Genomic DNA, 72089 nt, shown 5'->3' with positions numbered 1-72089 from the left:
CCACTTCTCCCCAACAAATGGGAGTCCGACACCTCCTCCCATATAGAAGCTCAAAGGGGGGCATACTGATGCTGGAATGGTGGTTGTTGTTGTAAGAAAACTCAGCCAAGGGCAAATAAGTTTCCCAACTTCCTCTGAATTCCATCACACATGCTCGCAGCATATCCTCAAGCGTCTGAATCGTCTGCTCACTATGCCCGTCTGTCTGCGGATGGTATGCGACACTGAACTGTAACCGTGTACCCAACTCCTCATGAAATTTCTTCCATAACCTGGAAGTAAAGCACACGTCTCGATCTGACACTATCGAGGTCGGCACTCCATGCCGAGCTACCACCTCTCTCACATAAATCTCGGCCAGTCTCTCTGCAGAAGAGCTCTCACTAATAGCAAGGAAGTGGGCACTCTTCGTCAGCCGGTCCACAATCACCCAAATCGCATCAACTCCACGCACAGTCCTCGGTAACTTGGTGATAAAGTCCATAGAAATCTGTTCCCACTTCCACTGGGGAATCTCCAGAGGCTGCAATGGACCATGTGGTCGCTGGTGCTCCGCCTTAACCCGACGACAGGTCAAACACCTCTCTACCACCCACACCACGTCTCTCTTCATACTGGGCCACCAATAGTCTCTTTTCAGGTCCAAATACATCTTAGTGGCCCCTGGGTGGATCGAGAATCTCGATCTATGCGCCTCTTCCATCAATACACGACGAGCTCCGCCTGTATAGGGCACCCAAATCCGCCCGTGAATGGTCATAAGCCCACGACTGTCCGTCAAAAACTCGGACACCTGCCCAATCACACGCTCTCTCTTGCGGTTTTCCGGCTTCACAGCCTCCACCTGAGCCTCTCGGATGGTATCCAAGACTGGAGTCATCACCGTCATTCTCATACACACATCCCGGATCAGAGCACTCTCGGCTCTGCGACTCAAGGCATCGGCTACCACATTAGCCTTTCCTGGGTGATTTAAGATCTCACAGTCGTAGTCTTTCACTACATCTAACCATCTCCTCTGTCTCATATTCAGATTGGGCTCATCCACCAGGTACTTCAGGCTCTTATGGTCCGTGTATATGGTACACCGGACACCATAAAGATAGTGACGCCAAATCTTGAGGGCGAACACCACTGCCCTTAACTCCAAATCATGGGTAGGATACCTCGTCTCATGAGGCTTCAGCTGCCTCGACGCATATGCTATCACATGACCCCTCTGCATCAACACTGCACCCATCCCTAAAATGGATGCATCACAATAGACTACGAAGTCCTCCACTCCCTCCGGAAGGGCTAACACTAGAGCTTCGCACAATCTCTGGCGAAGAGTCTCGAATGATTCCTGCTGCTCAGGCCCCCAAACAAAAGTAACGCCCTTCCGGGTCAATCTGGTGAGAGGAACTGCAATCTTGGAGAAATCCATGATAAATCTCCGATAGTAGCCGGCCAATCCTAGAAAACTGTTGATCTCGGATGGGGATCTCGGCACCTCCCATTGCATAACTGCCTCAATCTTGGCCGGATCGACCAATATCCCATTCTGGTTAACGAGGTATCCCAGGAACTGGACCTCTCGTAACCAGAAATCAGACTTGGAAAATTTGGCATGCAGCCTCTCCGGCCTCAATACCCCAAGAACCTCTCGCAGGTGCTCCTCATGCTGCTCTCTGGACCTTGAATACACCAAGATGTCATCGATGAACACGATCACCGACCGGTCCAACATAGGCCTGCACACCCAGTTCATGAGATCCATTAAGGCTGCCGGTGTGTTGGTGAGCCCGAAAGGCATCACCACAAACTCGTAATGCCCATAACGAGTTCTAAAGGCCGTATTCTGTATATCCTCCTCGCATACTCTCATCTGGTGATATCCAGATCTCAAATCAATCTTGGAAAACCAAGATGCCCCTTGCAGCTGATCGAACAAATCATCAATCCTCAGAAGTGGATAACGGTTCTTGACCGTCAACTTATTCAACTCCCGGTAATCAATGCACATCCGGTGTGAACCATCCTTTTTCTTGACAAAAAGGATCGGCGCTCCCCACGGCGAGCTACGCGGTCAAATAAATCCCTTCCCCAGCAGCTCCTGAAGCTGTGAGGATAACTCCTGCATCTCTGGTGGCGCAAGGCGATAAGGTGCTTTGGCGATAGGCGCTGCTCCCGGAACCAAATCAATCTGAAACTGCACTTGCCTCTTGGGAGGCACACCCGACAACTCCTCGGGAAAAACATCAGGAAACTCGCACACTATCGGAACCTCGGAGATAGAACTCGGCCTCTCTGAAACAATCTGCGTATCCATCACGTACGCCAAGAAGCCCTTACAACCCTACTGTAAACTCTGCCTTGCCCTGGCAGTAAAGCAGAAGGCTGACCCAGATCTGGTACCCTCGCCATACACTATAAGCACTCCCCTATTGGGGTCTCGTATAGTCACCAACTGACGCTCGCAGTCGATCACTACTCCAAAACGGCTCAACCAATCCATGCCCACGATGACACAGGCATCACCCATCGCAATCGGTACCAGATCAATCAGAAACTCGACACCAAAAATCTCCAGCACACATCCTCGGAACACATCAGTAGCAAAAACCGCACGCTCGTCAGCTATGGAAACCCTCAAAGGTCGACTCAACGCCTCACGTCGGATACTGATGTGACAAATAAAAGCTAAAGACACGAAGGATCGACTCGCACCCGAGTCAAATAACACTAAAGCAGGTACAGAACTCACGAGAAATGTACCTAAATATAGCACATAATAAGCACAATAAATCTTAAAATAATTAATTAAGGAAATACGTACTAGCCACGACATCAGGTGTTGCGCGGACCTCCTCCGCTGTCTGCTGAAAAGCTCTCCCATGAGCCCTCAGAACCTCGCCTTCACCGGCCGAACATCAGTAGCACGCAAAGCAGCAGGAGTGGAACCCTGGGCTGATCCCTGAACGAGCTGAGGGCACTCGGCCTTCCGATGGCCGGTCTGATTGTAGTGACAACAGACTGCAAATCCCTCAGGGCAATCCTTCGCGATATGCCCCTCCTTTCCACATTTGAAGCAAATCCCCGCCCGGAAATATCCCTCATGACTCTTGCCGCACTCGCCACAAGTGCGGCCCTTCTGGCCTCCTGATCTCGAATCAGCGGGCTTAACCTGCTTGGCTGCCGGCTGCGACTGTGCCGACTGCCGGTCTCTCCCCTGAGACTCCACATCCTTCCTGACCTGATTCTCCAGCTCGATCTCCCTCCTCCTAGCATTTTCCTGAAGCTCAATAAATGTCCGATAAGACGAGTTCGCCACAAACTCTCGAATATCCCTCCTCAGAATGCTCAAATATCGGCTCATGCGTGCCTGCTCAGTCGACGCATGCTCAGGGCAGAACAACGCCCTCTCGTGAAACATCCGTGTAATCTCAGTCACCGACTCTGTCTTCTGCCTAAGAGACAGAAACTCCTGGGCCAACCGTTCCCTCTTCACCGGGGGAACTGTAACACCGTAAATTTTCAAACAAATTTTTCATTTTAATTTCACATAGTTCTCGTAACACATTTCACAAAAATCCCATTTATTTAATTTACAAACACAATTCCATAATTATTTAAATTAAGAATCCAGGATCCTTAAAACATAACTCTTTATCTGGTGTGTACAATCAAGCTGGCGCCTTCCCGCGATCCTGAAAAGAACCTGAAACACATATCACATAACACTATAAGCACGAAGCTTAGTGAGTTCCCCAAAATACCACACATATCTTATTAGCCTCTCATGGCTATACTCAGATAAGACCCTCCGGTCAATGTGTCTCAGTGGGACCCTCCGGTCCCACAACTCGGGTGGACCCTCCGGTCCTAACTCAATAAAGCTCAGCATAACACACAACATAAATCACAAAGACATAATGCAGGATATCACAATACTCAATATAAGCACATAAGACCCTCCGGTCACACAAATTGCCACTCAAGGTATGTATAGTGAGAAGACTCACCTCGGATGATGAACAACCCCTATAAACGCTGCTGCTACGCACCGGCCACTAACTATGTGCCAAACCCACAATTATCCCAATTAGGAACTAAGTCCAAACTCTCACTCATTAGGTCTAAAGGTAGTCCACTAACCAGCCCATCAATGACCTAAAACCCATTGGGCCCACTAAGGCCCAATAATAAATTGGCTCTCCTGAGGCCCAACTCCCACATCAAAAAGGAAAGGCCAACTCAAGGGCCCAAAACGCCTATATAATTATTCATCTGGTCCAAAACTCTATTGCAACTGGCCCAACTCCAGGCCCAACACTCACGGCCCAAAATAAGACTTAATCTAAAAGTCCATAGTGAGGTTACGCGGAGCGTACCTCCCTTGGTACGCTAAGTGTACTCATGAATCCAATTTGGCCATCGGGGACACTCGGGCAGTACGCAGGGCGTACTGGAATTACGCCCAACGTACTTCCCAGATTCACTCTTTCTACTCATTTGGTCTTAACCCATTAAGACATTAACTCAAATCCCAGATCTGGACTCCATAAGGGCTATTACTCCATAAAGTCAGTGGCTTTAAGCCTTTGCATGGCTGATAAGGTCACAAACACATAAACCTCTTACTCTCTTAACTCAAAATGCTCATATCTCATGCATGGGTTGATTCTCACGTTCAAGACCTCATTTTTATGGATCCTCTCCACTAAAAACACTTAAATGGACAGATATTAAGCTCTGGAGTGCAACAACTCATAAAGCCTCAAGCTTTGGGACCAAAAACCCTAAAATGGACCATATCATGCACAAAACAAAAAAGATGGGAAAGCTTTGAGCTTTATACCTTCAAATGATGCTCCAAACACAGAAAAGATCAGATCCAAAGCCTGGACTCCAATGCTATTCTTTTCCATGCTCCTTCTTCACTCCAAAAATCCTACAAGAACACTTATAAGATCACAATGGACACACACAAGCTCAAGAACGAGGATTAGGGTTTGGGAGGGTTTATTGACTGAGGATGGTGGCTAGGAATGAGGCCATCTCATTCTTTATATAGGGACACTCCTCTCAGTTAGGGCTTTCCTTCTGTGCCTAGTACGCCCAGCGTACCCTCTGGTACGCCCAGTGTACTAGGTGGCTCCACTTAAAAGTCACGCACATGAGTACGCTAAGAGTACACACGCGTACGCCCAGCGTACTCCGCTGCCACCTTTTTCAATTAAAGGACTTATCCTGCCATAACTTCAAACTTCCATTGCTTCCTTGCTATAACTCTGTTTCCAATGAATCTCATATCCTCGGAAAGGTGTCAAGATGCTCTTCGCTTCCAGCAACTCGTCGCAACCCCGAGACTTCCTCCTGCCCGGGTTGCAGCCCACAAAACCTAATCTGGGATGATCCGAAACAGGATGTTACAGGAACATACTCATCTCGGAACATCACAACAAACCTCTCCCAAGTCACTACATTATGCTATGTAGGAGTAAAACTGGTTGTCGTAAAATTCCACCAGTCATTCGCTCCCAAGCGAAGCTGGTTCAGCGCGAACCGAACCCTCAAATGCTCTGGGCATGAACAAGTGTAGAAACATCCCTCGATATCAGACATCCATCTCATCGCAGCAATTGGATCCTGAGTCCCATCAAAATCTGGTGGCTTCGTGTTGCTGAACTCCCAATACAGCAACGAGTCACCCCCTATGGCCTGGCAGCAGCGACAACTGTGGTGGTTGCAGCAGCATATCGCTCGTCAAATGTCTCGATCAGAGTGGTCTTAATAGACCCAAACATCTACGAAATAGCCTCTCGAATGGTTACGGCCACCTCGTCATGAATCATCATGTGAATCTCGTCATCGCTAACTCCACTGCTCTCTGGGGTGTGGCGTGTACCTACCATGATGTCTCTGAAACACAACACAAAATCATCAGAGACTCGCTCGAGTATACTCACACTCGATCACTCGCCCCTACTTGCTCCTTAGCATCCTAAGGATTCTTACTTAGGCTGCCTGCAGATCTGGTGCTCTCAGTAGTACGGGCCCAATACTACCTTCCACACCACACCTGTAGCCACCCCAAGTCCTCCTCCTAGGATTCTAATTCACAAGTACTCTATCTCTCACAAATATTATACTACTCTCTCAGGCTTCTCACATGCTCATCTAAGTATCTCTCCTAGATCACCCCTCAAATCATAACTTAACACATACTCAGAGAAAATAACACATAACACCGCTCAAAAGCATCTCCTAGGCTAAGGCATCACAAATCAGGAAACTCTAGCCCTCAAATATGAATTACCTAGCCTATTCTCTAGCATGCATTTCTAATATCACATAAGTATCTCATAACACGAATAAGTAAGGGTATTTTGGGAAATCACCGTTCGGGCTCTGGCTGATTGTACACACTGCTCCAGCTCGTTTTCTCTTAAAACTCTTTCTCATTTTAGAAAATCATTTCTTTTGAAATTTTTTATCAAATCCTCAGTTTGAGTCCAAACATACCCGAAGGTGCATCCGAATCCCTCAAACCAAGGCTCTGATACCAACTTGTAACACCGTAAATTTTCAAACCAAAATTTTCATTTTCAAACACAAATAAACACATGTCACATTTCTCAAAAATCTCAGGTATCAAACATTAACACATGTTTCAAAAATTGTTTATCACAAATCCAGGATCCTCCATAAACATATCTCCAATGCGAGTGCGTGTACAATCAAGTTGGGGCCTTCCCGCGATCCTCGGTAGTACCTGAAACACATAACACATAACACGGTAAGCACTAAGCTTAGTGAGTTCCCCAAAATACCATACACATTACGTTAGCCACTCGAGGCTAACTCAATACGACCCCCCGATCAATGTGTTCCAGTGGAGATCCAAGGGCCTGGACTCCCACTCCTTCTTCTCCAAAGCTTCTTCTCCACTTCAAGAACATACAAGAACTCTCAAAGGCTCTCAAATGCACTTTCAAGCTCTAAAAACGAAGGGTAGGGCACAATAGGGTTTGTTGTCTGAGAATGGTGGCCAGAAATCAGGCCATCATATCCTTTATATAGGGGACTCACCCTAAATTAGGGTTTTCACCCTGGGCCTAGTACGCCTAGCGTACTAGGTGGCTTCCGCGTCAAATGCACACACATAAGTACACTGAGCGTACACTCTTGTCCGCCCCGCATACTCATTCACCACCTTTTCTCAAAAAGGGCTAAAATGGGAAAATACTCAAAAGACCAAGGGTTACAAGGTATACCTGGACTTGGGATGTTACAATTCTCCCCCACTAGAATCAGACTTCGCCCTCGAAGTCATGCTCAACAAATAACTCTGGATACTGCTCCCACATCTCAGACTCCGGCTCCCAAGTCAACTCGGACCCTCTCCGATGTTGCCACTGAACCTGGACCATGAGCACCTCATTGTGCCTCCTCTGATTATAGCTCCTGTAAAATGGGTAGTACCGAGGTCGGTTAGTGGGTTATGGGGAGTACCGAGGTGGTGCTCATGACCACTGAGCTAATTCAGCAGGTTCGGAGAAGGCTCCAGACAGCTCAGAGTCAACAGAAGAGTTATGCCAACAGGCGTCGTTTAGACTTAGAGTTCCAGGTAGGAGATATGGTCCTCCTTAAGGTGTCACCTTGGAAAGGTGTCATCCGATTCAGGAAGCGGGGCAAGTTGGGCCCTAGATATATTGGTCCTTTCAGGGTTTTTGCTCAAGTGGGCCACGTTTCTTATCGCTTGGATCTTCTAGATGAGCTCAGTCAAATTCATAGCAAGTTTCATGTCTCTCAGCTACGGAAGTGTTTAGTGGATGATTCCGGAGTGGTGCCATTAGAGGATATTCAGGTGGATGACCGCCTGAATTATATTGAGAGACCGGTGGTGATTTTTGATCGGATACGAAAACCTTGAGGAACAAGGTAGTCGAACTGGTGATGGTGTAATGGTAGCATTTCAAGGGATCGGAGTGGACTTGGGAGCCCGAGGATGAGATAAGAGAGCACTATCCAGAGTTGTTCCTGGCAACGGACTTTGAGGACGAATTCTGATTCAAGTGGGGGAGGAGTGTAACACTTGGAATCCTGGTATGTCTAATATAGCCCCTTATGTATTTGATATTTTCATTTTGGTCCTTATATTGTACGTGGGGCGTACCATATGGTACGCTTGGCATAGAAGTTGTAAAGAGAGTACGCGGGACGTACCACATGGTACGCTTAGTGTACTCATGCGAGGGTTAGACGGGGTTCCGGACACGTACGCGGGGCGTACGTGTGCTTAATGAAAACCCTAATTTTCATGAATGGACACTATATATTCATCCTCATGGCTTATGAAACCCTTATTTTTCAGCCTCCTCTGACCCTTAAGCCTCATATTCGAAACCCTAAGCCTCTCTTTGTGTTTTCAGCTCATTGTCTCCATTTTTGTTTGCTTTAGTCCATATTCAAGAAGTAGAAGCTTGGTGCAAGGTGCTGGATCAAGTAAAAGCTTGTGGATCTTGAATAGTTGCTTCATTTACAGTTTTTTTGAGGTATAAAGCTATGAACTTGTTCATTTATGGCTTAGATCTATTATATATGATTTTTGGTCCCTTTTGGCCCCAAGGATGTGATCTAATGGTTTGATACCACTCCAGGAGCTATAAGTTTCCACTCTTGGTGTTTTTGAGGTTCTAGATTCATAAAGTTGGCACCTTTAGGGTTTAGATCCATCGATGCATGACTTTATGTTCATTTAATGAAAGTAGGGTGTTATATTTTGAAGTTGGGTCTTTATGGGGCATGCAAAGTCACCAAGTCAGTGACTTTATGATTATAGACGCTTATTAGGACTTGGATATGTGGTTGGGGCTTCTAGTCTTAAGCATTAAGTGCTTAATGTGGAAGTTGCCTTATTGGGTGAGTATGTTGGGCGTACAAGTCTATACGCATGGCGTACAAGCCATTTAGCATGTATACTTAGCGTACAACTGAGTATGCCCCCGTGTACTCAGTCTGTTGGGCTTAGGATTTTGGGCTTCAAGTTTGGACCATTTTATTGGGCTTGGATGCTTGGGTTCTTCCTAGGCTATCTGAGTACAAGTATTTTGGACTAGGAAAATTTGTTGGGCTTTAGGGTAAGGCCCATGAAGGGGTTTGGGCCCAATTTGGAAAATAGGGCCATAAGTGGTTCTAGGTTGATTAATTGGTTTTGGGCCTTTTAGATTTTTATTTTGGGCCTTAGTCTTGGGCCAAACTAGGTGAGGGGAAAAATGGTTGTTTTGCCCGAAGTATGGATTGTTGGACTTATGGTTATGGATTGGAACCCAAATGTTAATTGGGTGTTGTTTTGATATTGATTAGCTTGGGGATTCGTTGGAACGGCAGCCACAGTTACCACGCTAGCATTGATCGACATCCTTTTGAGATGCTCTACCGGAGGAAATGTAGGACCCCGAGTTGTTGGGGTGAGGATGGTCAGCGGGTTATGGGGAGTACCGAGGTAATGCTCAAGAGCACTGAACTGATTCAGCAGGTTCGGAGCAGGCTCCAGACAATTCAGAGTCGGAAGAAGAGTTATGCCGACAGGCGCCGGTCAGACTTAGAGTTCTAGGTGATAGATATGGTTCTCCTGAAGGTGTCACCTTGGAAAGGTTTCATATGATTCAAGAAGCGGGGCAAGCTGGGCCCCAAATATATTGATCCTTCAGGGTTTTGGATCGGGTGGGCCGGGTTGCTTATCGCTTGGATCTTCCAGATCAGCTCTGTCAGATTCATAACACGTTTCATGTCTCTCAACTGCGTAAGTGTTTAGTGGATGATTCCACAGTGGTGCCATTGGAGGATATTCAGGTGGATGACCGCCTGAATTATATTGAGAGACCGGTGGCGATTTTGGATCGGAAGACGAAAACCTTGAGGAACAAGGTAGTCGAACTGGTGAAGGTGCAATGGCAGCACCGCAAGGGATCGGAGTGGACTTGGGAGCCCCAGGATGACATGAGAGAGCACTATTCGGAGTTGTTCAGGGCAGTGGACTTCGAGGAAGAATTCTGATTCAAGTAGGGGGGGGGGAGAATTGTAACACTTGGAATCCTGGTATGTCCAATATGGCCCCTATGTATTTGATATTTGCATTTTGGTACTTATGTTGTACGCGGGTGTACCACATGGTACGCTTGGCGTACAAGCTGCAAAGCGAGTACGCGGGGCCAACCACATGGTACGCTTAGCGTACTCATGCGAGGGTTAGACGGGGTTCCGGACACGTAAGAGGGGCATATAGACATGTACGCGAGGCGTACGTGTGCTTAATGAAAACCCTAATTTTCGTGAATGGACACTATATATTCATCCTTATGGCTTATGAAACCCTTATTTTTCAGCCGCCCCTAACCCTTAAGCCTCATATTCGAAACCCTAAGCCTCTCCTTGTGTTTTGAGCTCATTGTAGCCATTTTGGTGTGCTTTAGTCCATATTCAAGAAGTAGAAGCTGGGTGTAAGGTGGTGGATCAAGGAAAAGCTTGTCGATCTTGACTAGTTGCTTCATTTCCAGCTTGTTTGAGTTATAGAGGTATAAACTTGTTCATTTATGGCTTAGATCTATTATATATGAGTTTTGGTCCCTTTTTGGCCCCACGGATGTGATCTAGTGGTTTGATACCACTCCAGGAGCTATGAGTTGCCTCTCTTGGTGTTTCTGAGGTTCTAGTTTCATAAAGTTGGAACCTTTATTGTTTAGATCCATCCATTCATGAGTTTATGTTCATTTAATGAAAGTAGGGTGTTATATTTTGAAGTTGGGTCTTTATGGGGCACGCAAAGTGACCAAGTTAGTGACTTTATGGTTATAGACGCTTATTAGGACTTGGATTTGTGGTTGGGGCTTCTATTCTTAAGCATTAAGTTCTTAATGTGGAATTTGGCTTATTGGGTTAGTACGCTGGGCGTATAAGTCTGTACGCATGGAATACAAGCCATTTAGCATGTACGCTTAGCGTACAGCTGGGTACGCCTCGTATACTCAGTCTGTTGGGCGTAGCATTTTGGAATTCAAGTTTGGACGATTTTATTGGGCTTGGATGCTTGGATTCTTGTTGGTCTATTCTAGTACAAGTATTTTGGACTAGGAAAAGTTGTTGGGCTTTATGGTAAGGCCCATGAAGGGGTTTGGGCCCAATTTGGAAAATTAGGCCATACGTGGGCCTTGGTATATTAATTGGTTTTAGGCCTTTTAGATTTTGAGTTTGGGCCTAGTCTTGGGCCAAAGTAGGTGAGGGGCAAAATAGTCTTTTTACCCCAAGTGTGGATTGTTGGACTTATGGTTATGGACTGGAACCCAAATGTTAAATGGGTGTTGTTTTGGTATTGATTAGCTCGGGGATTTTGTAGACTGGCAGCCAGGGATTTTTTAGTGAGATTCAGCGGTCGAGGTGAGTTTCCTCACTGGGTATAGCGGGTCTAAGGCACCAATGCCAACCCTTATTGTTTATGTTAGTATGCTAGGAGTCTGCGTGACCCTTGCATGTGTTATGTGATGCTATGTATACCAGGCGGGGCTTATTGTTCATTGAACCTTTTAATGGCATGTTTAATCTCAGATTATGCTTTTCGATTAGTGACTGGGATGTCAAGGATCACAAACAAGATGTGAATAACCATGCAAACCCGCATGACAACATCATTTCCATTTATGATCTCATATTGACGTGCCAGTTAACCACACATGCTCCATCAATAACCATAAAATCAAGCTGTGCCATAATTCAACTTTGTATTCCCAAATTAGTGTGTTTTACCACGTACATTCTACTAACGACTCACATAGACCCAATGTCCTATCGAACTTGTTCGACTAACGACCATTCACCACACAAAGAAGCGGTGGATGAAAAAGACACCCATTCAACGGTCATTTTATAGGTTGTTTCCTTATACTTCTCTTATACTATGGCTTCGTGAATGAGGCCTACTATTGGCTCAACTAAATTTTAGTTATACATATAGTATTAATAATCTCATACATATGTATAGGGTGTATTGTAAAACCTTTTGAAAATACAAGGTTTAAATTTAATTATCTTTATTAAAAAATAAGTAATTAATCTTTTAAACCATATATGATTTAATATTTATCTTTTAATTAACCAATTAATTAAATTAATTAAATCATTTAAGAATTAAATAATTATCTTTATTTAGACTATTAATTAATTAATCTATTTCATCTTAATCCTTCCTAATTTTCAAAAATTAGGGTTTAGGTTATCTAGTTTTACTTGTTCAATTTTTAAGGCAATTAAAATAACAAATAAGGAAACTAGGAAACCCTAGCAATTTTCGAAAAAGGCAAGAAGGCAAGGGAATTTTCAAAAACCCTAGAGGGCTAGGAATTTTCAATTTCCTAGTTTTTTTTAGGGTTTCACAAATGTGCAAATTATAGAACAAGCCTAAGGCTCTGATACCACTTATGAGTTTTCTAGATTACTTCTATGTACTTGCGCAATTTCACATAACAATTATGGGCACATGCAACCTAGAAATTTTTTGGCTTTTCTCATAATAGAAACATACTTTTGAAAAACTAAATAACCGTAGGGAAAATTAAAAATCACAAAGTTTGGTTACATACCTTATTGCTATTATCGAAAATAGCAATGTACTTTGAAGAACCCTTCTTGGAATGCTAGCTCTAATAGCGTGGAAACCTCTAATGTGTCACACCCAAACCCTAGGATCGAAATTAGAGAGAGGGAGAGGGATTTCAAAAATTCATTTTGTTGTGTTGGGTTCTTAAGCCTTGTAGAGGTCCCTATTTATAGTTGTAGGAAACCGAAATTTAAAATAATAATATTATATTGAAATTCAAATTACTTTCCATATAAACTTAAGGAGGCTTTCAGTAACCCAAGGAGGGCTTTTCAAAACCATACCCTATAGGGAGGTTCTAGAATGCCTCATTGTTCAACTTTTAAATAATTGCATTCTAACCCTTGAACCCATAAATTGATTCTAATTAATCAGACTCATTAATTAAATTAATTATGATTAATTCTTAATTAATTATATATTATTTCGAATTAATATATTATTCATATAATATATTAATAAACTATTTTTAACTCTCTTAATATCAATCCAAGTTATTTCCTAGTTGTGAGGGCAGCCCCCAAAAGGACTTTACTATTATTCACTCAATATACCAATTTAGTTAAGACCTTAGGGAGGAGGGAGTCGTTCCCACTCAACCCACTGAACCCACTACCACATCATTTTTTCTCTTTTATTTTTCTTCATCTTTCCGAACCCACAACACACGGAAATCCTATCTTTTTGAACCCACTCAACCCACTCAATTAAAAAAAAACTACAAAACAATCAAATGTAAAATCTTAATTAGCAATAGAGTTATCGGCGGTACCACTCTCGCTTCAACGAGTGGGTTGATTGGTTTCACTAACCCACTTCATCATCTCTCTCTACTTTCTCTTTCTTATTTTATCTTGTACCATGTGTTTTAAAACTTGTATCTTAGTTGTTTTGTATTGAGTGGGTTGAGTGGGTTCAAAAAGATAGGATTTCCGTGTGTTGTGGGTTCGGAAAGATGAAGAAAAATAAAAGAGAAAAATTGATGTGACAGTGGGTTCGGTGGGTTGGGAGGGAACGACTCCCTCCTCCCTTAGACACACTAATCCAACATATAGTAACAGAAACAATGTGATTAGCTAAATAAGTTACTTGATTAATAGGAATCTAAATACCAAGAAGCTTGCTTTTGTATGGATTAATTCTCAAACCCTAAGCTAAATAAAGAACAATGTAGCACTCGCATAATGTTCCTAACATTAGAATCCTTCCACTCTCCCTCTAAATTAGCATCATCAACATAAAAGAAATGAGAAATACAAAGATTATAAGTCGAGTCATAAGTAATACCATGAAAAACGTCTAGATAAACATCTCTTTGGAACGTGACATGTAAACTTTCCATAACCAAGATGAAAAGGAAAGGCGAAAGTAGATCTCCTTGACGCAAACCCCTAAAAAATTGTAATTCTTCTGTAGCAGAACCATTAACAAGAATCTAACCCCTCGCAAGATGTAAATAACCTCGTATCCATCCTCTCTAGTTAGAACCAAACCTCATCCTAAGTAGCATATAATCTAGAAAATCCCATCTCACCGAGTAATAAGCTTTTTCAAAATCCACTTTGAGGACCATATCAGATCCATTTTTCAACTTGCACCACGACACAATCTCATTTGTAATAAAAGGGCCATCGATGATCTGTCTGCCTCTACTAAAAATCATATTGTTCATTGCTCACTAACCCATATAACACCAAATTCAACCGATTAGCAATAATCTTACCTACTATCTTATATTGATATCGAATAAAACTAATGAGACGGGAATCCTTGACATTTTTAGCATCAACCAGTTTTAGAAAAAGACCAACAAATAAAGGATTACAAGCCCTTAAAAAACAACTACACCTGAAGAATTCCATCATAATAGCAACATAATCGGGTTCCGCCATATACAATTATCTCCTGATAAACTCAAAAGTGAAACAATCCGTGCCTGGTGACTTGTCAATACCACAATCCCACACTGTCATTTTGATTTCTTCAAGAGTGAGCTCTAATTCCAAAATCACAGACTGCTCTGAAGACAAGCAATTAAAAAAAATGTATGAAGCACAGGAACCCTACAATTCATAGGCTTGGCAAACCAAGACATAAAATGGTCAAGAAATTTCGTTTTGACAAGGGAAGGAGAATCCATCCAAAATCGCAGACTCTCTTAAGAAAAAAATAAAAAAATTCAAGAAGCACGAGACCAAAAATGTGTCGAGGAAGTGAAAAGAAGATATGGAGAGAGTGAAGAATCAGCATTCCAACAGTGTATCGATCGTTCCAGCGGTGTTCCGGTTGTTATCTGGCAGCAGTCTAGCGGAGGTCTAACGACAGTCTGGTGGTCTTGGTGTTATAGCTTCAAGTGATTGAAATATAGGACTATGGAGGATGTTTAATAAAATTGGTAGGATATGGGGGTAGTGGGGTATTATTCTTTCTATGCAAATAGAAATATTAATAAATAATAAATAAATTATAAAATGAACGAATAACAAATTATTTTAATAAAATTGAAATTTTCAAGATTAAATTAGTGGTCCATATTCCTTCTCGTGTTTTCGAATATATATTTTTTCTCAGTTGAACGTAAGTGTGTATGTCTATATATATATATATATATATATATATATATATATATATATATACACACACACACACACACACACACACAAACACACACAAATCGGTTTTGACGAGTACCCGAAGGGTAGTGGTTCCGAAAAAATTATAACTCAAACTGGAACTGCTAAAGGCAATTTGGGTTCTGGAACCGACGGTTTCGAGGCGGTTCATATTCCGAAAGCAGGTACCCTGTTCCTATACTCACTCTTATTACATGACATTGGACTTCTTATGACATGGGATATACCAGCTTCTCATTTGTTAAACATATTTAATATTTGGGGGGTTGGGAAAGAATCCTACTGCACATCAAGCATACAATCTGCCACAGAGGTTACAAAAGTTTTATAAGATCATGGCTAAACCTTAAGACGAAGTATAGTTTAATTTGAAAATTATAAAGGTTAGGAATTTGACAATGAAATTGCATGCCCTTTATTTATTTTGAAGTTACCATGTCAAATAATCAGGATTATCATTTCACTAAATCTTATTTCCTATAGATGAATCAAAGTGATATCGTAGCTCGTGTGTATTATATTGTTTGAAGTGATCAATACATCCATCATAATTGCTTCAAAAGATTATTATACTAAGCTATGGAGTTGGCAACAGATTTTTATTTAGTGATTTTGATTGAGAAAGTTTACTCATGCCAATATTCATGCTCCCAAGTTGTACCTTGATGATATTGATAATGTATCGAATGGATATCATATCATATAACCTGAAAGAGGTATCTAATTTTTGTTTAAAGAAGACATTTTACAAAGACAAAATTTAGAGAAGTAATATTAGGGTTGAAGGTTTAAGAGTTGTAAAGTTGAAAGTGGTAAAAATTGATGTTAGTTGTGACCTTGTGGGATTTTATTTAGAGTTTATAACAAATTGGATTATATGGAAAAAATTTCGAATGTAGAAGACAAAATGATTTCTTTCAACTTTTACGTTTCCAATACAATCATTAGTACCGTTAGTGTAATGTAGTTATTAACTGCATTCTGGCGTCATCTTACAATTTGGAGTGAATAACCATTAAAAATATCGTTAATACAGTGTAATTATTAAGTGCAATATCATGTCACATTTACACATCATAATACCATTTGCAGTCAATTTAATGCAATATAAATACAACAGTTTTTTTTAATTTATATTGTAAAATTTACAAAATATTATAAATATGGCTTTGTATTTAAGATTTATGTTAAATTTTAATGATTTTAAACCCTAGGATGCCTGCCTTCTTACTTTTATCTTTTTTCATATCTTAAACCTTTACAATGAAGTTTGAGAGAGGCAATGGGGTTGAATTTTTGCCTAAGGAACCGGGTTTCTAAGAATCTTATTTCCGGGCAAACATTATTTCTTCTACAACAAAGTTGAACTTCATTGTCTAGTATCACATTCTTCTCAATGAATATTATTTTTCAATATCGGATATTGTTGATGCTTGGCATAGGGTTGGCTGGTGGGTCGGGAAGATTATCAGGAAAATAGAAGAATATATTTGTTGTATTTTCGGAATAAAAAAGAAGAGGTTTTGTTTAGCATGGATGAGATAAGATTTCATAAAGACTTATTTGATAATTTCGTTTTATGTAAAAACTAAATAATAAAATAAATAAGTTAGATTGTGTTAATTTACAATATTTTAGTTTTGGTTTCAGGAATGGTTTTTTTCTTTGTTTCTTAATATTTGGGTTTTAATATGTTAAAAAATACAATACCTTCGTGCTCGTGGTGGCCGATGCTTTGAGCCTTAAGGCGGCAAGTGTTCCGATCCGATATGTTTGCTTGAGGATAACGGTTACCTCACCATTGATGGATATGATCAAGGGGCACAAGTGGAGGGATTAAAAAAGGAGAATTGGAAGACTGAGCAGATTAGGGGTCAGATTCCATTGTTTGTTCGAGACAGTCGGGGATTATTGACTCAGTGTGGCAGGGTTTGGGTTCCGACATTTGGGGAGCGAGGAAAAAGAGTTTGGAGGAGGCGCATAAGTCCATGTTTTCTATCCACCCAGGGACCACGAAGATTTACCGAGACCTGAGATTGAGCTACTGGTGGCCCTACATGAAGAGGGAAGTTGCTTGGTTTGTTGAGCGGTATTTGACCTGTAGGAAGGTCAAAGCCGAGCACCAGAGGCCTTAGGGCAAGTTTCAGCCGTTACCCATCCCCATGTGGAAATGGGAGGAGATCACCGTGGATTTTATCAGAAAATTACCCAGGACATCGCGAAGTGTTGATTCTATTTAGGCTATTATGGACAGGCTGACCATGAGCGCTCATTTTATTCTGATTTCTGAGAGTATATCCGCCGAGAAATTAGCGAATATCTATGTGTGGGAAGTGGTAGTCAGGAACAGAGTGCTGGTATTTGTGGTCTCGGACCGTGATGTGCGATTCACCTTCAGGTTCTGGAGAAAGATTCATGAGGAGTTAGGTACTCAGTTGCTTTTCAGCACAACTTACCACCCCAGACTGATGTGTAGAGCGAGAGGACGATGCAGACGCTCGAGGATATGCTTTGGGCATGTATTCTAGACTTCGTAGGGAGTTGGGATACTTACCTCCCACTAGCTGAGTTCTCATACAACAACAGTTATAATGCTAGTATTGACCAACCCCCATTCTAGATGTTGTATGAGCGAAGGTGTAGGACTCCGGTTTGTTGGGGGGAGGTTGGCCATCGAGTCATGGGAAGCATCGAAGTGGTGCTTAATACCACAGAGTTGATTCAGCAGATGCAAGACAGGCTGCGAGTCGCGCAGAGCCGTCAGAAAAACTATGCTGACCAACGTCGTTCGGATCTTGAGTTTCAGGTGGGGGATTTTGTTTTGCTGAAGGTGTCACCTTGGAAAAGTGTCATCCGGTTTCGAAAGAGGGGCAAGCTGGGACCCCAATTTATTGGTCCATTCAGGATTTCTACCCGATTTGGAAAGGTTACTTAACGGTTGGATCTTCCTGATGAGCTCAGTCAGATCCATAACACCTTCCACGTGTCTTAGTTCCTGAAGTGTGTAGCAGATAAGGTTGCGGTTATTTCATTGGATGATATTCAGGTAGATAAGAGCCTGAACTATGTGGAGAAGCCCATTATAGTCTTGAATAGAAAAACTAAAACTCTTCGTAACAAAGTGGTGAAGCTGGTAAACGTGCAATGGCAGCACCGGAAGGGCTCCGAATGGACTTGGGAGCCGGAGGACGAAATGCAAGAGCATTACTCAGATCAATTTGATGGGTTTTGAGCATAACAACATCCTATGTGATCATGCAACCATAATTTCTTTGGATCTAAGTTTTTCACTAGTTGAACATGCAATTGAATACCAAAGCAATAAACCCTAGATCTAACATACAATTTCGAGAATCATATAACAAAAGGGTTTTGAGTTTACCTTGCTAGTTATGTAGTAATAACTAGAAATTCTTGTAGATCCTTGACTTTGGAAAGATTTGTGCCTAAAACACCTCTAATGGTTCACAAACACCACTAGCAAGAAAATGAGAAGGGGAGAGGAGGAAGCTCTTAGAATTTCGGCTAGGCTTCTCTTAGAAGTGTTATGGCCGAAAATATCATGCCTAGGGGGTCTTTATATAGCTGTGGGCTGCTAGGGTTTCAGGAGGAAACCCTAATTCCTGCTTAGGGCTTAAGGAACCCATGGACCTCCTACTAACAAGCCTTGGACGAAATCTATAGGGCTCCCTATAGGATTTCGTCCACTCCTAATTAAGGAGTCCATCAACCCAGTTTCACAACTATCAACGATTGGCAAAACAGCCCCTGTTCCTTTAATCAGTTCCTTTAATCCCGATATTAATCCCAAATTAATTTCTGACTAAATACTAATTAAATAACATGATTTCCATTTTATATATTATTCTGATAATACATTAATAAATCATTTATCAACTCTACCGCCCGCGTTTCGGGGCTAAGCATTTTTAGACGATGTAATAGTCTAGGTCAACTATTGTAACTCTTTTGATGTAATAAAGATGAAATATTTGAGTATTTTGTGAATTATGTGAATTTATATGCTTATTATTTAATTATAAATGTATAATTAATAAAGAATAAAAATAAGCATCAAAATTAAAATGTGAGATAAGCCCGATATCTTTACATAAAGTTGTAGTGGTCGAAACAAGGATTCCGGAGATATAAAGAAAGCCGAAATCCGAGTTATAACGAAGAAGTTATGACCCGTCGAAGTTTAGTGATGGAACCGGCACGATAGCGGGAAGCGTAAATAGTGAATTTACGATAAAGCGAGTTTCAGCCTTAGTGATCTAAACAAAAGTCGTAGAAAACGTTAAACCGAGAGCGTCCATAAAAAGAACGCCCAAGTCTGACTTCGTATGAGGAAGTTATGATTTTTCGAAGTTTCGGCTTAGCAGTGTACAGCCCGAAGTTCGAAGATTAGATCGAGCGGTTTTTAGCCGACACAACCTAAACGAGAATCGAAGATCTCGTTAATAGTAGCGTAACGATAAAAAGACAGACGAAAACGGACGTCTGATGAAGAAGTTATGAATTTTTAACGGACCAATCCTGTTCCAGCCTGTTAAAAATATAACTTTTAAAATAAATTCAAAATTAGCCGACGGAGTCTAAACGAAAGTTCTAGAGTACGTTCCCGCCTACGCGTGGATATAAAGAACGTCGAAATCAGAGCTCGTATGTGAATGTTACGAATTTTTAAAGTCGAGAGTGCAATTTGCGAAACTGTGATGACGTGGCAAGATCCTAGCCGTTGCTTGCTCCCCACGGTCTCGCTTCGGATGAAGGACACGTCGCCCCTTCGCTACGCCCCGCGTGCAAAATTGAGTACGCCCGGCATACTTGATCTTGTGCGGTCCGAGAGATGGACACGTAGCCCACCGAAGCCTCGCCACCTGTACCCTATCCGAAGTTAGGCCCCGCGTAACTTGCTGAACGCGCAACGTAGGTCCGAGGTTCAGCAGCCTATAAATAGCTACGAGATTTCCCGGAAAATTCACACCAATTCACTTCTCTCTCTAACTTACTTTCTCTCTCTAGCCTATTTTGAGCCCCTAAACCCTAGGAAAAATCCCTAGCACCCTAAGGAAGCCCCGAGGCTCCCGGAGTCCCGAGAAAAAGGGTCTTTCGGTTCGGAAACGCTGCTCCGAGCAAAGCCCGGTTTTCTTTAAAATTCGCTGTAAGTGAGCTACGCCTACGCAATTTTTAATATAACTTTTAAATAATTATAGTAATGTTATTAGGTCCTTAAAATAATTATTTGGGCTATTATTATGAGTTATATTGAGTGTTATTTAACGCTTATATAATAATAATAATAATAATAGCTAGACTATTAATTAGTCGCGGTTAACGTTAAAACTAAACTCTAGTGGTATTAATACTAGGTTTTGGTCAATGAAAAATTGTTTTGAGATAACGAAGTGCTGTTCAAGTACCGAGTCACCACCTAATCAGGTGAGTGCATAGTTACTTTAATCTTACACATAGATATGAAGTATTTTATATAAATTACGTGCTATGTGTGCATATTATCTGGATACTTGCTGTCTATGTTGGATGAATGATTTTATACACGTTTTTCATTATTTAAACTGTATATGTATTTTATATCTACAAAAATGTTGGGGTAAAACATGGGTAGATGTAATAAGACGATGTGTGATAAAATGATGAGAGGCCTCGATGTTGTTGGTGATCCAGTCATCTAGCGGAGTATAGATGACGATCACGGACTCTTCTAGACAGTCCAGTGGAACGCTATCAGGCTCGCAACCTGTAGGTGTTTGTGAACGATGTGTTCACCGGTGTACTCCATCCTCCTCATGGTTGCCTTTAGGACATTTATTGTTGAGGAACCCCCTTAGCAGTAGTGTCCATCCCGATGATGATCCTTAGGCTAGGTCCCTTATGATTGGTGTTTAGGGACGTAAAGTGAGGATAACGGGAACGGGTAATCGGGTTATTGTTGGTTGATGAAATTAATAAACTTATTTATTGTGGGTTGAAAACCCTATGTGCTCACCAGGCTCCCAAGCCTGACCCACTCAGTTTCATGTATTACAGGTAGTGGCGCTCGAGCATAGATGTAATGTTTTGGATGAGGGATTACGGATATAGGCCTGTAGATATGAAATAATGTAGTAAGGCTTATATTGTATTGTTTATGCTTTTGATCTGTATCGAACATGACATCCCGAGTCTTTTAATGAAATACATTTCCTTGGAAATGCTTTTGATAAATCTTTATCATATTTTGTTTTGGGACAAATTCCGCAACACTTTTATTTAAAATGTTACTCTGATTTTCAAACAAGCATAAACAAAATCGGTCTTTTCTGGCTGTGAAAATGGGGATGTCACAGTTGGTATCAGAGCATTAGTTTAAGCGAACTAGGAATTTGTAGGATTTCTAGACTTAAACTTAGAATGCTAAGCGATGATTGTGAGGTGTGAGCACTAGCTTATTTTAGGAATTATGCCTAAAATGCTTTTATGTGCTAAATGCTTTGTGCCTGATATGTTGTTATTTGTTCGGATCTATGGTCTGTTGCCGACCGGATTTGGAAACCTTATGTGTTTAGGATTCTAAATGTACGACTACGATATTAGAACTAGCATGTAAACGTTTTGGAGAGATAAGGATGATTTAAACGTCTATCCTGAATAAAGATCTAAATTCACCTTATTCGGTGTATAGATCAAAATGGCAAGAACCCGCAGTGGAGCTGGGAATGCAAATGGGAATAGGAATCAACCCCCAGTGATTCAGCAAATACCTGTTGTAGCGGATGTACCTGAGCCAATCACGATGGCCGGAGTGCAAGCGGTGATCCAGATGATGTTGGATCGTCAAATGGAGGAAACCAGGCGTTTGCTCCAACAAAATCGCGAGGAAGCTACCATACCAATCGTAGAGCCCGAGCTGAATGATGGGCCGTCTGAAGGATGAAACTACAGTGGGACTGTTGGTCAAGCCAACCCACCGATAGTTAGGCGAAACCACCAGGATGAAGGAATGATGGACGTGGATGCAAATACAAGGATTTCATGGCATCCAAACCACCGTGTCTATCTGGAAGCCCGACGCCGGTGGAAGTCATGAACTGGATCTCCGAGATGGAAACGATGTTTGAAAGTTGCGAGTGTAGCAACAGGCAGAAGACCGCTCTCGCGGTTCCTCTGTTGAAATATGGAGTACTAAGCTGGTGGAAGCTACTAGCTGATTCAATGCCCAAAGGAGAAGCGAGCAAGATGTCGTGGGAGGATTTTGTGGTGCAGTTAAAGATGCAATACTGCTCTGAGCAGGATCTTCTGGAGATCAACAACGAATTCCAGAATCTGAAGAAGGGAAGAATGAGCGTTACTGAATACGCTGCAAGCTTTACAGAGAAAATGAAGCTTGTTCCTCACCTCGTCCCAACTGAACTCTCCAAGGTTAACAAGTTTGCCCTCGGATTACCAGCGGACTTCAGTCCAATGGTCAAGAAAACAACCACTCTGAAAGCCTCCATCTGGGCTGCTAAGAATGTGGAGACACAGATACGAGAGAAGGGTCTGGAGAGAGCGGAGGTGGGAGAGAAAAGGAAATTTGATGGGTCGTCGAAATTCAGCAAGAAAAGCAAATTATCAAGGTCTGGTACGTAGAAGTCTATAGGAGGTGAAGCCAAATGGTGCGACAAGTGCAAGAAGAAACACCAGGGGAAATGTGACGGAGGAGTCACTTGTTTCAAATGTGGAAAACCTGGGCACTATGCCAACGAGTGCACGTTCACTAAGAAGGTCTGTTATGAGTGCAACGAGGAAGGGCACATTTCGAGGGACTATCCGAAGAAGAAGGAGGCAGGAAGACCCAACATTCCACTAAAGCCGATGGCAAGAGCCTTCCAGATGACGCTCGAGGCTGCAAAGGAAGCAGCAGACGTCGCCTCAGGTACCTTTCGAGGGACCGTGCCAACGAGTGCACGTTCACTAAGAAGGTATGTTATGAGTGCAACGAGGAAGGGCACATTTCGAGGGACTGTCCGAAGAAGAAGGAGGCATGAAGACCCAACATTCCACCAAAGCCGAAGGCAAGAGCCTTCCAGATGACGCTCGAGGCTGCAAAGGAAGCAACAGACGTCGCCTCAGGTACCTTTCTTGTGAATGGATTGCCTGCCAATATACTATTTGATTCGGGAGCAAACTATTCCTTTGTATCACATAGATTTGGAGGAAAATTAGCATTGCCTGTAGAGAAACTTGATAATGCCCTAATTGTGGAAGTTTCCAGTGGCAAGTTCGTACCTGTTAGTAATCGTATTAAGAACATCGTCATTGACCTAAACGGAAATGAATTCCACGAGGAGCTGTTACCCATAGAATTGAACGGTTTCGACATCGTTCTGGGAATGGATTGGCTTAGCGCCAACGATGCTGAGATTCAATGCCGAAAGAAGATAGTAAGGGTAAACCCACCCGGAAAAGAGTCATTTATGGTGTACGGGGACAAACGACGAGTAAATTCTGGGATCATCTCCCTGATGAAAGCCAGAAAATGTTTGTCCAAGGGATGTGCATCACACTTGGCATTCGTAATCGATGCTAAAAAGGAAAAGAAAGAGGTGCAAAATATACCGGTTGTGTGTGTTTATCCGGAAGTCTTTCCCGAAGATCTTCCCGAATTACCACCTGACAGACAAGTGGAATTTCGGATAGACTTGTTACCAGGAACAACACCGATAGCGAAAGCACCTTACCGATTAGCACCGACAGAGATGAAGGAGCTTATGACGCAAGTTCAGGAGTTGTTGGACAACGGTTTCATTCGACCTAGTTCATCACCCTGGGGAGCTCTGGTGCTATTCGTGAAGAAGAAAGATGGAAGCATGAGAATGTGTATAGACTACCGAGAGTTGAACAAGGCAACGGTGAAAAACAAGTATCCATTGCCAAGGATTGATGACCTATTCGATCAGCTGCAAGGTTCGAGCTATTTATCAAAGATCGATCTTAGGTCAGGATATCATCAGCTGAAGGTGAGAGATCAGGATATCGAGAAGACTGCATTCAGAACAAGATATGGACACTACGAGGTCTTGGTTATGTCGTTTGGACTAACCAATGCTCCAGCAGCATTCATGGATTTGATGAACAGGGTTTGTAAACCCTTCCTCGATAAGTCCGTGATAGTGTTCATAGATGACATTCTCATCTACTCGAAAAGCCAGGAGGAGCATGGCCAGCATCTACGAGAAGTGTTGGAAGTCTTGAAGAAGGAGAAGCTGTATGCAAAGTTCTCTAAGTGTGATTTTTGGATCCGAGAAGTCCAATTCTTGGGTCATGTGGTTAACCAAGAAGGGATAATGGTTGACCCAGCAAAAATCGAAGCGGTGATGCAGTGGGAACGTCCAAAGAGTCCCACAGAGATTCGAAACTTTCTTGGATTAGCTGGATATTACCAACGATTTATCCAAGGCTTTTCTTCGATAGCTGCTCCGTTGACAGCTTTGACCCACAAAGGAGCTACTTATACATGGAGCGAGAAGCACGAAGAAGCATTCGAGAAGCTAAAGAAGAAGTTATGTGAAGCACCGATTCTTTCTCTACCTGATGCAGTTGAAGACTTCACGGTCTATAGTGACGCATCTGGAATTGGGTTGGGTTGTGTTCTGACCCAAAGAGAAAAGGTGATAGCATACGCATCTCAACAATTGAAGGAGCACAAAAAGAACTACCCCACTCATGATTTGGAGTTTGCAGCGGTAATATTTGCCTTGAAGATATGGAGGCATTACCTCTATGGCACGAAGTGCAAACTTTTCACTAATTATAAGAGTCTCCAGTATCTCTTTAATCAGAAGGAGTTGAACATGAGGCAACGACGCTGGCTAGAGTTACTCAAGGACTACGACTGTGAGATATTTTACCACCCCGGTAAAGCAAATGTTGTTGCTGATGCTCTAAGTCGAAAAGTCAATCTTGAAAGGAAAAGGCCAAGAGCGTTGAGAATAGAAGTTGTCTCGACGATTGTGGAAAGTATCAAGAAATCTCAAGAAGAAGCTTCGGAAAAGAATGACCGAAAAGAAGAACGTCTGGGAAAGACGTTGGTATTCGGTACAAACCGTCAAGGACTGAAGGTATTCCAAGATTGGATTTGGGTACCTAAGACGGGAGGAATAAGAGAACTTCTGATGGAAGAAGCTCACAAGACCATGTACTCGATTCATCCCGGTAGCACTAAAATGTATAGGGACCTAAAACCCTACTACTGGTGGCCGACGATGAAGCTCGATGTTTCAAAGTATGTGGCCGAGTGTATAACTTGTGCAAGAGTTAAGGCACAACATCAGAAACCCTACGGGAATTTAGAACCTTTACCTGTACCCATGGGTAAATGGGAAGACATCACCACGGATTTTGTGACTAAACTTCTCAGGACGAAGAACGGACACGACATGATTTGGGTGGTCGTGGATCGTTTCACTAAGAGTGCACACTTCATAGCAGCCAACGAAAGGTGGTCTATGGATAAGCTCGCAAATGCTTACGTGAAGGAGATAGTAAGACTTCACGGTGTTCCTCTAACGATTGTATCGGATCGTGGTAGTCGTTTCACGTCAAGGTTTTGGAGAAGTCTACTAGAGGAATTGGGTACGAAATTGTGTTTAAGTACAGCTTATCATCCGCAGACCGATGATTAGAGTGAAAGAACGATTCAAACACTGGAAGATATGCTAAGAGCATGTACCTTGGAGTTCCAAGGTAACTGGGATGAACACTTACCTCTGGTAGAATTTTCCTACAACAACAGTTTCCACTCGAGCATCAAGATGGCACCCTATCAAGCTTTGTACGGGCAAAAGTGTCGTATGCCGTCTTGTTGGCTTGAGGCTGGAGAAAAGCAGTTTATGGGCCCCGAGATAGTCCATGAGACTGCTGAGAAGTTAAAGGTGATTAGGGAAAGAATGTTAGCAGCTCAGGATCGTCAGAAGAGCTATGTTGATAAGAAGAGACGACCGATAACCTTCGAAGTTGGGGATTTGGTTTTGCTTAAAGTCTCACCGTGGAAGGGACTTATAAGATTCAGAAAACAAGGAAAGTTGAGTCCAAGGTTTATTGGACCGTTCAAAGTTCTTTAGAAGATTGGGAACCAAGCTTACAAGCTGGAATTACCCGAAGAACTCGATGGTATTCATAACACCTTCCATGTGTGTTATCTGAGAAAATTCACGGGAGAAGTTCCCGACATAATTCTAATCTCAGAATTAAGAATGGATGAGAATAAGAGGCAAATCGAAGAGCCCGAGTCAATTGTTGACCGTAAGACTAAGAAGTTACGACGCAAGATGGTCGACTTAGTGCTAGTCCGTTGGAAACATTCGAATGGGCCGAATCTCACTTGGGAAACAGAGGATGACATGATGAGTCGCTATCCGCATCTGTTTGCTGACGCATGATTCCGGGACGGAATCATCCTAAGGGGGAGAGAATTGTAACGCCCGCGTTTCGGGGCTAAGCATTTTTATACGATGTAATAGTCTAGTTCAACTATTGTAACTCTTTTGATGTAATAAATATGAAATATTTGAGTATTTTGTGAATTATGTGAATTTATACGCTTATTATTTAATTATAAATGTATAATTAATAAAGAATAAAAATAAGCATCAAAATTAAAATGTGAGATAAGCCCGATATCTTTACATAAAGTTGTAGTGGTCGAAACAAGGATTCCGGAGATATAAAGAAAGCCGAAATCCGAGTTATAACGAAGAAGTTATGACCCGTCGAAGTTTCGTGATGGAACCGACACGATACCGGGAAGCGTAAATAGTGAATTTACGATAAAGCGAGTTTTAGCCTTAGTGATCTAAACGAAAGTCGTAGAAAACATTAAGCCGAGAGCGTCCATAAAAAGAACGCCCAAGTCTGACTTCGTATGAGGAAGTTATGATTTTTCGAAGTTTCGGCTTAGCAGTGTACAGCCCGAAGTTCGAAGATTAGATCGAGCGGTTTTTAGCCGACACAACCTAAACGAGAATCGAGGATCTCGTTAATAGTAGCGTAACGATAAAAAGACAGACAAAAACGGACGTCGGATGAAGAAGTTATGAATTTTTAACAAACCAATCCTGTTCCGGCCTGTTAAAAATATAACTTTTAAAATAAAGTCAAAATTAGCCGACGGAGTCTAAACAAAAGTTGTAGAGTACGTTCCCGCCTATGCGTGGATATAAAGAACTTCGAAAACGGAGCTCGTATGAGAAAGTTACAAATTTTTAAAGTCGAGAGTGCAATTTGCGAAACTGTGATGACATGGCAAGATCCTAGCCGTTGCTTGCTCCCCACGGTCTCGCTTCGGATGAAGGACACGTCGCCCCTTCGCTACGCCCCGCGTGCAAAATTGAGTACACCCGGCATACTTGATCTTGTGCGGTCCGAGAGATGGACACGTAGCCCACCGAAGCCTCGCCACCTGTACCCTATCCGAAGTTACGCCCCACGTAACTTGCTGAACGCGCAGCGTAGGTCCGAGGTTCAGCAGCCTATAAATAGCTGCGAGATTTCTCGGAAAATTCACACCAATTCACTTCTCTCTCTAACTTACTTTCTCTCTCTAGCCTATTTTGAGCCCCTAAACCCTAGGAAAAATCCCTAGCACCCTAAGGAAGCCCCGAGGCTCCCGGAGTCCCGAGAAAAAGGGTCTTTCGGTTCGGAAACGCTGCTCCGAGCAAAGCTCGGTTTTCTTTAAAATCCGTTGTAAGTGAGCTACGCCTACGCAATTTTTAATATAACTTTTTAAATAATTATAGTAATGTTATTAGGTTCTTAAAATAATTATTTGGGCTATTATTATGAGTTATATTGAGTGTTATTTAACGCTTATATAATAATAATAATAATAGCTAGATTATTAATTAGTCGCGATTAATGTTAAAACTAAACTCTAGTGGTATTAATACTAGGTTTTGGTCAAGGAAAAATTGTTTTGAGATAATGAAGTGCTGTTCAAGTACCGAGTCACCACCTAATCAGGTGAGTGCTTAGTTACTTTCATCTTACACATAGATATGAAGTATTTTATATAAATTACGTGCTATGTGTGCATATTATCTGGATACTTGCTGTCTATGTTGGATGAATGATTTTATACACATTTTTCGTTATTTAAACTGTATATGTATTTTATATCTACAAAAATGTTGGGGTAAAACATGGGTAGATGTAATAAGACGATGTGTGATAAAATGATGAGAGGCCTCGATGTTGTTGGTGATCCAGTCATCTAGCGGAGTATAGATGACGACCACTGACTCTTCTAGACAGTCCAGTGGAACGCTAGCAGGCTCGCAACCTGTAGGTGTTTGTGAACGATGTGTTCACCGGTGTACTCCGTCCCCCTCATGGTTGCCTTTAGGACATTTATTGTTGAGGAACCCCCTTAGCAGTAGTGTCCATCCCGATGATGATCCTTAGGCTAGGTCCCTTATGATAGGTGTTTAAGGACGTAAAGTGAGGATAACGGGAACGGGTAATCGGGTTATTGTTGGTTGATGAAATTAATAAACTTATTTATTGTGAGTTGAAAACCCTATGTGCTCACCAGGCTCCCAAGCCTGACCCACTCAGTTTCATGTATTACAGGTAGTGGCGCTCGAGCATAGATGTGATGTTTTGGATGAGGGATTACGGATATAGGCCTGTAGATATGAAATAATGTAGTAAGACTTATATTGTACTGTTTATGTTTTTGATCTGTATCGAACATGACATCTCGAGTCTTTTAATGAAATACATTTACTTGGAAATGCTTTTGATAAATCTTTATCATATTTTGTTTTGGGACAAATTCCGCAATGCTTTTGATAAATCTTTTGATAAATCTTTATCATATTTCCTTGGAAATGCTTTTGATAAATCTTTTTCAAACAAGCATAAACAAAATCGGTCTTTTCTGGCCGTGAAAATGGGGATGTCACATCAACCTCTCTCTGTAAAATCATTCTGTCAAGTTGCTAGGTGAAGGCAACCCAAAAGGACCATGCTACTATCAAATCAAGTACATACCAATCATAGTTATGGGCTTAGAGACCTAATCCAAAAGTCTCCCACTTGGATAATTCTAATAACTATAACTGAAAGTATGACTTTGAAATTTGACTAGCAATCGTAGCTTTCAAAAGCCGTTGTCGAACTCTGACCTAGTCACCCGTGTGTCCTTAGATAAGGGATCATATAATCCTCCGTTCTGCAAGATATCATGTGGACAAAGACATGGAACAAAATCATTCTCATTGTCCAACAGTTTGTTTCCCGATTTCTGATTCGTATGACGAAGAACTTGATTGAACACATCAATTCAGTCCTGACCGGTCCCGTCACATAAGTCAACACAAAATCATCAAGGGCCCAAGATATCGCTTTTAACCCTTGGGATAAAAGGAACATATAAACTTTGACTTATCTTCTTGTACTATTTACTCATCAAATCGTACACAACAATATGTTTTATAACATCAAGTTATTGATGCGTTTACGCATTATCAATGTACTACCTAGTTGTAAACAACAACTCATATATCTCGGTTTAAAGATTATATGATATTATCATCTCATAATTACTCGTGATAAATTCCATGAAGTAATTCAAATGAGCGTGGGTTTAATCCATTACTCAAATCCCCATTTCAGGAGTACTCATGAACGATGCAGCAAACAATTGCTATGTCTAAACACTTATACAATCTACAAGACAATTCATGCCAGTCTTAGTTCACTACTTACTTCCAAAGTATGATCGATTGTGGATAATTTGAACAATCAAATTATTCAGGAAGTAAAACATGCAAAGTTGAAACACAAGAATAAACAATCGACAAAAGATAGTAAATAATACTCATAAATAAATCTCCATTACTTATCATCAAATGTCAATTACATTTATCTATTACAAGTTTCTAAAATATCTATCTAATCACTAAAACTAATATCATCCTTCAGACCAATGCTCCTTGCATGCTGAACGTGCCTAATCCTACTCAGACCCTTTGTGAGGGGATCTGGAGGATTATCCTATGATGATACCCTCTTGACGATGTGGAGTCCTTCTTCTACCCGATGTCTGATGAAGTGGTACTTTCTGTTGATATGTCTGGATCTTCCATGATCCCTTGGTTCCTTGGTCAAGGAAACCGCTCCTTCATAATCGCAAAAAATCTCCATAGGCTCCTTTATGGCTGGCACAACTCCAAGGTCTCCAATGACGTTCTTCAACCATATAGCCTCCTTTGACGCTTCGCTCGCGACTATATACTCTGACTCGCACATTAAATCAGCCACAGTCTCCTGCTTGGAACTTTTCCAAGTCACTGCTCCTCCTTTGAGTTTGAACACCCAACCAGACTGAGAACATAAGTTGTCTCTGTCTGTCTGAAAACTGGCGTCACTATAACCAGTAACTCTCAAGTCATCACTGCCACCAAGTACAAGGACCCAGTCCTTTGTCATTCGCAGATACTTAAGAATATTCTTAACTGCTATCCAATGAGCTTTACCTGGATTCCCTTGATATCGACTGACCATGCTCAAAGCAAAAGCCACATCGGGTGAGTACATGTCATAGCATACATGATTGATCCAACGGCGGAAGCATATGGAACTCGATTCATTTCTGCTATCTCTGCATCGGTACTCGGACTCTGAGTCTTACTCAACTTGGTATTGCTCTGGATAGGCAATTCCACTTTCTTGGAATTCTCCATGCTAAAACGCTTTAGCACTTTATCCAAGTAAGTATTTTGACTAAGTCCAATTAGTCTTCTACTCCTATTTCTCAAGATCCTTATTCCTAGAATATAAGTAGCCTCTCCCAGATCCTTCATACCGAAACACTTTCCAAGCCAGGACTTTACCTCCTGCAAGGTTGGAACGTCGTTTCCTATGAGTAGTATGTCATCAACATACAATACTAGAAAGCTAACTATACTCCCACTAGCTTTGACATATACACAGGACTCATCCTCACTCTTAGAGAAGCCAAACTCTTTGACCTTCTCATCAAAGCAAAGATTCCATCTCGAGAAGCCTGCTTCAATCCATAAATTGATTTCTCAAGCTTACACACTCTATTGGGGTATTTAGCATCCACAAAACCCTTTGGCCGACACATGTAAACATCTTCAGCTCCCATTAAGGAAGGCGATTTTGACATCCATCTACCAGATTTCATAATCATGAAACGCTGTAATGGCTAACATAACCCTAATAGATTTGATCTTAGCCACTGGTGAGAAGGTCTATCATAGTCAACCCCTTGGGTTTGAGTAAATTCCTTCGCAACCAGCCATGTCTTAAACGTGTGTACCTTTTCATCCATGTCAGTCTTCTTCTTGAAGACCCATTTGCACCCAACTGGCTTACGACCTGGCACATTGTCAACCAAGTTCCATACTTGATTGTCATACATGGACTGGATCTCGCTCTCCATTGCCGCTTTCTATTTAGCAGACTCAGGGCCCGCCATGGCTTCCTTGTAGTTAGAAGGCTCGTCCAAATTTATCAGTGTAGTATCACTGATAAACGTATCACCATCTATAGTAATATGGAAACCATAAAACTCAGGTGTCATTCTAACTCGATTGGAACGTCTATGAGGTAATGACTCATCAATAGGTTAACCAAGAATTTCTTCCTTAGGTTGATCGCTAGTGTTATAGGTTCCTTCATCGCTTGACTTTTGAATTTCTTCAAGATCAATTGTACTCATACTATCCTCTTTGCATATGAGTCCCCTCTTGCGGAAGACTCCCCTTCGTGCTACGAAGACCACATTCTCACTAGGTCTGTAGAACAAGTAACCAAAGGATTTATGTGGGTAACCGATGAAAATACATCGCTCACTACGAGGTTCAAGCTTGTCATGAGTCTCTCGTCTAACGAAAGCTTCACAACCCCAAACCTTGATATGTTCCAATGAGGGAACCTTCCCTGTCCACATCTCGTGAGGTGTTTTGGCAACCTTCTTTGTTGGGACTGGATTAAGGATGTGGGCGGCAATCTCTAAGGCATACCCCCAGAATGAGATTGGTAGCGAAGCTTGACTCATCATGGAACGAACCATGTCCAACAAGGTTCGATTATGCCTCTCAGCCACACCATTAAGTTGTGGTGTCCTAGGAGGTGTCAATTGTGAAACAATTCCACATTCCTTAAGATAGTCGTGGAACTCGATACTAAGATACTCACCACCCTTATCGGATCTGAGCATCTTGATCTTCCTGCCCAATTGATTTTTGACTTCATGTTTAAACTCTTTGAACTTTTCAAAGGTTTCTGACTTGTGCTTGATTGAGTAGATATATCCATATCTTCTATAATCATCTGTAAAAGTCACATAAAATCGATTTAAAAAACCTTGTGGTGGATCTGAAGGGCCCACCCACATCTGTGTGTATGAGATCCAACAATCCTTCACCTCTTTCACAAGAACCAGTGAAAGGTGATTTAGTCATCTTTCCAAGAAAACAAGACTCGCATGTATCATCTGACCTTAGGTCAAACGATTCAACACTCCACCGTTTTGGAGTTGGGCAATGCGCTTCTTGTTGACATGTCCAAGACGACAATGCCACAAGCATGCTTTGTCTAAATCATTAGACGCATCAATTTGTAACACACTATTTCCTAAATTGTCTACAACCATCACAGTTTCATATACACCATCACAAGGAAACGCATTAAAATAAAATACTCCATTATAATAAGCATTAATAGATCCATTCTCATTATCAAAAGAATATCTGAAACCTTGTCTGTACAAGCCATGAAAGGAAATAATATTCCTCGTCATTTCTGACGAGTAGCAACAATTATTCAAGTCTAAACATAATCCACTACTAAGCTTTAAAGAATAAACGCCGATCTTGGTAACAGGTGACGATCTCCTATTGCCCATTATAAGGTTCATCTTCCCAGGCTCCACATCCCTACTTTCTTTTAGTCCCTGCAAGTCAGAGCAAATGTGAAAACCACATCCTGTATCAAGGACCCAAGAATTAGAATGCGATGAATTTTGAGACAAAATAGTGTAAATACTTGCCGAGGTAGGCTTGATCTAGCCATCCTTAATCTCCTGCTGGTACTTGGGGCAGATTCGTTTCCAATGCCCCTTGTCTTGGCAGTAGAAGCACGTTGCATCCTTTGGATCTGAGGCAGGGGGATCAGAATTGGTTTTTCCTTTGGGTCCACTACTAGAATACCCATCATGAGACTTTCCCTTCCAATTTTGATTTGAGGGAGCTTTCCTCTTTTTCCCCTTCCCTTGTCCAATAGCCAGGACTGGGGCAGCAGCAGGAGGAGTGGATTCAACACCTTTTCCTTTCAATCCACTTTCAGCAGTTCTCAGCAATCCTTGAAGTTTGCTCAATCTGACTTCCTATGTGCTCAAATGATAAGTCATTTTGAACTGATCATAGCAAGGAGGCAATGAGTGCAGGACTATGTTAATAGCCAGCTCCTCATCAAAGTTCACATTCAGCCTGAGCAAACGATCCACATATCTCTTCATGCATTGTAGGTGGGTCGTGATGTACTCTCCATCCTTCATCTTGGAAGTTATGAACGACCTGACTATCTCATACCTTTCTTGACGCGCTCTTTGATTGTACTTCTCCATCATATCCTGGAACATCTCATAAGACCAATAGTCTTCATAAAACCGCTGTAGCCCAGGAGTCATAGTTGCCACCATAATGCACGAAACCTTAGTAGCAGCTTTGCATTGGGCCCTATACTCAGCTATTTCTGCAGGAGTAGCTTTAGTTTCATCTATCTTGTTCAGCTGTTTGTCGAGGACGTATTCCTTGTCCTCGAAACGCAATGCCATTCTAATGTTGTGAATCCAATCATTAAAATTGGATCCATCGAATGTCACCTTGGCACAAATGCTTAAGAGCGAGAAAGAGTTTGAGGAGTTGTTGTTGTTGGAGGAATCGTAAGCGTTGTTTGAGGTAGACATCTGAAAAGGAAGAAAGAAAAGTTTTGATTAGATATGAAAATACTTAATATAACATCCAAATGAAATATTAAGTCTAGGACCCAACACAATAATTCACAATTCAGAAAAGGGATGTCGTAATCTAATTGTAATTTGTTTGAAGGTAGGTAAATGACGATTTACCAATTCCACCATCAAAACGAAATTTTAAATGAATTGGGTTTTGAATGAAATGAAATTCCTAGATTCTTTGAGATTCATTGAACTATTCAATTGCATGTTTAATCTCGATTATGCCCTTCAAGTTTGTGACTGGGATACCGAGGATCACAATCAAGGTGTGAATAACCATGCAAATTAGCTTGGTACTCTCGATGTCATTTACCACCTAATCAATGTGTCGGTTAACCACACACGTTCCATTAATCAATGATAATTTACGAGCTACCCATTTCCACCCTTTGTTAGTCCAAGTTAGTGTGCCGGTTAACCACACACGTTCCACTAACGACTTGACAAAGTGCAATGTGCAATTTCATGGATTAGCATCAAATTCACATTTTTCTAAAGTAACTAAGATTGAGAATTTTTAACAAATATTTAGTTACATTATATTTATCATTATACTTATTAATGAGAGATTAATGTCCTATCCTACACGTTCGGCTAACGACCATCCACTAGTCAAGAGTGCGGTGGGTAAGAATGGATACCCAATGGCGGTCATTTTACATGTCGATTCCTTGAACACCCCTTATAGACCAGCTTCGTGAATGAGGCCTACTAACGGTAAGACTGACTTTTTCTTATACATATATATATATATATATATATATATATATATATATATATATATATATATATTAAACCTTTTAATATTATAATAGTATAAGGGTTTATTTTAAACTTTTAAAATGCTAGGGTTCTAGAATTTAAGATTTCAAAATTAAAATTTTAATTAAATTTTAAATTCAAAAACCAAAGGGGTATTTTTAAAATTTTTCAAAAAATACTAGATCAAATTTTAAATAATTAAATTAATCAAATAATTTTGTCATTATCATAAAATTTGACCAAATCTTTTAATTTGATAAGGATATAGACTTATTTATCTAGAAAATTCAATTTTAAATAGTTGAAACGAAATTGGTGATAATCCTAATCAAACAAAGACATCAAAAATCGAAAAATCAGGACCTGAAAGCCCCACTCGTCGAGTTTTTGTAGTGAACTCGTCGACAAGGCTCAACTCGTCGAGTTCCTCTATGAACTCGTCGAGTCTGATGAACAGATTGACGAATCTGTTCCCTTCTCCTTTGTACAATTCATATATGCATCAAATACAACTGAAATACATCCTAGGCTCTGATACCACTGATGAGTTTTGAGCATAACAACATCCTATATGATCATGCAACCGTAATTACTTTGGATCTAAGTTTTTCACTAGTTGAACATGCAATTGAATACCAAAGCAATAAACCCTAGATCTAACATGCAATTTCAAAAATCATATAACAAAATGTTTTTGAGTTTATCTTGCTAGTTATGTAGTAATAACTAGAAATCCTTGTAGATCCTTGACTTTGGAATGCTTAGTGCCTCAAATTTTGCACCTCTAATGGTTCACACACACCACTAACAAGAGAATGAGAAGGAGAGATGAGGAAGCTCTTAGAATTTCGGCTAGGCTTCTATTAGAAGTGTAGTGGCCGAAAATCCTATGCCTAGGGGGTCCGTATATAGCTGTGGGCTACTAGGGTTTCTAGAGGAAACCCTAATTCCTGCTTAGGGCTTAAGCAGCCCATGGACCTCCTACTAAGAAGCCTTGGACGAAATCTATAGGGCATCCCTATAGGATTTTGTCCACTCCTAATTAAGGAGTCCATCAACCCAGTTTAACAACTATCAACGATTTGCAAAACAGCCCCTGTTCCTTTAATTAGTTCCTTTAATCCTGCAATTAATTCCAAATTAATTTCTAACTAAATACTAATTAAATAACATGACTTCCAATTTATATATTATTCTCATAATATATTAATGAATTATTTATCAACCTCTTTCTCCAAAATCATTATGTCAAGTTGCTAGGGTGAAGGCAACCCAAAAGGAGCATGCTACTATCAAATCAAGTACATATCAATTATAGTTATGGGCTTAGACACCAAATCCAACACTATTTACGTCAACAAACTTCGAGGACGAAGTCTAGTTCAACTGGGGGAGAGTTGTAAAACTCAAATCCATGTATTCCATTTTCCTCTCAAAGTATTTCTCTTTTTGGCAAATAAGGACCCTCTGTACGCTGGGCGTACATATGGGTACACTTAGAATACGCTTGTGCATGCAGCGGGTGGTTGCGGCTTCTACGTGGGGTGTACGAGCATGTACGCGGGACGTACGAGGCCAATGACCAAAACCCTAATTTCTTGGCTTGGACCTATTTAAACACACTTATATCATTTGAACCAAACCCTAATCAGACTCCATAGCCTCTTTTCATCCTAAACCCCTATTTTTGCAATAGAGTGTGAGCTTTGTACCTTAAGGTGTTTATGGGGGACATTCTAGTGGATTTGCAAAAAGAAGGAGGTGGTGTTGAAGCCTTAAACATGGGAATACCTTGAGGATCCTGCATCTAAAGTATCTTAGGGAGCTTTGGAAGGTAAAAAGCTTTCACATTGCTTATCCTTGTTGCTTGTTGAGTTAGGGTTTTCTAGAAGTCCTCTTTTGAGTCCATAAATCCTCTATTGGGAGTTTGGGCAACTACAGAGGTTAGGAAGGGTAAATCTGAGGTCCTTTGGCTTGATTATAGCATAAAATGCAAACTTGATGACTTTTATGGCTCCATGCATGAGTTAAGACCTTTGGAATGGTCTTAATGAGATAGAATGGGTTGTTGGGAGCATATATGGCATTCAAAGGAGTAAAGTTGCCAACTCTCTGCCTTAGGACCCTTAAAACGTCTAAGATCTGAAGTTTGAGCGAAAAGTCTTCATGCATTAAGAATTTAATGGAGTTGGATGCAAGACAGCTTGTACACTGGGTGTACTATGTTGTACACTGCGCGTACAGTTCATGAACCCAGTATGCTAAGTGTACTGAAGAGGTACACTGGGTGTGCTCTCTCAAAGAGTCTTGGGTTTCTGGCGGAGTTTCAAACCTTTGAACCCTAATTGTTTTGGGTCTGGACATCCTGGAGTTGTTAGCCTAAATTTATTATTTGGGCCAATGTTGGGATGATTGGGCCTTGTGGGCCTTGTGGCCCAACATAGAATTGGATTTTGATGCTAGACCCATTAGTGAAGGAAAGAACTTTGGGCCATCATGGAGGGACTTGGACTTAGGATTTTGGGCCCTTGTCTAGGTTCTTTCAAAATCCTAATTAGGGTTATTTGTACAATTGTTCAGTATGAGATTTTGGACTAGTAGTCGAGCGGCTATTATGTTCAACAGACTGATGTGAGTCTTCTCATTATACCCATGGGTCGAAGGCACCAATGCCAGCCTATTACTTGATAGGTGGTTTCAATAATTGAATATGCAATGGTTGTTGTTTGGCATGTTATGACTTATGTGAAGACCATGGGGGGAGCCCATGACACTTGGTAAAGACCATGGGGGAGGCCATGGCCCTTGGATGTAAGACTATGGGGGTAGCCCATGGCATTCCAGGTGAAGACCATGGAGGGAGTCCATGGGAATCCTATGTATATATGTTGCATGACATTATGTGGTTATACGTTTATGTATTTTGGGAACTCACTAAGCGTTTGCTTACAGTTTGTTGGGTGTTTCAGGTACTTCTGGGTCCAAGGTAAAGGGCCCGGCTTAATGGCGCAACATGCACTCTCCAGCATTCCGCATTTCGTGTTTTGGACGCTCTGATCTTATGGACATGAGTTTATGTAATGTAATTTTGGAAAAACAAATATGGTTGTAATTTCTAAATAATAAATGAAAAAAAATTATCTAATTTTTCGGGCTGTTACAAGTTAGTATCAGAGCCTTGGTTTGAGGGATTCGAGCACACTCTCGGGTGTGTCAGAACTCAAATCGAGGAAATGGTAAACCCTTTTTTAAATGAAACAAAAGTTTACTTTTTCTGAAAACGGTTTCTTAAGTAAAAGGGGGAGAGTGTGATGCACGTAATCGGCCGAGCTCAAGTAAGAGCTCCTAATATATTAGCCATGCTAGAGATATATTCTTGGAATTGATGTTGAATTGATTATTTTCTAAGTGTATGCTTTCAAACTTGTATATGTCTAGGACTACATAGCCCTAGAATGATGGATTCTTCCTTATTTCATGTTCCTTGTTTGGTTGTGATTTTAGTTTAGAAGCTTTATTTGACAGTCTATGTGATTCTATTTGTGTATAACTTGCATGCATAGGGCAACCTGTGATGATTGATTTAGATTTTTGGTTCGGTGAGGATTGAGAAAACCTAAAATAGTCTAGGATCTGAGGTGTGCTGTGTTATGTGGATCATGTTATTTGTGATTGGGTGAATTAGAGGTATCGGGTATGGCCTTGGGGAAGGTACAGGTAGGTGTGGAAGGTAGTATTGGGCCCGTACTACTGAAAGCAAATGACCTGTACCCGAGGAGGAATCTATTCGAACTTCCTTATCAATTGCTCTTATTGTTGTATTTTTCAGTTGAGGATGTTGATGATTACGCGGGGACGTTCGGGTTCGGGATCAGGATCAGGATCTGGTGTACAGCCAATTGATCAGAGGTTGTGGAGGAGCAGCTCAGGTCTTTTCTAGCCAAGATTGATGTTGGTCAGATTCAGACTCGAACTCCCTTATTTTAGGAGTTCAAGGCGTGTGGTGCGCCTAAGTTCTTTAGGGTTAGGGACCCCATCACTAGTCGCCGCTAGGTTGCCGACATGGAGAATGCCCAACGCACGAGCTTTTTCTCCGAGGTGGCAAAGGTGGGGTTCGCGTCTGTATGCTAAGGGATAAGGCACGAGACTGGTGGGAAGAGGTTAGCCGCGAGGTAGGATCGGCGGGTGTGGCTGAGATGTCATGGGAGGAGTTTGTGTGGGCATTTGATCGGGAGGTTACACCGGCCATTAAGGTGCAACGATTGGCGAGGGACTTCCAGGACCTTCACCAGACCACGAAGACTATGGCGGAGATCACCGCCAAGTTCTAGGGATAAGGCACTGTTGGTTTCGCAGTACACTGCGGATGAGGAGATGAAGAAGACGAGGTATCATTCCATGATGAGGGATGATATTCGTGAGTTCGTGATCTTTTTGGGGTGCAAGACCCTGGATGACATGGTAGAGAAGGCACAGGAACGAGAAATCGAGTTGGAGCTCCGGACGAAGCGGAAGCCGGAGTAGGTTCAGACGGCACTGGGTCAGTCTAAGAAGCCTAAGACCTCCAATCCTCCCAGCAGAGGCCAGTAGCGTCGGGGCCGTTGTGCCAAGTGCGGAAAGCTACACAGTGGAGCCTGTCGAGTAGCAGGCTCTATATGTTATGCTTGTGGCCAGCCGGGCCACATGAGCAGGGATTTCCCCAAGAAGGGATTGATTTGTTTTCACTGCAACAAGACTGGTCATAAAAAGGACGATTGTCCGAGGTTGACTGGAGGACCAGTGGCGGCGCCTGCGCCCACCACAATGAGGATTACTGATGGCCTCCTGGTCAAGGCGGAGGCTCCTGCGGTGAAGAGCCGCGCATTTCAGCTGACCATAGAGGAGGCCCGATCAGCATCATACGTCATGACTGGTATGTGACTTATCTCCATCATATTATTTTATTGTAGTCTTATGTTGTTGTAATTTCATATAGGGACCTTTCTGGTAAATGGATTGTCGGCTTGTGTTCTTTTTGATTCGGGGGCTACCCGATCCTTTGTATCTCTTGCGCCCAGCAAGAAGTTTCAAGATGCTCCGGGGACTTTGGATTCCCCTCTCGAGGTAGAGATTGCAGATGGCCGTACTGTGAGCACTGCGAGGATATTTCGGAGGAGTATTCTGAATATGTTCGACGAGAGATTTCCTATCGATTTGGTATCGATTCCTTTAAGGGGAATGAAAGTAACCATCGGGATGGACTGGTTGGGGCCCAATGGGGTCGTAATTGACTTTAAACAGCAGTTGGTGAGAGTTTGAACCCCAAGTGGGGGAGAACTGGTTATTTATGGTGAGAGAGCCTCGCATGGGCCAACTCTTTGTTCGGCTGCAAGGGCTAGGAGACTTCTTCAGCAGGGTTGTTCTGGGTTTTTAGCCTATCTATTGGACTCGAGGGCGGAGACCATGACAAAATTGAGCATGGTACCTATTGTGCGAGATTTCCCCGATGTTTTTCCAGAGGAGTTGCCAGGAGTGCCTCCTGAGAGGCAGGTTGAGTTTCAGATTGATTTTATGTCTGGTGTGGCTCTGATAGCCAAGGGACCGTATCGTCTAACTCCACCTGAGATGCAGGAGTTTTCTATGTAGCTGCAGGAGTACCTAGAAAGGGGATTTATTTGTCCGAGCAGTTCCCCGTGGGGAGCACCGATCATGTTCGTGAAAAAGAAGGATGGGTCACATAGGATGTGTATTGATTATCGGGAACTGAACAAGCTGACAGTGAAGAGCTGTTACCCGCTTTCCATGATTGACAATTTATTTGATCAGCTTCACGGTGCCTCTTCGTTTTCCAAGATTGATCTTCGGTTGGGGTATCATCAGATGAGGATCAGGGATGAGGATATACCGAAGACGGCCGTCAGAACTAGTTATGGTCATTACGAGTTCGTGGTGATGCCATTCGGGTTCACCAATGCCCCCGCAACATTCATGGATCTCATGCACCGGGTTTGCAGGCCGATGTTGGATTGGTCTGTGATTGTTTTAATTGATGATATTTTGGTCTACTCTAAGACCAAGGAGCAGAACGAGCAACATTTGAGGGAGGTGTTGGAGACCTTGAGGAGGGAGAGGCTTTATGCTAAATTCTCCAAATGCGAGTTTTGGTTGCGTGAGGTGCAATTTCTAGGGCACATCATCAACCAAGAGGGTATCTTTGTGGATCCAGCCAAGATTGAGGCGGTGATGTGTTGGGAGGTTCCGAAGAACGCATCCGAGATCCGGAGTTTCTTGGGTCTGTCGGCGTAGTACCAGAGATTTATCTAGGATTTCTCCAAGACTGCAGTACCTTTCACCTGCTTGACCAAGAATAGTGTGACCTTTCGGTGGGGTCTAGATCAGCATTTGGCATTTGAGACCTTAAGACATAAATTATGTGAGGCCCCGATTCTGGCGCTACCAGAGGGATTAGATGATTTTGTGGTGTATTGTGATGCTTCTATTTCGGGTTTGGGAGCTGTCCTGATGCAGAGGGGACATGTGATTGCTTACGCCTCGAGGCAGCTGAAGCCTCATGAGGCGAATTACCCCACTCATGATTTAGAATTGGGGGCGGTGGTATTTTCACTCAAGATTTGGAGGCATTACTTATATGGGGTCTGATGCACCATTTTCACCGATCACAAGAGTTTGAAATATTTGATGGATCAGCCGAATCTAAATATACGGCAGAGGAGATGGTTAGACGTGGTGAAAGATTATGACTGCAGGATTTGGTATCATAAGGGGAAGGCCAATGTGGTGGCCGATGCTTTGAGCCGTAAGGAGGCAAGTACTCTGATATGATATGTTTGCTTGAGGATGACGGTTACCTCACCATTCATGGATCTGATCAAGGGGGCACGTGTGGAGGGATTGAATAGGAGAATTGGAATATTGAGCGGATTAGGGGCATATTCCATTGTTTCTTCGAGACAGTCGGGGATTATTGACTCAATGTGGTAGGGTTTGGGTATCGAAATTTGGGGGAGTGAGGCAAAAGATTTTGGAGGAGGCGCATAAGTCCAAGTTTTCTATCCAACTGGGGGCAACGAAGATATACCGAGACCTGAGATTGAGCTACTGGTGGCCCTGCATGAAGCAGGAAGTTGTTTGGTTTTTGAGCGTTGTTTGGCATGTAGGAAGGTCAAAGCCAAGCATCAGAGACCTCACAACAAGGTTCAACCGTTACCCATCCCCATGTGGAAATGGGAGGAGATCACCATGGATTTTTTCACAAAATTACCCAGGACGGCGCGAAGTGTTGATTCTATTTGGGTTATTTTGGACAGGCTGACCAAGAGTGCTCATTTTATTCCGATTTCTGAGAGTATATCCACCGAGAAATTAGCAGATACCTAAGTGCGGGAAGTGGTAGTCAGGCACGGAGTGCTGGTATCTGTGGTCTTGGACAGCGATGTGCGATTCACCTCCAGGTTCTGGAGGAAGTTTCAAGAGGAGTTAGGTACTCGGTTGCTTTTCAGAGCGAGAGGACGATCCAGTCGCTCGAGGATATGCTTCAGGCATGCGTTGTAGACTATGTTGGGAGTTGGGATACTTACCTCCCACTAGCTGAGTTCTCATACAACAACAACTATCATGCTAGTATTGACTGACCCCCATTCGAGATGTTGTATGGCCGTCAGAAAAGCGATGCTGACTGACGCCGTTCGGATCTTGAGTTTCAGGTGGGGGATTTTGTTTTGCTGAAGGTGTCACCTTGGAAAGGTGTCATCCGGTTTCGGAAGAGGGGCAAGCTGGGACCCTGATTCACTGGTCTATTCAGGATTATTGCCAGAGTTGGCAAGGTTGCTTATCGGTTGGATCTTCTTGATGAGCTCGGTCAGATCCATAACACCTTCCACGTGTCTCAGCTCGAGAAGTGTGTAGCAGATAAGGCTGCGGTTATTTCATCAGATGATATTCAGGTGGATAAGAGCATGAATTATGTGGAGAAGACCATTTTAGTCTTGGATACAAAAACTAAAGCTCTTCGTAACAGTGTGTTGAAGCCAGTAAAGGTGCAATGGCAGCACCGGAAGGGATCCGAATGGACTTGGGAGACGGAGGACGAGATGCGAGAGCATTACCCGGATCTATTTGCGTCAGCGGACTTCGAGGACGAAGTCTAGTTCAAGTGGGGGAGAGTTTTAACACTAAAATTTAATTATTCTGTTTCCCCTCAAAGTATTTCTCTTTTTGGCAAATAAGGACCCTCTGTACGCTGGGCGTACATATGGGTACGCTTAGCGTACGCTTGTGCATGCAGCGGGTGGCTGAGGCTCCTACGCGGGGCGTACGAGCATGTACGTGGGGCGTACGAGGCCAATGACCAAAACCCTAATTTCTTGGCTTAGACACTATTTATACACACTTATATCATTTAGACCAAACCCTAATCAGCCTCCATAGCCTCTTTTCGTCCTAAAACCCTGTTTTTTGCAAGAGAGTGTGAGTTTTGTGCCTTAATGTGTTTTTGGTGGCCATTCTAGTGGATTAGAAAGAAGAAGGAGGTGATGTTCAAGACTTGAATGTGGGAAGAGCCTAACGATCCTGCATCTAGAGTATCTTCGGGAGATTTGGAAGGTAAAAAGCTTTCACATTGCTTATCCTTGTTGCTTGTTGTGTTAGGGTTTTCTAGAAGTCCTCATTTGAGTCCATAAATCCTCTATTGAGAATATGGGCAACTCCAGAGGTTAGGAAGGATAGATATGAGGTCCTTTGGCTTGATTATAGCATAAAAATGCAAACTTGATGACTTCTATGGATCCATGCATGAGTTAAGACCTTTGGAAAGGTCTTAATGAGATAGAATGCAAACTTGACGACTTCTATGGATCCATGCATGATTTAAGACCATGTTTTGAGCATATATGGCATACAAAGGCATAAAGTTGCCAACTTTATGCCTTAGGACCCTTAAAACGTCTAATATGTGAAGTTTGAGCGAAAAGTCTTCATGCATTAAGAACCTAATGGAGTTGGATGCAAGACAGCTTGTACGATGGGCGTACTATGTTGTACGCTGCGCGTACAACCCATGAACCTAGTATGCCAAGCGTACTGAAGAGGTACGCTAGGCGTATGATCTCAGAGAATCTTGGTCTTCCGGCAGAGTTTTGAACCTTTGTGCCCTAATTGTTTTGGGCCTGGACTTGCTGGAGTTGTGGGCCTGAACTAATTATTTAGGCCAATGTTGGCAGGATTGGGCCTTTTGGGCCTTGTGGCCCAATATAGAATTGGATTTTGATGCTAGGCCCATTAATAAAGGAAAGACCTTTGGGCCATCATGGAGGGACTTGGACTTAGGATTTTGGGCCCTTGTCTAGGTTGTATCATAATCCTAATTAGGGTTATTTCTATAATTGTTCAGTGTGAGATCTTGGACTGGTAGTCGAGCAGCTATTGTGTTCAGCAGACTAAGGTGATTCTTCTCATTATACCCATGGGTCGAAGGCACTAATGTCGGCCCATTACTTGATAGGTGGTTTCAATAACTGAATAGGCAATGGTTGTTGTTTGGCATGTTATGACTTATGTTAAAACCATGGGGGGAGCCTATGACACTTGGTAAAGACCATGGGGGGAGCCCATGGCCCTTGGATGTAAGACTATGGGGGTAGCCCATGGCATTCCAGGTGAAGACCATCGAGGGAGTTCATGGCAATCCTATGTATATATGTTACATGGAATTATGTGGTTATATGTTTGTGTATATTGGGAACTCACTAAGTGTTTGCTTATAGTTTGTTGGATGTTTCAGGTATTTCTTGGTGTAAGGGCAAGGGCCCGGCTTGACGGCGCATCATGTACTCTCCAACATTCCGCATTTCTTGTTTTGGACACTCTTATCTTATGGATATGAGTTTATGTAATGTAATTTTGGAAAAACAAATATGGTTGTAATTTATAAATATTAAATGAAGAAAAATCGTCTAAATTTTCAGGCTGTTACAGTTATTATGTTGAAATTTATATAGATGTAAATATTTATTTTGTAGGTGGAGGGTCCAATGGATGCTTTTATTAAAAACCTATCATATAGAATGAAACTTGAAAACTGGGTTCGATGGTTGTCGAAAGAAGATTATATCCCATGTAATGATGGAGAGAGAGACAGAGAGAGGACTAGTTTATGTTTAATTTTATATTTTGTTAATGTTTTTTTTAACGACAATGGATTTATTAAACCTCTAGCAAGAAGCTAGAGAACAAGAAAAAACTTACAAAGTCATGCTTGGGGATAACAACCAACAATCCCAAGAAATAGTATTTTTCCTACGTCTATTAGAAATCCAAAAGTAAGAAAAATGCCTAATATTATCAAAAATCTCATCTGATCCAAAATGAGACAGAAATAACTGCTTCAAAAACCAGTGAAAGCTCCTTAGTCATCTTTAATGAATCAACCCAATGCAAGATCTCATTAATCGTTCCATGTGAAAGAGAAGGGATATTCAACCACTTAGCTATCAAGTTCCATAAAGGGGTGAAAACATTGCAATTAGAGAAAAGATTACCAGCAAACTCTCCAATTTGAGAGCAAACAGGACATAAAAAAAGACTCTAATTCAATGTCTTTATCACATAAATTCAATCTAGTGGGAAGCTTATCTCTTTCATCCCGCCAAACATGAGCATTAATCTTATTAGGAACATAAGTGTTCCGTCTAGTAGGAATGTTAAAAGACTCTAAAGTGTGTGCATCAATAAAATTTATGGTCGAAGCAACCGAGAATTCTCCCTTGATATCCAAATCCCATGAGTATGAATCATTCGAATCGGATAAAACCACCTCCTGTGTTATTTCACGCATCTCATCCCATTGAGTACCCGTAACACCATTACGAGGATATCTAGCAAACGTGTCCAATACCCTTGTTTTTGAGGATCGATCAAATAAAGACGCCTCCAGATTTGTATCCAGGACAAAAAAGTATATGAAATTTGTTCTTAAAAATACTCGATCCATGCCAATTATCCAACCAAAACTGAATACTTCTTCCACTTCCTACCTTTCTAGTACACAAATCCTCCAAAAAAATACCTTTCTTCTTTAGATGATCAATCCCCCAAACAATATTCAGCTACGGGCTCAAGCCTACACTTAGAGAACCCACATGACCTCCTGTAAAAGAGTGAAGAGCCGAGACCACTTTAGCCTAAAGAGCATTTGGGTTATGAAAAAAAACGACAATGCCACCTGAATAATAAAGCCCTATTAAAAGAAAAAATGCTTCCAATATCCCCCCCCCCCCCTTCCCCCAACAAAAACCTAGTTCTTCCAAGAGATTAATGATCTTAGTAGGCACTTTAAAAATGGACATTTGGTAGATTTGAATACTACCCAAAACCGTCTTCACAAGAGTTAAACGACCACCAATGGACAATATTTTTGCCTTCCAAGAAGACAATCTACTCAAAAAAATGTCCACAATAGACTGCCAGTTGGCAATTCTATTAATGTTAGCACCTATCGGAACTCCAAGATACATAAAAGGAATGTCAATGAATTACATCCCAGTATAGAAATCACCTCGTGGACCTTATCAAAATTAACTCCAACTCCAATTAATTTACTTTTACATAAATCAATCTTTAACCCGGACGCCATTTGAAAAACTTTAAGGATACGAATTATTTTCCTAGCATTTTTCACCTCCGAATCACATGCAAAACAACATCACTCTGCGTAAAGAAGATGAGACACCTCAAATCTCGAAGAGCCAAGAAGCACGCCATTAAAAGCCCCTGCCCGGCTAGCCTCTTGAAGAGCCATGTGAAAACCCTCCATGGCCAAAAAAAAATGAACGAAGATAAAGGATCTCCTTGACGAAGACCTCTGAAAATAGCAAACTCTTTAGTAGGCGTCCCGTTAACTAACACTGAAGCCCTGGAAGAATTAAGAATTGCTCTAATCCAATTACACCATAAATCACTAAACCTCATCTTCTTCATAACTTCAAAAAGAAAATCCCATGATAGAGAATCATATGCTTTTTCAAAATCCACCTTAAAACCATTAATTTTTTACCACACCCTTTGTAACGAGCAATAATCTCACTTAACATTATTGGGCCATCCAGAATTTGACGCGCTTTGATAAAAGCAGAATGCTCATAACTCACAACCGAATCAATGACCACGACAAGACGATTAGCAACGAGCTTCCCTACAATTTTGTACTGACACCCTATATGACTTATAGGTCTAAAGTCGGTCGTAAACGAAGGGTCGTTAACTTTAGGAATAAGTGCAATAAAAGATGGATTGCACCTCTTATGAAAACCCTTAGTCGATTGAAAACTCCACACCAAGTTAAAAACATCTTCTTTAATCACCTCCCAATATCTTTTAAAAAAACTCAAAAGCAAAAGCATCAGGCCTTGGGGCTTTATCACTACCACAATTCCACACCGCTTCTTTTATCTCCTCCATAAAAGATTTAGCATCAAGGAACGCTACATGATCGCCGGATAATATTTTAAAGGAATCCGAAATAATCTGAGGCTGAAGCCCTTGAATTTTGTTAATGTTTTAAGTTTGTCTACGAATGACTTCACTATATTATGAATTTTATATTAAGTATTTTATATAATATCGTGGATTATGTATTTTTGAAATTTAAATATTGCTTTTATAGATTTAAATAATAATTTATATAAATACTATAATATTAGCTACTATAATTTTTCTTTTATGAAATCGCCTTTAGTGACCACAATATTAAAGGTGATGAATGGCAATAGCGGGGACCAAGTAGCTGTGACAAAGTAGGTATTAGAGCATCTATAATGGTGAGTTCAATGAGAGAGTTCAATGAGGTGACAAGTCTGTGTCATTCAATGGATGAAACTCTACCATTGTGAGATGTCACCTTGGCATTCAATAGATTTGGAGTTCAATGGTCATTGAACTCTTCAATAGGGAAAATGAAAGTTTTTAATTCTTAAATATTTACTATCAATTACATTTTATAACATTCTATTGAACTTTGTAGAGTTCAATGCATTGTAGGAAAAAAATGATAGAGTTGTTTGGATTATAGAAAGAACATAGAGTTCAATGCATTGTGGATGCCCTTAGCGGCGAGGTAACAACGGTGATGTGTCGTTGAAAAAGGCTTTAACGGCTACATTTGTGGTCCCGGATATGCCCATAATTTTTGTAGTGAGTTAGCTTCTTTAACCTCTATATTTTGTATATTGAAGCACAATCCTCTAATTTCTGCTCAAATATTTGAAGAGCCACCATTTCAATAACACTTGGCACTTTAAACCTAGATTAACCATGCCACGTTAGATCAAGACTTTTCCTTGTTTTTTCTGCACAAGATTGAATAAAACAACCAAAAAACTCTTCAAGATTTTTCTCCATCAGCTCACGTTTTGCTATATTCGATCGATTTCAATCAATAGGTACATCTAATTACAATATAAAATACAATAGATATAAAACACAGAAAAATCAAATTTTGCAACACCCCATTTAATTAACTATTTCACGGCCTGAAAATTGTATCAGAATTCGGCGGTATATCAAACATCTTCACAGGACATTCACCAGAAACATGGCCTTCCGGTTCAATCGTTGAGTTCAAAACATGTTCCGAGAACCCAATATTTGACTCCGACCACCCCATTTCCTCTCCAGGCAACGGCGGCAACCCACAACTGCTTATACCACTTGCACCAAAGTAGTTTTTCTCTTGATCTTCCTCATTATTACTGAAAACTGAATTGTACCCACAAAATTGCATTCCATTCCCATCTCTTAAAAAACTCTCCAGATTTGATCCATAATTAGTCCCACCAAACTCCATCTCCATATTCGGGATGTTTGGAAACCCAAATGACAACATCGGATCAACTTCACTATGCAAAACTTCATCATGCGTTTGTTCATGATGAACAGTTTGAGGCCTTTGATTTAGAAAATTTGTGTAAACTTGTTGGAGATCAATATTTGTAGGCTGCACCATTGTCGATCCACCACCTATACCATTGCCACGGTTTTCTATGTTGCCACCACGACCTCCATAATCTGTTGTTCCATCACCACCATGGGCATGAAAGCTCTGAGAGTTCACCATATCTGAGATACGAATAGACTTAGCTCGTCTAGTTTTCCGGCAACCACCACCGACGGGGATGTTTCTGAGTGAGCCACCTTTAGTCCAATATCTTCTACACCCTTTGCAAAAGTATCTTGGTTGAGTCAAACTGTAATTGTTGTAGTAGCAAAATTTGGTACTGGATGAACCACAACGAGGACATGGTGGACAAATCTCCACATTGGGCTTCCATCCTCTTTCCATTCTTAAAAAAATACAAGTTCATAAAGGTTCAACTGGAATCCTTTATTCGTCCACATTCAAACCACACTGATTCTTTTTCGCTGTGTGTGAACTTGATGAAGGGAGATGTGTGTGAAGCTGAAAGAGGAATCAGTGCGTGCAAAAAGGTGTTTCCTGTCAGAAAGTGAGAGACGGTGATGTGGTTATATTGGGTGGAGAAATATTGGCTGTCTTTGATTTGCCTTGGGATGTATAAACGATTACTTTAGTATAATCAATCACTTTATATTTTATCCAGATACATTCAAATTATATATATTCAAATCAAAACAAAATAGCTTTGATTATAGTGAAAATATTAGATTATAGTTATTGTTTGAAAACTATAGCGTATTAGATGTCACATATAATTTTTACACATTATGTTCATTTACGATTTCAATAAAACAGAAAAAAATTATAATGAATGAAATTGAAATCTATCATTTAAATAAAACGTTAACATAAGAGTGTGAACTTACAAGCGACAATAACGTAAGAGCGTGGACTTGCAAGTGTTTAAGATAGTGAGCAGATTTTGTGTTAAAGAGTGCAAAGAGGGCCATGCATGCACGTGTGGGTGCTGGGGAATGAGTTAGGGAAGGCAACGGGTACGGGACCCGCCTGATGAACGTAATAGAGGTGGCGAATCTCACGGTGGTTGTCGGCGTTTGCAATGTTTGTCATGACGCCATTGGTTGATTGTGAAGGGGATGGAGGAAGCAAATTTCTCGATTACTTCAATATTGTTTTGCTTCCATGAAGAGGAAAACTGACTTCCTCAAGTGGAACTTGTTATACCGTTTAACCATGTAAAAAAATAATATATATATATATATATATATATATATATATATATATATATATATATATATATATATATATATATATATATGGAAAAACTCAATAGAGAACCATAATTATTGATTTTCAAATAACCAAATCTTTTTTTCAATTTCTAAATTCATATATTAACATTGTGAATGTGAAAAATATTTTTCGAATTCACCGTGTGAATCTGGATTCACATTGTGAATTTGACGTAAAAAAAAAAAAATCGAATTTGATATCATTGGAAAAAAGGATAAAAAGTTATGAATTTGTGTATTTTTAGTTTTTTTTTTTGATAAAAAATAAGTTCTAAAAATTGAGAAAAAGATTGGTTCCTTGGTTCCTTGGTTAATTATGGTTCTCTATTGAACCTCACTATATATATATATATATATATATATATATATATATATATATATATATATATATATATATATATATATATATATATATATATATATATTGTAATTTTTTTTAATTTTACGTTTTACCTATATAGACATTTGGTACGTACTAACGTAAGTTATAAACACTGATTCATGATTTGATTATTTTCGTGTAAAAAAATCTACCGTAGGTCCTTGCTTATATATTGGCGTGGAAGATTTTTCTTATAGGTATAAAGTTATTTATTTGTACGATTTGATACTATATATATATATATATATATATATATATATATATATATATATATATATATATATATATATATATATATATATATATATATATAGATTATTTTGTTTCTTACATTTATTGTGTCGTAAAATACACCAATACGAATTTAGTAAATTAAATAATTATTTAATTAAATAAATATAGATATTAAATGATTCCCATAATTATATGTATATTAAATGATATCCATAATTATAATTCTTTTTTTATGGAAACTAATTAAATCTGTCATTAATGTCAGCAGTAACATTCTTTCAGAATAAATTCGTATCTAGGTTTTTATATATTAGTTCGTATTTTTTTTCAGGACTCAAGCACTTAAAATACAATAAAGTTGCATGTAATATGAAGAACGTGAGTGTATTCTACTAGAATACACTCTCATTCTTCTAGATGTGAATTCATTTTGAAAAAATATTATTGTTGACATTAATGACGAATTTAATTAGTTCCATAGAAATGAATTATAAGTATGGATAGCATTTAATATACATATAATTAATACTAAATTCTTATTGGTGCATTCTAGCACATAATAGATGTGAGAAACATTTGAACCTACCTCTATATATAATACGGCTAGGTTATTTTATTTTTTACATTTATTGTGTGCTACAATGCACCAATAGGAAGTTAGTAAATTAAATAATTATTTAATTAAATAAATATAGATATTAAATTATTTCCATAATTATATGTATATTAAATGATATCCATAATTATAATTCTTTTTTTATGGAATCTAATTAAATCCGTCATTAATGTCAGCAATAATATTCTTTCAAAATGAATTCCCATCTAGGTTTTTATATATGAGTTCGTATTTTGTTTCAGGACTTACTCACTTAAAATACAATAAAGTTTCATGGAATAAGAAGAACGAGAGTGTATTCTACTAGAATACACTCTCATTCTGCTGGAATACACTCTCATTCTTGTAGATATGAATTCATCCTAAAAGAATATTATTGTTGACATTAATGACGAATTTAATTAGTTTCCATAGAAATGAGTTATAAATATGGATAGCATTTAATATACATATAATTAATATTAAATTCCTATTGGTGCATTCTAGCACACAATACATGTGAGAAACATTTGAACCTACCTCTCTCTCTTTCTCTCTCTCTCTCTCTCTTTCTCTCTCTCTCTCTCTCTCTCTCTCTCTCTATATATATATATATATATATATATATATATATATATATATATATATATATATATATATATATATATATGAAATCCTATTTTCAACTTTCAAGTGTTTACTGTTTACAATTTTAAAAGCATGATATTAGATATTAGGTGTAGCCAGTAGTTATTACCATCTTGAATTAAAAAACTAAAAATTTACTTCAAAGTTAGTTCATAAAATTATCTAGTAACTAAATAGTTACTTACTAATTTATAGTACTAGATGAAAAATTGTCCTATGTTGTTGTCGGTCTTTAACAATTACAATTAAAAATTAAAAAGAAGTTGGTAATATACAATTACCAACTTGTACCAACCAAACTTGTTGGTAGTCAAACGATTTGGTACCAAGTATACTTGGTATGGTACTGGTAGCAAGAATTATGTATCAACTATTGTTGGTATGGTACACGGTTTAAGTAAAAATAAACTGGTACAGTACCATATTTAGCCTTAATCCCACTCATCAAGTCTTTCAACATTTATTTCTCGTAATTTAATTTCTTGTATAGAGAAAACATTTATTTCTCGTAATTTAATTTCTTGTATATATATATATATATATATATATATATATATATATATATATATATATATATATATATATATATATATATAAAATCCTATTTTCAACTTTCAAGTGTTTACTGTTTATAATTTTAAAAGCATGATATTAGATATTAGGCGTAGCCAGTAGTTATTACCATCTTGAATTAAAAAACTAAAAATTTACTTCAAAGTTAGTTCATAAAATTATCTAGTAACTAAATAGTTACTTACTAATTTATAGTACTAGATGAAAAATTGTCCTATGTTGTTGTCGGTCTTTAACAATTACAGTTAAAAATTAAAAAAGAAGTTGGTAATATACAATTACCAACTTGTACCAACCAAACTTGTTGGTAGTCAAACGATTTGGTACCAAGTATACTTGGTATGGTACTGGTAGCAAGAATTATGTATCAACTATTGTTGGTATGGTACACGGTTTAAGTAAAAATAAACTGGTACCGTACCATATTCAGCCTTAATCCCACTCATCAAGTCTTTCAACATTTATTTCTCGTAATTTAATTTCTTGTATAGAGAAAACAATCTCAAATATATGTAATGTGTCTCAACTTGGCAAACGTATTATATTACCTTTTCAAGTAACAAAATTTGTTGCATTTGTTCATTTTCACATTATGTATTAAGATGTTTAGCCTTGATGCTTCGCTGACTCTATGGACTTCCTTTCTCATTCAAGCGCTTATTGGAGTTGACTGGATGTTCCTAGAAATAAAGATTTCTAAGGGCAATAGCATTACCAGTATTAATCCTGATAATACTCTATGATGCCTAAGTTAGGTCTATCATGTCTTAATATTATTGTACGAATGAAATACTAAGGTGAAACTAGTTACCTCCTTGTAATTGTGCCTCACTGCTTTATATAGCTTGCTACCTTGGTCGGGGGATGACCATATGTACTTACATTCATATTTTGTTTGTGGGTATTGTTTGAGTGTTTTTAGGGAACTCATAAAATAATACAAGTCGTGGTCCTTGCACTTATTTTAAGGGTTTTGGTTGGATCTTGCTTTCATGTAACATTGCTCGGAATTTTCTTGTTGTCCTCCTACTTTAATAATGCACCTGGATTCGTTGGCCATGCTTCTTTCATGTTATTCGTATTTTAGGAGGCAGGGCCCTCCATTAAGCCCCCAGTCAGAATAATAGCAATACATACTATTGTTGCTATCTGGACTTAAAATATGCGGCGTGTATTGTTATTTAGTTCTTAGTATGCCCATGTTACTGCCTATTCTTATGTCTTGTTTTAGGCATGTAGTTTTCTTTATGGTTACTCAACTTATAGGGATTATAACTTCTTTGTTCTCCATCTTCTTATTCACGTCCCCTATTTTCTCCATTTTTCCTCTTCTTTCGTTCCTTTCTGTTGTTGGTGTTATGATGTCGATGAATATTAATTTAAAGTATGAGTTATGTAATTTGTTTATTGTATCGTTTGATGATGTTTTTGCGGGGTATCACTTGCTTGTAGATGATGGTATTGAAAATCTTGGACCTATGATCTGTATTGGATAGCCTCCTCCTCTCAAGTTTAGGTTGTATACAATGGTTTTTAAGTTGGACTTCACATTCCTTTGTTCCCTTTATTTAGGTAGGTAATATGTCACTATGAAAATCACCTTACATAGTTGAAAACTAATGTTGTATCAAAACTTATTTGGTTTGAGTTATTGTGTTTTTTTGCAGGTGTTGACCCAACTGCCGATTTCTTTCGTTGCTACTATTGTATGTATGTATGTATGTATGTATGTGTGTGTGTATATATATATATATATATATATATATATATATATATATATATATGGATCAATATATTTTTCGTTCCCGATCGACTGGATGTTGACGACTTCCCTAATTCTATAAAAATATAAAAGAATCACTTTATCTTGGTAAAACAAGAATCGTTTCCATTTTCCCTATCGATTTAGGGGTGTTGTGAAGATTCCTGATAAAACCCTCCCCAATACTAACGCTTTGAATGATTCAACATTTAGAATTTCTCATTTGACTTGTAATAGTTAGAAGTTCCTTGAACCTGTCGTTGTTGTTGCAAGGCTGAGTCCTTATTATTGACGATTAAATGTTGTTCAAGTTCTTTTTATTGTGACTATTGGTAAATTTTGCAATTTCTTTCTTCTTGCCTTTGTTGGTCATTCTCATGGTGTTTTGTCTCCAACATGTAGGTGGTCAGCCATTGCTAATTTGGCTTGCTTGTTTTTTTGAAAGGGAATAGTCCTCAAGGTACTTTATGAGGTTTTGAATATTACTCTTTTGCCTCCTATGAATGAGGATGTTAATGTTGAAGCGGATGAGTTTGATAATGAATCCATTTGGTCTTCCCCACATAACTCATACGATTCTGATTACCATCGAGATAATTCACACCATCTAGGTGGCGACGGGTTTGATAGTCCCGATGGTAGTGGTATTACTTTATTTATGAGAATATGGGTTGTTGTAACGTGGTTTCACGGATAAGATACTACACTTGCAAAGAGATCAACCCTGGAAACCTGTAGCTACAATCAAACAACTCGTTAGTCATGCCCTGGGAGGAGGTCCCGGGAGGGCGCTCCGATGGTCTAGTTAGTTTGTGGAGAAGAGAGTATGAATATCTGGAGAGAAGGGTCTCAAGAGCGTGCCTGTAATGAAGACATTACTTCTCTTTTATAGTTAGGGTTTCGTATAGATGGGGGGGGGGGGGGGTGGACCATTCTAACGGTATCTAGAGTATCGGGCTCTGATTGGTCCATCTATTTATGTCTTACTCTTCTCCTATTCTGATTGGTACAGAGGGGATAATCATGAATGAACCATGTAAAATTATGTTGACGTCTCCCTCTGTATAGTAGTCGAAAGCTATGCGTGGGGAACAAGAAGTTTTTGTCTAGACTGCCATGGCTTGCTGCCAAAACTATGCAGTCTTGCTGTCTGTCTAGTGAGGATCCCGTCCTAGTGAGTCCTTTACCCGACTCATACATCTAGTCGTGTTGAGCTGTTCAGATGTTCTTTTTTATTGTCCCGTCGGACCAACAACTGTCTTGCTAGACTAGTTGTTGTCTTGCTAGTGGCCTCATGATGAACCGAAATGGGGTACGTCATCAAGCCCCCTAGTCTAATAATGATGGCGTAACACATTCAGCCATTATGTTCTAGACTCCAAGTCACATGTGTCGCCTTATTAACCGCCGATTAGTTATAACTTATGCAGATATGTCTCCTTTTCCAGGGCTCTTGATTCCCTCTTGATCCTCTCCATAAATACTTGGTCTTTTTTTTATCTTTTATCCGTTTCTTTGTAGTCACTATTCCTCCTTCTTCTTTCTTCTGTATTTTCTCAAAATGGTCGTCTCTATTAACAAGATTTCTGCTTCTGGTTTGGTGCCAACTCTATAATATGTGAAATTCTTCACAAAAAATATGGCTTTCAGGCAGAGGATGGAGTACTAATTCCTTTGGATGGGGCTTTGTTTCTAGACCCACCTATGGGGAAGGTCGGCGTTTTTGTCAAGACCTTTGATGTTGGTTACCGGCTTCTGACCTCCAACTTCCTGGATGAGGTGCTACGTAAAAATGAAGTCAACATATATAAGCTTACTCCTAACTTCGTGACAAAGATCGTGGCCTTTGAGATTCTTTTCCGGTCTCAAGGTTTTCTTCCCAGTATCTGGATTTTCAAGAATTTCTTCCGGTTCTCTACTGCTGGTGACATTTCACCTTCTATGCTTGCGAAAACACTTATGTCATTGTTCCTGATGGACAAAGTAATCTGAAAAACTGGCAGAGTCACTGGTTTTGGGTGAACAAATCTCGAGTTAGCGATCCCTACTTTCGTACTGAGGCGACTTGTGATAGCGCCCCAAACTTTTTCCTCACGATCAAGAAACTGTTCGTTTTTTAAATAGCTTCACTATCGTTCCCGAGGAATGCCCTGAGTATATCCTTGCTGGTGCCGAGATGAGCACTAAATGGCGTCACCGTCGGGAGATGCTCGAGTTCTTCATTGTTAATAGGGGGGGGGGGGGTAAGATTTATGTTTCTTATTTTACACCTATCTGTCCCCCCCCTTTTTTTTCTTTTTGTTTTTTTTTAAATTATGGTGTTTGTACTACAGGGGAGGAACGAGTGTTGTCTTTCTCTGATGTGCCTTGGAATAAATTCAAGGGGATTTACAGTTCCGCCATGTTGCTCTATATGACGCCCTTCCTATTCCCAACCGGATACTGGTTCGATTCACTCCTACTGTCTCTACTCCTTTACATTTGGTTGCTATCGGGGACACGCCCTTATCTGATAATCTGTCTAACAATCCTGCTCTCAAGCCTCCCCCTTCTGGAAATCCTAAAGGATCAGAATGTGTGGAAGACAACAAAGAGGGAATCTTGACCGGCGTTTTGTCTCGCAGGTTAAGGAAAAGAGGGTTGTTTAGCATTGAATGTCCTCCCGGTGCTGTGAAGGGAAAATCCATTGCAGGCCACTCTCGCCGGAAGAAGATTGCGACTAATTTTGGTGCCACATTGATGCCCTCCAGCAAAGAAGTTATGAGCATCCTTGTTGAGGACGTTTACCAGTCCGAACGGGTGCAAGGGGCATCTATGCAATCCACTGTTGATAAGGATCCCTCTGGTACTATTCTGACACAACTTCCATTGTCAAATCAAACCAAATCTCCTACTACTTCGGAGATGTATGACTATGATGATCTCATTGCCGATCTTCAGGGAAAAATCCTTCTTCCAACATCTTTTCACATAAATGGAATCTTACCGATGAATCCCGCATTTCCTGCCTAGAGGTCGCTGTGGAATTTTCTCGCCACGCCTTACTTAAAGAGACAGTTGACAAGATGCAGGCTTTTTCGGATGAACAGATGGTTGAATTTATGAATTTTCTTCTGCGCAGAGTGCCTTCTTTCTTACTGCTGGAGCTCAGTGCATCAGACGTCGTAATAGTGTGACAGTCAAACTTCTTTCTAATGAAAGGAACACGTAGCAACATGTGTCCTCATTGGAGGCTAAGGTTGATTCTTCTCATCAACAGCTGGAGTTAATGGCTGGCGAGAAGATGACCCTTGAGGAGCGGTGTGGTAACGTAGAAGCAAAACTCAATGATACCCTTCAAAAGAACGAAGCTTTGAGTATCTAAGTGGAAATCTTGGAAAGAGAGTTTTCAGATAAGGAGAAGTTGATGCTTGACTGCAAAGTGGAAGTGTCTCGGGTTGGAAGCGACTTGGATTGGCTTGTCAAGGAGGGTGTTTTTAGGATCATGGAAAAGGTTATTGAACTTCCCAACATTCTGTAAGGTGTTGGTCGGATCAAACATATGTGCTTTGTTGCTTGTAAAGAATCTAGGAGGGAGGAATTGCGCAAGGAAGTTGTTGTCGGGACGTTTGATCCCAATGCTGCTAGATCAACTTCCAGCCACACTAGAGAGGTGGTGGATGCATTTGACTCATTCTTCACATATGATTACATCACCCTCATTAAGTTAGGCTCTATGGACATTAATGGCCTTTTTCAACTTTGTAAATATGATGATAGTGGAGGACCGGGTCCTAGTGGCACTGCAAAAATTACTGGCTTGGATGGAGGAGTGAGTAATGTTTAAGGATGATGACAAAAATTTCGTTATTGATGGTACTTTGATTGGTATTTCTAAGCAACTTAAACATTGGTCTTTGTTTCATGGTGGTGGTTATAATGAATCAAACAAGTCTTCTCATGTTGATCAGGATCTTCATTTATCTTTGTTATCTGATGATGAGGACATACCTTCTTTGAAGCATCTTAGACGTCTCGGGTAAGTAGAACCTTTCTTTTTTCAATCTTTTACTCACAATTTAGATTCTGATGACTGTGCAAATACGGGGGTTGGTGGACAATTTATCGTGTCTCTGGATGTTCATGCCTCTTCGGAGAACAATAACCTTATGAACACTGTCTATCATCCATAGTTGGTTATTTACTTGGCTAACAATTTAATGGATGGCATTCATTATGTCGAGTTTTTCGATAATTCCATCACCCCTAGAACTCAAATCCATTTAGCTTTTCTTCAACAATCAAAACTTCAACATTCTACTAAGGTAAAAAAAAATTAAGTGCATGTATACTTGCTTAGAGAGATATTTAACAAGAGTTGTAGTATTGGGGATGTTGATTGGAAAATCATGACTTTCGAGATGAGTTTAAAGTCACCTCCTAAGTTGTTCATCCTTTTTTATTACTGATCAACTTAACACTTCTAAGGTTGTATCCCATGTTTTCCGATCATTTTGTTGTTACTAGGGCTAAACTTCAGGTTCTTGAATTGGAGTAGTCGAACGAGCAAACAACTTTTGCTTAAGATAAGGAGGTGTTATGCGGGCATTACTAAAAATAAAGATGGCTAGGGTTAGGAGCATTACTAGGATTGATCCCAATAATAATATTTAATGCCTAAGTTAGGTCTGTCGGGTCTTAATACTGTAGAGTTGTAGTAGGAATGGAGTAGTAAGGTGAAGCTAGTTACCTCCTTACAATTGTGCCTCCTGGTTTATATATCCTTGCTACCTTGGTGGGGTGGCCTTATTGTACTTACATTCATATTTTATTTGTGGTTATTGTTTTAGTATTTATAGGGTACTCATATAATAACACTATACCTAGGAGTGGTATAGTGAAGTGACTTAGGACCTTGAGATGAATTCTGAGTCGGCTGTGGATAGGTGTGGAAGGTAGTATGGGCCCATACTACTGAAAGCACAAGATTCGTATGAGAATCAAAAGGAGTCTCAAGGCTACTAAGGAACTAATAGGTAAAGGTATAGTGTATGTAAGCACTATGTCCTGATGTTTGACCGTTTCATTCTGCGTTTTCAGTAAGGTAGCTATCAGAGGTCCAGGATCAGGCGTTGACAACCTTGGTGGAGGGGGTCTGATAGATGAGGAGATTCGCAAGATCATGTCCTCTGAGGTGGCCGTGGAAATGAATGAGGCGATTCTATAGATGTTTGGGTCTGTCAAGACTACACCGATTGAGGAGTTCAACAGGCGCTATGTCGTTTTCACGCAGGATGCTGCTGCTTCAGCTACTACAGATGTCGCCACTGTAGGACTTCAGAGAGGTGGGATGATGCAGTACCGAGAGTTTAGTAGTAAGAAGCCTCCGAAGCTCAGAGGGGACAAGGAACCGATTACCAATTTAAGATAGATATATGACGTGGAGGTATGTTTCTACACATGTCTGTGTCCTGAGGACCAGAAGGTGAAGTTTGTGTTGAACCTTCTTCGTTGGGGAGCGAAGGATTGGTGGGAATTTGTAACCCATACCTTTTCGCATGCAGAGCGAGCGCCCAGTGACTTGGGAGCAATGTTTTGAGATGTTTCGGGCGGAGTATGTCCCACTTGTGGAAAGAGGGCGACTGCCACATGAGTATCTCTTGCTTAAGCAGGTGACATAATCAATGACGGAGATTACCAGGAGGTTTCAGGAGAGAGCCCTATTTTTCTGTAGTATGCTGCTTCAAAGCAGGTATAGATATTGTTATACCTGAGTATACTCAAGACTGAGATTCGATAGTTCATGTTGACTTAGCAGTATCAAACTTTAGCCGAACTTCGGTCGAATGCCAGGAGGAGAGAGATGGAGATAGAGACCTAGAGGAAGGAGGAAATGCCAGTTTTCGTGCAGTCGCAACTGGCGGCCTAGCGGGTCAAGTCCGTTGACTCGAGACCCGGAGCAGTAGAGCAGACGAGTCCCGAGTGTGGTAAGTAAGGTAAGGTTCACGGTGGAGTGTGTCCATCTTGTTGTAGCATCCCGATGATGAGGTACTTCTAATTTTGGACTCTATAATTTTATATTGCATTTTTGGTCCCTAAGTTAAGAAAGAGTGAAAAAGGGCCCATAGTGGCATTTTGGTAAAAGATTGGGAATGGGATGAGTACGCTGTGTGTACGTGTGTACGATAAGCATACTAAGGCACGCCTTAGTACGTTGGGCATACACTTCATACGCAGGGCGTACGCGGAATGCATGCAAACCCTAATTTTAGGGCTTTGGCTCATATTTAAGCAATCTTATGGACTCATATCCTCTTCTTATCCAGCCTCCTTCTGTGATTTCGACCATCAAGCAACCCTAGAGCAGGAGAAATTTTTTTTAAGCCTTTAAGAGCGTGTTGGAGTGGTTTTTAAAAGAGAAGAAGGTGGTGAGAAGATCTTGGAGTTGAGAGCACTTTGGATCTGGGATTTCTTCTTGGTTTGCAACATCTTGAAGGTATAAAACTTGCATCTTTACCACTCCATCTTGTAGATCTAGGTTTTTGCTCCTTCAAGTCACTTTTTGGTCCCAAAATGATTATTCATGAACATAACATGTTCTTGACCCATTAAGCTGTCCTTTCAGACCCTTGGAAGGGTCTTGAGTCATAAAAATGGATCCCAAGTGGTTGGTTTTGCTCCATGCATCATTTAGAAGGTCTTAATGGATTAAGAAGTTGAGTTAAGCACTTAATCGACATGCAAAGTCATAAAGTTGGAAACTTTATGAGTCTTGAGGGTATTTTAGCCATGGATCTGAAAAATAGACGTGAGTGCTTAAGCCATTAAGCACTTAATAAAACTTTTGGACTTTGGGGAGTGAGACATGCGTACGAGGTCAACCACCCAAATGGTGGTCAACATGTGAGTACGCCCGGCGTACATAGGGAGTACGCCTCGCGTTCTCAGTATGTGGTGACTCGGCTGAGTTGACTCGACTGGTTTGACTCGGTTCGGTTAACTCAACTGACTAAGTTGGTTTGAACAGTTTGACTTTGACTTTGACCAAGTTTGTGTAAAGGGTATTTTGGGATTTTGGGATTTTGGTTGAGGTTGGTCGTTTGGTTGGAATAGGTGTCGATTAGAGCTGAGATTCAGAGTCGAGACCTAATCAGCTTTTGTCCAATTTATGAGGTGAGTTTTCCTCACTGTACTTACGGGTTAAAGGCACCAAGGCCGACCCATTGGATTATATATCCTATTATGTGATAGTATGTTATCGTGTTATAGTGATCTGTTAGATCTGTATCCTGGTACAGAGGATGATGTTATGCTTAGTGATCTGTAAGATCTGTCTGATTGTCTATTGACTGGTTATATGTATGTTTATCTATTATGTAAATGTCGATATGTTGTGTGTGGTTGGGTTGAGGCGGACCAGTGTAGACTGAAGGCCAAGAGACCCATGGCGTCCTGGATAGACTGTAGGCCTAAGAGGCTTACCAGTCAGGACGAAGGCCCAGAGAATGGTCCAGATAGGATGAAGGCCCGGTGAGGCGTTCCAGTCATGCTGAAGGTTCTGTGTGCGTTCCAAATAGTCTGTAGGCCGGTGCGGCGTTCCAGTCAGGATGAAGGCTCTATATGTATGATGTTTGTTATTATGTTTATGTGGTGGTACTTTGGGGGAAACGCACTAAGCGTTGGCTTACAGTTTTGGGTTATGTCTGAGGTACTTCGAATGACCACAGGAAGGCAAAGACGTGACCATGCACATCCTCTTGTTTATGACTTATGATTTTGAGAGACTCTAATGTTGGAAAATGTTTTTAAAACTACGATTTGTAAGCATTTTATGAATTTGGGTTGATTTTAAAAGTTTAAATTTATTGTGATTTTTATAAATGTTACACTTTTACAAGTTGCAGATATGGAAAGAAGGGGGATTTCGGCATGGACTTTAGGCAGAGTGCACGGGTTTGTTTTCATTATGACCAGGAGGGCCACATCAGAACCCATTGTCCCCTTCTCATTGTAACTTCCCTAATTGCAGAATAAAATTATTCATTTTTAAAATAGAATAAAGACGAATTTTTATAAATCACATTACGTTAAACCATTTATTCAAAAATCATAATTCAAAATCAGAGTTATAAGGAAAACAATGCGGAATCTTGAATCATAAAACCGTTGATGTGTGTGTGTACAGTCCCGCCTTCACAATCTGATGAGTACCTGAAAAACATTTGAATCCAAAACTATAGGCCAAAGCTTAATGATTTTTCCCCAATTTACCCCACACAGCAATACTTGTACTATGCATGCACACAAGGTCTACAACATAGGGCTGGACCGCCACCTAAGCCTTTAGCATTTAGTTGGACCGCTCCCGAGCCTATAACATAAGTTGTACCACTCCCTTTGGGCCTACAGTATAAACTGGACCACCCCGAGTGTCTTGTCCTTCAGCACAAATCAGGACCGCCTCAACCCAATCACATTATGTTGACATATGCACATGAACAAATAACCAGCAAGCACAGGTAATCATAACAGATCTACCAATCTAACAGCTCACTACAACATATCATTATCCTATACACAAGGATACATAACACAATCTGGTGGGCTGGCATTGGTGCCTTTGACCCACGAGTACAGTGAGAAAACTCACCACAATCCTGAAGACCAAATAAACGACACACTCGAGCCGAAGATATCAAGTTTCCTCTTGCTAAACATGTACATAATAAAACCCTAATTGAAAATTAAGGTAATAACGAATTCTGAAAGTTCTAGGATCACAATCAAACCTCCTTCGGAAAAAAGACCATTTTGCCCGACCAAGGCTTAGTCCTAACATCGTTGACCAAAAGTCAAACCAGACAAAAATTCAATGGTCAACCCTCAAAAGTCAATGGTCAACTTCAGACGTTTTATACCCAACATAGCATGCAACTCTACACTTAGCGTAGAGCTCAAGGTGGCAAACGGGCAAAAACAAGGCTATGCCCGACGTAATGCAGCTTACGCCAATCATATCCACCTGATGTCCAACACTTTCATTAAGTCATTAAAATAAAAGATCAACCTTCCATACTTTCAGATCTATACCAAATGGATGTCTTAATGGATAAAGTCTCTGACTTTACCCATTTGCATGGTCACCAAGAGCAAAAAATCAAAACCTAGGTTACAAAAGCTATATATTGCTAAATAACCCACGAATGGATAAATGAGAGTGACCAAGATCTTATTTTTATGACTTAACAACCCTAAAAACATCTGGATATGATAATCAAATGGCCTGGAGTAGCTCGTACTCATATAAACCAAGGTCATGGGGACAAAGGCATTGAATTCTCAATAATAGCTAGATCTAACATGAAACTGTTGGACTAGGTGTCTAAGCCCATAACTATAATTGGTATGTACTTGAGCCGATAGTAGCATGGTCCATTTTGGGTTGCCTTCACCAGAGCAATTTGATAGGATGGATATTTGAGAAAGAGGTTATTTGTGATTTATTAATATATTATAAGTATAATATATTAATTGAAAAATCATATTATTTACTTAGTATTGATCAAGAATTAATTTGGAATTAATTTAGTGATCAAAACAAAACTGATTAAATTAACGGGGACTGATTAGGTAAATCAGTGATATTTATAGTTTGGGCTAATGATTCATATTGATTAGGATGGACTAATTCTATGTGGTAGTCCATGAAGAGTTAGTCCAAAGGGCTTATCATATGGATTATTGGATTAAAGGCCCAAGGAAGTGAATTAGGGCTTACAAGTTAGACCCTAGGAATTCCACACTGTAAAAGTAAACCCTAGACTCCCAAAAATCGGCACTTGTGATCATAGATGAAACCCTAGCCGAATTTGGAGCTTCATAACCTCTCTCTCAAAGTCCTCCTCTTGCTTTTGGTGTTTGTGAACCATTTGAGGCGTCACACTTGAGGTGCTAAGCTCTTGAAAGGCCAAGTTCTACAAGCTACATAAAAGAGGTATTCATCTAACTAGTTTTATGTTGTATATCTCCAATTGCATGCTATCTAGGGTATATGATTTGGATAATATGAAGTTGCATGTATAATTAGAGAAAACTTAGATCCAAGGCATTAGGGTTGTATGTGCACCATAGGAGTGTTATAGTAACTAAAACCCATCAGTGGTATCAGTGCCACAAGTGTTTTCTGTTATATTTATGCATTGGTAATTGTTCAAAGCTGAAAAAATCATTTTTTGGACTCTGCCTTATGACCATGAGGTGGTCAAAATCACCATGAGGTGGTGACGGGTCTGATGGCAGATTTCAGATTTCTTGGCTTAATTTGGTTTTGGATAATTACTAAAAATTGTTTTGTTGATCAAAATTCAATTTTTTATGTTATGAAAATAATTATCCTCATCTAAATTAAAAGATAATGGTCAAAATTTAAGATAATTATTAGATTATATGATAAACTAATCATTTGTAAATTTTGAATTGTGATTATCTTGTCAAATTTTAAGATAATTACTTGATTTTGTGAAAAATCTAAGTATTTGTAGAATTTGAATCATCTTGCTATGTGAAATAGTATTAGGCCAAATTTGTAAAGATAAAATTATATGATTATTTTATTAGTTTAAAATTTGATATGAATGGCGAAGAGTTACAAAACTTGCCATCAAGTTTTGGAATTCCAAAGGTCTTGAAGAGTTACAAAACTTGCCATCATGTTTAGGAATCCAAAAGGTATTGAAGAGTTTCAAAACTTGCCCTCAGGTTTTGGAATTTGAAAAGTCTCATTAATTTCTAGAACTTTAGTAATTGAAAGTTTTAAAAAATGTGCAACTCTTCGTTTTGTAACTTAAAAATTAATTGAATAGTCTTAATTTTGAATTTTATATTTAGAACCTTGATGTTTTTTGATTGGTTCAAGTTACACTCTTATGGAGTTTATTAAATTAATAAATGTTTAATTAAAAGAGAAAATTAATAAATCCATAATCATATGGTTGAAATTTAATTAAATTAAAAGTCTAATTTATTAATAGATCAAACCACTTAGTATTTTAAATGTGTAAAATACACCCTTATACTATATAAAATTAAAAGTCTAATATATTATATATGTATAAGTTAAAAGTCAGTCTTACCGTTAGTAGGCCTCATTCACGAAGCTGGTCTATAAGGGGTGTTTAAGGAAGCGGCCTGTAAAATGACCGTCATTGGGTATACATTCTTACCCACCGCACTCTTGACTAGTGGATGGTCGTTAGCCGAACGGGTAGGATAAGACATTCTCATTAAAAGTATAATGAATATTTTAAGTAACTAAATGCCTTACAAATTCCCAATCTTAGTTACTTTAGGTAAAATGTGAATTTGATGCTAACCCATGAAATTGCACATTGCACCTTATTGGTCGTTAGTGGAGCATGTGTGGTTAACCGGCACACTAATCTAGGACTAATGTAGGATGACAATGGGTAGCTCGGAGAATATCATAGATCAATGGAGCGTGTGTGGTTAACCGACACATTGATTAGGTGATAGATGTCTTCGAGAGTACCAAGCTAATTTGCATGGTTATTCACACCTTGTTTGTGATCCTCGGTATCCCAGTCACAAACTTGAAGGGCATAATTGAGATTAAACATGCCATTGAAAAGTTCAATGAATCTCAAAGAATCTAGGAATTTCAATTCATTTAAAAACCTAATGTTCATTTTCGTTTTTCATGGTGGAAATTGGTAAATCGTCATTTACCTACCTTCAAAATATTTTGCAATTAGATTACGACATTCCTCTTTCGAATTGTAAAATATTGTGTCGGGTCCTAGCCTTAATATTTCATTCGGGTGTTATATTAACGACTTAAATCAACTAACTTGAATTTCTCCCTTGTAGATGTCTAGTTCTGACAACTATGGTCTTCCCGAATCTTTTGGAAATAGCTTTCCTCATGTAGATGATGTTCCACGTTTCGATCTTGAAAATAGAAATCATAATTCACTTCCTCCACCTCCTCCAATTATTCTCCCCGACCCACGTGTTCGAAGACTTGAAAAGTTCAAGGTCACTCAAGCCCTATTGTCAAGCAAACACGAAGATGGAAAGTCTGTATGTGCTCACATATTGGAGATAAAGTTGCGTATTGACAGGCTGGGAATGTTAGGTGTCGGTGTCTACAGGAAGCTGGCTGCTGACTTGGTTCTTCAGTCACTTCCTGAGTCATATAGTGAGTTCATTAAGGACTACTATATGACAGATCACGACGTGACCCTTATCGATCTTACTTATTTGCTAATTGCTGCTGAATCAAAAATAATTTGGCGCACTGGTAAAACAAATTTGATTGGAAGATCTACTTCCCAAACTTCCATGGACATTGACAATGACAACATTGGAAGTCCAAAAAAGCTTTCTTATCCCAATGGAAGGGGATTGGCCAAACCGTTTGACCAAATGGTAAAGAGAAAGGCTGAGTCTGAGATTGTCATGTGTACCATTCCAAGAGAGTCTGTTTGTTTCTACTGCCAAGAGAAGGGGCATTGATTGCGAAGCTGCCATATCTACTTGAAGGATCGCAAGGATGGTAAAGTCAAAATGTATGACTCTGGTTTAGGTAAGTTCGCTATCTAACTATATTAAGTTCCTATTTGTAGATTCTTAATACATGATGTGATGAGATTTCATTTTGACGTTTTGTAGGATCGAAGAAAAGAAAGGAAGCTTAAAGGAAGAGTGAGCTGAGTCTGATTGCGAAGAGATGGATTTCGATCGCATGGTTCGATGATCAGATTTTTGAGCTACTACTTAAGAGTTATGATAGATTGCTCAGGAATAGATAGCAACATAGTTTTCAATTGTATTTGCATTGTAAGGACAAGTTTTCCGCACTTTTTATAAATAAAGAAAATTTGATTTTATCTTATTTCCTTGCAATGGCATTTGTGAAAAATTGTTGTTTATATATATATATATATATATATATATATATATATATATATATATATATATATATATATATGTTACCATTAATAGCAATGTTGGAAAAAGGTTTGATTCTTAGCTATATCATTTGTGGTAGAGTCATAATTTTCTAAGTAAGGAAAGATTCTCATCGCCCAAGTTTCAATTGGACAGAAACCTAGAATCATATGATTTGAATCATGTGATTTATGAAAATATTGGTACTTGGGAAAATTGGGACTCATTCTTTGTTTACATAAGTATGTATGTCAAGTGAAAGATAAAAGGATCGAGTACACATTGATGTGAACTGGTCAAGATCCAGCACAAAGGACGATAAAGTCTATTCGTCATGATTTATTGAAAGTTCAGTAAATATAACTATGCCTACAAGATTAAGTGTAATTCTAATACCTTGAAAAGATTCAAAGTATAGCAGAACAAATAAGAAGAATCAATTAGGTAGAAAGATAAAAGTTTCTCCAATCTGAAAGGAAAGGAAAAACTTTAGTATCGTGTTTTATGATCAAACTAATGATTATGGAACCATGTCACAATTGATCCTCTAACGACACGATAGTGCACTTGCATGACTAAGAAGATGAGTCAGAAATTGTTGAAATGGTTAAATCAAGAAGATGAATCATACTTCATTCCAAAATCAAGTCTTAGAGTCATGCTCCAAGATTGTACATTGAGTGACATATCTTAAGTAGTTTTAAAATACCTTATGACATGTGGAGTAGAAATGTTTATTACTCTTGCACATTTGAAATTGGTAAGTTGTGATGTTTTGGATAAAACAAAGACCAACTAAGTGTTGGATTAGGTGTCTAAGCCTATAACTATAATTGGTATGTACGTAACCCGATAGTAGCATGGTCCATTTTGGGTTGCATTCACCAGAACAATCTGATAGGATGGATATTTGAGAAAGAGGTTATGTGTGATTTATTAATATATTATAAGTATAATATATTAATTGAGAAATCATATTATTTAATTGGTATTAATCAATAATTAATTTGGAATTAATTTAGTGATTAAAAGAGACTAATGAAATTAACAGAGGACTGATTATGTAAATTAGTGATACATATGGTTTGGGTTATTGATCCATGATGGGCTAAGTTTATGTGAGAGTCCATGAGGAGTTAGTCCATATGAGTTATTGGAACATAAGGCTAAGTGTAAGAATTAGGGTTTACAAGTGACCCTTGGAATTCTACACTATATATATGTAACCCCTTAGCCAAAATCGGACACACAAGTGTTCTAAGAAGCATATAGTTGATTTTGGTGTTCCAACCTCTCTCTCATAATCCTCCAGTTGTTAGTGGTGTTTTGTGAAACATTTGAGGCATAACACTTGAGGTGCTAAGCTCTTGAAAGGCCAAAATTCAACAAGCTACAACAAAAGGTAATCTTCTAACTAGTTTTTATGATTCAAATATCAAGTTGCATGCTAGTTAGGTTTCATGCTTTGGAAAAATGAAAATTGCATGTATAACTAGAGAAAACTTAGATCCAAAGCATCTAGGGTTGTATGTGCACCATATGAATGTTATAATGCTTAAAACCTATCAGTGGTATCAGAGCCTAGGGAGTTTTCTGTTATATTGATGCATTGTTAAGTGTTCAAAGCAAGGAAATCATCTTTTGGGGAATCTGCCTGATGACCACGACGTGGTCATAGTTAAAATGACGTGGTGACTGTTCAGTGGGCAGATTTTCATTTTTTGGCAAAGTTTTGGATTAGAATCATTACCTCAAACTGTTTTGACTAATAAAAAATCGTTTTTTATGATAAGGTAATGATAATCTTCATCCAAATTAAAAGATAATTGTCAAAATTTTACGATAATTCCTTGATTTTGTGAAAAACTAATTATTTGTAGAATTTGAAATTATTTTGCTATATGAATAGTATTAGGTCAAATTGGTAGATGATAAAATCCTATGAGAATTCTATTATTTAAATTTAATCTAAATGTTTCTTGAAGAGTTTCGTAACTTGCCCTCAAGTTATGGAATTTGAAATGTCTCATTCATGAAACATTAACTCCTTAAGTTATGAAATTTTGAAGGTCTTGAAGAGTTTCATAACTTGCCCTCAAGTTATGGAATTTTGAAATTCTCATTTATGTAACATAAATTCTAAAACTCAAGAGGTTTTGAAGAGTTTGAAAACTTGTCCTCAAGTTTTGGAATTTTAAATGTCCCATTTATGAAACTTTAATTTCAAACCCTAGAATTTTAAAAGTTTAAACTATTATAATATTAAAAGTTTGATACTTATATATATATATATATATATATATATATATATATATATATATATATATATATATATATATATATATATATATATATATATATATATATATATATATATAAGACAAGTCAGTCTTACCATTATTAGGCCTCATTCACGAAGCCAATCTATTAGGGGGGTATAAGGAAACTCCCTATAAAATGGTAGTTGAATGGGTGTCCACTCTCACCCACCGCTTCCTTGATTAGTGGAGGGTCGTTAGTCGAACGGGTAGGATAAGACATTAATCCTCATTAATAAGTATAATGATATTATAAAGTAACTAAACTTTTATAAATTCCCAATCTTAGTTACTTTAGGAAAAATATGAAAATGGTGCTATTCTATGAAATTGCACTTTGCACCTTGCCAAGTCATTAGTGGAGCGTGTGTGGTTAACCGGCACACTAATTTTGGGCTAACAAGGGTGGGAAAGGGTAGCTTGATGTTTATCATAGATCAATGGAGCATGTGTGGTTAGCCGACACATTGATTAGGTGATAAGTAACATCAAGAGTACCAAGCACGTTTGCATGGTTATTCACACCTTGTTTGTGATCCTCGGTATCCCAGTCACAAACTTGAAGGACATAACCGAGATTTAAATATGCCATTGAAAAGTTCAATGAATCTAAAAGAATCTAGGAATTTCAGTTCATTTAAAACCTAATCTTCATTTTCGTTTTTCATGGTGGAAGTTGGTAAATCGTCATTTACCTACCTTCAAATATTTTACAATTGGATTACGACATCCCTTTTCTGAATTGTGAAATATTGTGTTGGGTCCTAGCCTTAATATTTCATTTGGGTCTTATATTAAGGATCCTTATCTAATCTAAACTTTATCTTTCTTTTCAGATGTCTACTTTAAACACTGCTTTAAACCAAAACTCTTACGACTCTTTCTCCCTCATGAACTTATGTGGGAGGGTCATCTTTGGTGGATCGAACTTCAATGACTGGATTCGAAACATTCACATGGCCATTTGATATGAGGAAAAGGAATATTTCCTCGATAGAGAGCTAAAGGAGATTGATTAAAACATATCCACTCCTGAATAGATTGCTGAATATAAGGCTCTTGAGAGGGACGCGACAAAGGTGTCGTGTATCATGATTGTTACCATGACCGTTGAGCTTCAAAACTCCTATGAGGACTTTTGGCCCTATGAGATGAACCAAGACTTGATGGAAAGGTACCATCAAAGTGCTCGACAGGAAAGATATGAAATCTTTGCCTCCATGATCACAACAAAAATGAAGGATGGAGAGTCTATCACGGCCTACTTGCAAAAGATGCAAAGGTTTGTGGACCGCTTGCTGAAGCTGAATGTCAACTTCGATGAAGAGTTGGCCATTGACATTATCCTACACTCTTTGCCTTCTTGTTATGATCAGTTTCGTATGACTTATCATATGAACAAGGAGAAGGTTACTCTAAGCAAGCTTCAAGGCCTTATGAGAGCTGCTGAAAGTAGTTTGAAAGGCAAGTTTGTTGTACCTACTCCTACTGTTGCTGCCCCTGTCTTGGCAATTGGACATGGGAAGGGAAAGAAGAGGAAGACTCCTTCTAAGAGTCACAAGGGAAAATCCCATGATGGATCCTCTTCTAGCGGGACCAAGGTCGGTTCTGCTAAACCCTCTTCCAATCCAAAGGAAGCAAAGTGCTTCCATTGTCATGAAAAAGGGCACTGGAAACGAAGCTGCCCCAAATACTTGTAGGACATAAAGGATGGAAAGATCAAGCCCACCTTCGCAGGTATTTACACTATTCTATCTGATAACTCATCACATGCTAATTATTGGGTCCTTGATACAGGATGTGGTTTTCACATTTGTTCTGATTTGCAGGGTCTAAAAAAAGTAGGGATGTGGAGCACGGGAAGATGAATAGGAAAGCGTCACCTGTCACCAAGATTGGAGTTTATTCTTTATTTCTTAGTAGTGGGCTAAATTTAGAGTTGAATAATTCTTGTTACTCGTCCGATATGGCGAGAAATATTATTTATTTTCATGGTTTGTATAAACAAGGTTTTACTTTTTCATTTAATAATGAGATTGGTGGTATTAATGCTTATGATAATGGTAAATTTTATTTTGAAGCATTGCCTTGTAATGGTTTATATGAAATTGTGATGGTTGTAGACAACTTAGGAAATAATGTATTGCATATTGATTCGTCCAAAGGTTTGGACAAGGCATGCTTGTCGCACTGTCGTCTTGGACATGTCAATAACAAGCGCATATCCCAACTCCAAAAGGACGGAGTGTTGGAGTCATTTGACTTAAAGTTAGATGACACATGTGAATCTTGTTTGCTTGGAAAGATGACCAAGTTACCCTTCACAGGTACTTGTGAAAGGG

The 72089-nt window shown here is 39.7% G+C and overlaps 1 protein-coding gene across 1 annotated transcript; it reads right to left on the bottom strand.

Annotated features, from left to right (window-relative positions):
- Window positions 1-48570: 48570 nt before the first annotated feature.
- LOC145156583 (dof zinc finger protein DOF3.5-like) lies at window positions 48571-49541 on the bottom strand. Its single transcript, XM_079075887.1, has one exon. It carries the CDS (start codon window positions 49398-49400, stop codon window positions 48585-48587), a length of 816 nt encoding a protein of 271 aa, XP_078932013.1. The 5' UTR covers window positions 49401-49541; the 3' UTR covers window positions 48571-48584.
- Window positions 49542-72089: the final 22548 nt, after the last annotated feature.

Source organism: Lactuca virosa, chromosome 2, assembly GCF_052849685.1.
Source record: "Lactuca virosa cultivar CGN04683 chromosome 2, Lactuca_virosa_CGN04683_v6, whole genome shotgun sequence".
Classification (NCBI taxonomy): Eukaryota; Viridiplantae; Streptophyta; class Magnoliopsida; order Asterales; family Asteraceae; genus Lactuca; species Lactuca virosa.
Note: the sequence above shows the minus strand (reverse complement) of the source record. Positions and strands in the feature narration are given on the sequence as shown.

Excerpts from the sequence above, each read along its gene's own strand:
- LOC145156583 (XM_079075887.1), bottom strand. The coding sequence starts at position 49,400 with ATGGAAAGAGGATGGAAGCCCAATGTGGAGATTTGTCCACCATGTCCT.